The 72,089-nt window shown below is 39.6% G+C and overlaps 3 protein-coding genes across 7 annotated transcripts; all 3 read left to right on the top strand.

Annotated features, from left to right (window-relative positions):
• Nucleotides 1–40,787: 40,787 nt before the first annotated feature.
• LOC107774396 (rhodanese-like domain-containing protein 8, chloroplastic) lies at nt 40,788–69,474 on the top strand. Of its 3 annotated transcripts, none has more exons than XM_016593911.2 (8): nt 40,788–41,312; nt 63,483–63,536; nt 64,453–64,602; nt 65,618–65,780; nt 66,881–66,972; nt 67,448–67,551; nt 68,290–68,565; nt 69,025–69,474. In XM_016593911.2, the coding sequence occupies exons 1-8, from the start codon at nt 40,812–40,814 to the stop codon at nt 69,167–69,169; spliced, it is 1,485 nt and encodes a 494-aa protein (XP_016449397.1). In that variant the 5' UTR covers nt 40,788–40,811; the 3' UTR covers nt 69,170–69,474. The 3 variants fall into 3 exon arrangements, with proteins under 3 accessions (XP_016449397.1, XP_016449399.1, XP_016449400.1); XM_016593913.2 differs by lacking the exon at nt 40,788–41,312 and adding an exon at nt 61,369–61,858; XM_016593914.2 differs by lacking the exon at nt 40,788–41,312 and adding an exon at nt 62,575–63,389.
• On the top strand, nt 41,322–46,836 carry LOC107774397 (uncharacterized). Of its 3 annotated transcripts, none has more exons than XM_016593915.2 (5): nt 41,322–44,924; nt 45,009–45,137; nt 45,210–45,857; nt 45,934–46,125; nt 46,195–46,836. In XM_016593915.2, exons 1-3 carry the CDS (start codon nt 44,843–44,845, stop codon nt 45,605–45,607), a joined length of 609 nt encoding a protein of 202 aa, XP_016449401.1. In that variant the 5' UTR covers nt 41,322–44,842; the 3' UTR covers nt 45,608–45,857; nt 45,934–46,125; nt 46,195–46,836. The 3 variants fall into 3 exon arrangements, with proteins under 3 accessions (XP_016449401.1, XP_016449403.1, XP_016449402.1); XM_016593917.2 differs by having other exon boundaries at nt 42,248–44,924; nt 46,204–46,836; XM_016593916.2 differs by having other exon boundaries at nt 42,248–44,924; nt 46,201–46,836.
• Nucleotides 47,221–61,174, top strand: LOC142177974 (uncharacterized). The gene is made up of 2 exons (XM_075247183.1): nt 47,221–53,238; nt 53,319–61,174. Exon 2 carries the CDS (start codon nt 54,726–54,728, stop codon nt 55,317–55,319), a length of 594 nt encoding a protein of 197 aa, XP_075103284.1. The 5' UTR covers nt 47,221–53,238; nt 53,319–54,725; the 3' UTR covers nt 55,320–61,174.
• Nucleotides 69,475–72,089: the final 2,615 nt, after the last annotated feature.

Here is a 72,089-nt window from a genome sequence, read left to right as displayed (position 1 = left end):
GAACAAAGATTTTGTGGCCATATAAATTTAATTGATTTAGCCTATTAATCGAATTTTAGGTTAAATAGTTGAGCCCCACCGTAGGGCCTAAAATATTGTGCTTGCATTTCAAAATATCGTTGATCTTTCTACAACTCCCTTGATTAGCACATGCTAACTATATTTTAAGGAACATAATGTCTAGAACCAACAACCAGCCAACCTTGTTCTATCCTTCGAACTCGATCTCCCTCAGCAAATGGACCAAACCCTACTAGCAGGAGGAACTTCAGATGATTAAAGCCCCGAAAATTCATTGTCCCCATTCAGAAAAATTCTCCCCAGAGATCTTCTAGTAGAGACAGAGAGAAACCCGGATTAGAAGAAACAATGAAAAGTTTCATAGCCCAACAATAGGTGTGGAATAACTTGATCGAGAAAGTATTGATGACTTTAAGTGGCAGTTTGAATGCTGAAACACTAGCAACCCTTCCACCAGGAACTGAACTAATTACAGAGACTCTATATTCCGTGTCAAGAAACTCTGGTACCGGGAGACTATCTAGAGATTCAGGGGCTGGAGGTTTAGGTACAACTGGTAACATAGATTTATAAAGTTTTATTCTAACTATGTAGGAAAAGCTATTGAAATAGATCAAGGAGGAATGAGCATATCGACTAGATTCCCGGCGTCCTGCCCGTTATCAAGGGGATAAACATGGATAACTAATCTGAACAGCCTTGGAAGTCGAGTGCTACTCCATTGCAAATTCCAAAGAAGTTTAAGATGCTTGACATTTCAATGCATGATGAAATATCATATCCGAGGGTCACGTCACAGCTTATACAACAAGAGTTAAAGGAAATGACATGATAAAGCTGGATATTGAGTCGCTACTCATGAAGAATTTTGGAGAAATGCCTATGAAATGGGCAGTAACCTGGTATTCTCTTTTACCCGAAAATATGATTAGTTTATTTTTTGAGCTTGCATATGCCTTCATTAAGGCACATGCTAGAGCTTAAAAGGTAGAAAAGCAGATGGAAGAGATTTTCAAGATCCAACAGGAAAGTATGGAATCACTCACAAAATTATTGGACTAGTTCCAAAGAAAAAGGATGTTGCTGTCTCCAGTTCCGGGCAATTAGGCTGCAGCAGTTGTTGTAAAAATTTCCGAAGAAGAGGAGCTTGGAAGATACAAGGAGACTAAAGAAAATTCTACGAGAGTTCCCACCAAAAACCTATAACGATGTGTATAACCGATATAGTATCAAGATCCAGATAAAAGATGACACAATAGTTAGGACGAATGCCGATTATAAGATAGGAAGAAGATACACTGACCACCTGAAGAGCATATCAAGACGAATATAACCCGATTACAAAAATTCGAGGGGTCGATATGAGCCTTATTCTGGACCCTTTGACGATATCTCGATAGAAGAAAGGAATCCAACCGAGATAGTAGATGGGAATGGTCAAGAAAAATATTGGCCCCACTTGGACAAGTAAAGAAGTGGATGTGCCAAATCTCGGACACTACAACTTCAATATAAGCGTCTTCGAATTGGTGGCAATATTAAGGGAAATGGGTGATAAGGTAAGATGGCCTAAAGAGATAAAGTGATATCCCAGCAAGCAAAGTCAAGAGATTTGGTGTGAGTTTCACAATGATTAGGGGCATAAAATAATGGATCATAGGGTTTTACAAAATAAAGTGACTCATCTTCTAAATAATGGGTATCTCATGAAACTGTTTAGTGAAAAAGGAAAATAGTCTCACATGAAGAATTAGAGCAAAGAAGGTCCTCCTCGACGCTCAAACGGATAGATGATGTCATTTCTGAAGGCGTAGAGGTAAACAGAGTAACATTCAAGGGTGCAAAGAAATTTGGTAAGAGATCAATTAAGCATGAAAAGCAATGCAGAGAATAATTAATGAGAGAAAGTTTTACTTTCGATGATGAAAAGGCAGCCGCACTAATGATGCTTCATAACGACGCATTGGTAATTACATTACATGCCTTAGATACTAATGTTAAATGATTTTTGATTGATCCAAGTAGTTCAATAAATATCATCCAATTATGAGTTATCAAAAAGATGCAATTGACGGAACAAATTATCCTAAAACCGTGATTACTCTCTATATGCAACAACTCTAGCAGGAAGGTGAGAGCAACAACTCTAGCAAAATGACGGAAGGTGAGATCGCCCTAACAAATTTTGCAGAAGGAGCATCAAGGATGCTCAATTTCAGGTAGTAACCGGAGATATGGCTTACAACGTCCAAATGGGGAATTAGAGAAATTAAAGGAGAACAAAAAATAGTACATGAGTTTAATTCGGTTGCCATTGCAAGTGGATTCGCCAAATATGGAAGCACCGAATAGCAACCAAAGTAGCAGGTATCGCAAAATGCTACGAACCCCTCAACTGAAGGAAGTTCAAGTTCAGTTGAACAACTAGACACATACACTCTGATATAGTCATTGAGTTGAAAGAGATGGATGCCACCAAATCAACTGTCCAAGATTTAGAAGCAACCATACTCTTTTTTGACTACCAGGAGAGAAAGGTTTACATTGGTTCAGGACTCAACCCTGAGCTCTAAAGTAAGTTGATTGAATTTTTACGGGCTGACATAAATTGCTTTGATTGATCCTCATGTTGACAGATATTCCACCAGAGGTAATGACCTATAAACCCACGACATCCACCAGCCAACCAAAAGAAGAGAAAAGTGGGCCTTTTTGAAATTAAATCATAGAAGATGAGTTCTCCAAACTTCTGAAGATTGGATCAATCTAAGAAGTCAAGTATCTGGACTGGTTAGCTAATATGGTGGTGGTCCCAAAGAATTGATTACACTAACTTAAATAAGCATGTCCTAAAGATTATTTTTCCTTGCCACATATAGATCAACTAATTGATGCAATTACTAGACATGAATTTTTTAATTTTTTAGATGCATATTCAAGGTATAATAAAATTATAATGGACCTGGAAGATCATGAAAATATACCCTTTTATCAAGAACCAGGGAAATTATCGCTACAACGTGAAGCCATTTGAACTTAAAAATGTAGGAGCCACATATCAACGGCTGGTAAACCGAATGTTCAAAGATTACATTATAAATACCATAAAAAGTATACGTTGACAATATGCTGGTAAATTCGATTTAGGCAATGGATCATTAGAACTATTTAAGAGAGACATTCTTGATCTTCTAGAGGTACAACATGAAGCTAAACCTAGAAAAATGCACGTATGGGGTCGCGTCCAGTAAGTTCCTGGGTTTTCCCGTCTCCAATAGAGGCATTGAAGTTAATTCATCTCAAATCAAAGCTATTGAAGGGATACATGATATTCTAATGAGTATAAAGGAAGTACAAAGATTGACAGGCCAAAAAGCAGCCTTGGGGAGGTTTATATTGAGGTCCTCAGAAAAGAGTTAAGTTTTGTTCAGTGTTAAAGAAGCCTAAAGACTTCAAGTTGAATTCGAAATGCTATAATGTCTTAAAGAATCTAAAAATCTACTTGGCTAAACCTTTACTGCTCTCGAAGCCCCAAGAAGGAGAATAATTGCTAGTCTACCTAGCGGTTTCGAAAGTCTCAGCAAGTGCAGTGCTAGTTCGAGAAGACAAAGGTACACAATCTCTCATATATTATGTTAAAAAAATACTATTAGAGACAGAAACTAGATATCCACACTTAAAAAATTGGCCTTGTCACTAATAGCGGCTGCCTAGAAACTAGATTTTATTTTCAGTGTCATCCTATTTTGGTAGGCACAACTTTCTCATTACAGCATCCTTCATAAACTGAAGCTCTAGGGACGTCTTTCCAAGTGGGCGGTCAAACTTAGTGAGTATGATATATCATACCAACCATGTACTACCATATAGTCAAAAGTCTTAGCTGACGTTGTAGCCAACATTAATATGAACATCCTTCCGGAGGGTGAAAAGGATGTGATCATTTTTTTTGAAGTAGCCCTCCCAGTCTGGATCATATTTACCGATCAATAATCCAATGGAAAAGGGTCCGGTCTCAGAATAGAACTCATTGCGCCTTTTGAAGAGACAATTAGATAATCTATAAATTATCATTATATAACTAACAACGACGCTGAGTATGAGGTTGTAGTTGCAGGGCTCGAACTAGCCAGCGGATTTGGTGCATAACACATCAAATTAAAGAGTACTCGTGATTGATCAAATCCAAGGGTCATACATGGCACGAGAAACCTCAGATACAGTACTACATAGGAAAAGTCATAGATCTTGTGGTTCAGTTCCAGGAATAAAAGACCACACAGACAACTTGAGAAGAGAATTCTAAAGCATATGAGCTGGAAAATCTCGGATCAACAGAAAATATTACCGAATTCAAAAATAACATAATTGTTCACTTGTTTCACTTCACCCTCGACCAAAGCAGAATAATGCAAATTCAACCAATTTAACCTAATATTGGTGTAATGAGTTTATAAATTACTTTCAAAATGGGACGTCGCCTGAAGATTAAAATAAATTCGAGCAGCCTAATACTGCCTTATCAAAGGAGAACTTTATCAGAGGATATTCAATGGTCATTTAGCTAAGTGCCTCAGACCCATACAAACAGAATACATGATGAGAGAAGTCCTGAAAGGAAATTATGAAAATTATTCCGAAGATAGATCTTTAGCCTGAAGCTCATCAGAGCCAGATACTACTGGCCCCAGATAGAAGATACAAAGGCCTTCATCAAAAAGTGGTACAAGTCCCAATATTTTGTGCATCAACTACACCAACAGGCAGAACCAATACACTTCGTTCTTTCCCCATGGCCTTTCAATAAATAGGGGATGGATATAGTTGGATATCTTCCTAAAGCCCCGGTTCAGGTGAAGTTCTTGCTAGTTGTGATTGATTACTTTTTAAATGGGTTAAAGCAGGTGCATTTGCAAATGTCCAGGAGAAAGAAGTAATAAACTTTATGTGGAGAAACATAATATGTTGGTTCAAAGTTCTGAGTGAGATAGTATGTGATAACAGATCACAATTCATCAGAGCGAAAGTTACCGACTTCTTTGATGGATGAAAAATCAAAAATATCACCTTATCCCTCTACTATCCCGGAGCAACCGCCGAGCAGAGTCATCAAACAAAGTTTTGATGAACAGTTTGAAGAAGTGGCTACAAGAGGCTAAAGGAAGATGGCGGAAAGAGTTATCCAAAATTTTGTGGGCATACATAACGACGACAAAAATGAGTACATGCAAAATGCCCTTTTCACTCGTATCTAGATCAGAAGCTCTAATATTGGTTGGAATAGGGGAACCGAGCTTGAGGTGTGCTTATGAAATCAATAAGCCTAATCATGAAGCCTTAGCAGAAAATTTGGATCTGGTAGAAGGACACTAAGATATGAAATTAATTCAGATGGTTGCACAAAAGCAAAGGATTGAGAAGTACCACAATCAGAGAGCTAACCTCCGGTACTTAAACGTACGAGATTAAGTCCTTCAGAAGGTGTTCCTCACAACACAAGAACTCAATATACGAAATCTTAGCCCCAACTGAGAAGGTCCCTATCGAGTTCGTGAGATCACTGGTAAAGGATATTATGATCTCGAGACTAGGAATGGAAGCAGCTTCAGGCTAATTAAAATGTCGCCCACTTGATGCTTTATTACTTCTAGAGGATCCACATCGGCTTTGTCCTTATCTCCTATATATTTTAATTTTTTAAATTTATTTATACTAATATTTTTAGACAATAGGAATAGCTAGCCCGACTGGATAATAACTATACTAACCCTCGGTAACCTCTCAGAACTATAACTGCTCTGTACTAGGATAAAAAATAGCTGTGTAAAAAGGCTATAGAAACACTCCCCATCCCCCTAATTTCCGTTTCAGGAATCAGACCAATGGAAGATCAAATAATCAAAACAATTGAATGATAAGACTAGTGTCTAAGTTTTTATATTTTCAGCTCGACCAACTGGGAGGGCCATACTATATAGAGACATGAAGATCAATTATGAAAACTGAAGATGAGTTTTAAGCTTCTGAGAATTTTATGCACAAGATTTACTCTTAGCACGAGTAATGCAGTCAGTAGCAGATCATTCTGAATGAGATATAATATCTAGTATATCTTGTATCTAATCTGACGGTGACCATTTTAGCCCTTCTAAACGGCAAGAGTAAGTTTTTCTCGGATATGTTATTCTTCTTCATTAATCAAGTCTACTAAAGTGACTTATCACTTGGATTTGTATAAGGATCATTTATCCCATATGAATTAATGAGAATTTTGAATATCATTTTCATTATCTGAACATGTATTTTATTTTACTTAGTATATTTTCATATACTTTGGATCGAATTCGGTATCCCTTCGGACTAGATGTCCCATTGGATTAATTATCTTACTTTATGCCTAAATAAAGATGAGACGTCATTTTCATATGCATCAAATAACATAAAATGGATCTCTCTTTTTCTTACACCAAATACTCGATATCTCAATTCAAATTTATCATCCGGAAACTATGAACCAAGAAGAAAATCTCAAACCTATAAGACTAAAAGCAAGTGCCCAAGTGAGGAATTGATTTCAATAGTGTCGAAAATACAAGTGAAATATTTCTAAGGCATAAAATATTTAAAAATTGCAAGAACGGAGATCTTAAAACAAAATTCGTTAATAGTTGAAGGCATGAAAGCCCGAAAGTAAACTATAGATGATCCAAAAATTAAAAAAAAAAATTAAAAATCATCTTCAAGCATCATTTGATTTTGGGGTGAGGAATCTGGGTTGGTAAATTTAGAAGTTGATGAAGCAAGCAGAGCTTGAATAACTTGAGGGACCATGGAGCAGGAGGTGACCCAATCTCCTTTTGACCGGTATCCTCATCCGGAATATCTAAAGACTCCTCCTCATCTGAAGATTCATCTTTGGATACTTTCGGCCGAAGACATATTCATGGCACGTCGGGTAACCGCCACTGTCACTTTCACCTTTCGAACTTCCTTATCCATGTCAGGAATTTTGGCATGAGTTTCTTTCAATAGTTCAACCGGGATGCCAAGGTAGCAAAGTTCACCTCAAGCTCTAATTAGATCTTCAGTTCATCAAGTTAAGAAGAAACTTTGTTGTGTTCAACTTGAAGCTCTTCCTCTTTGTTTCCAAAGCCTCAAGAGAAACTTAAAGAGTTTTCTCATTGCTCTATGATTCTCGGAGATCATGAGTGGCCTAGGAATACTCTTCTACCAGCTCGCCTGAGTATTTTTCCTTTTGAGAAAGTAACACCTTGAGACCCTGAATCCCTTCAGAATCCTTAGATGCTTGCTCGAAGAAAGAATTTTCTCGTTTTTCCATCGGCCTCTTCAGCTACTCTAGATCTTCAATGGTTGCCTTGACCTGATGATCCAAGGCCTTTTTTATTGAGTTTCTCAAACTCATACGCCTAATGATAATTTGATTTCTCTAGTTCCGAGATAGTAATCTCTTATTGGAGAATCATCTGCATAACTTCAATAGTAACCAGATTGCACTATAAAGAATAGCTTGTAAGTGACGAGTACTCTACAAAAATTGAAGAAGGATAGCTCGGAAAGAAAACTCACCATGAGTGATGAATACATCATATCATTTATCAACTCGGGGTAGAAAATTTGTCCGTCTTCTCTTTTGTTGCGAACCAATCAATCCTTTCAATCATCTAGCAATATGTTGAGGTCGAGACGTAAGAGATTGACATTTATTACACCTCTATAATGACACTTCACTTACCGATATTGGATGAAGAACTAGCGTCTGCCATTGGAAATGTTAAGAAGTCCGATAGAAATTTTGTTGTCAGAGTGGACGACTTCTATATTCAAGGTCTTGTCTAGTTCTTGGACCAACATCAAATTTCACGAATAGCATACCTAGGTTGTCCAGATTCAGAATGAAGATCATTCTTATATTTCTCCTCGGCGGGGACTTCTTCTTCAACGACCGCCACAATAATAGGGACATATTTTTTTGGTTCATTATAGATATGGAATTGAGCAGTCTAGGGATTGACTTAGAAAATGCTCTGATTATCCCTGGATTATTCTGTATTCTTCTTGCCGGTTCTCCTTTTCTTCTTTGAAGGGCTGTAAAGATCCCCCTCCGGAGCAGTATTGGACATACCCAACTTCCCCCCTTTAAAGGGCCAGTTTGTAGCTAGATTTTGAGATCTGATCTTGAGGTTCATCAAAATAAGAAATTCTAGCTGAGACGCAAGAATGTGTTTGTACCTTTCTCAACCAAAGACCTAAAATAATAAAGAAATTCGGAATCGTCCAAAGATAAAAGAAATTGAAAAGTCAGAATGTAACGACCCGACCTATTATTTTGAGCATTTGCATTCTATTTAGTTATTTGAAGTATTGAGTAGCTTCGTATGATATATTATGATATGCGTGAATTTTCGGTTTTGGTTTTCAGGTGTTTCAGGATTGATTTGGAAGAATGATTCTCAACTAAGAAGCTTTAAGTTGGAAGAGTTGACCAAATTTGACTTTTATGTATTTGACACCGGATCGGAGATTTAATGGTCCTGTTAAGTCCGGATAGTAATTCTGGACTTGGGCGTATGCCCGGATTTACATTTGGATATTTCTAGAAGGTTTCGGCACTATTTAGCAAAAATTAGAAATTTGAAGATTTGGAATGTTCATTAGTTTGATCGAGAGTTGACTTTAATGATATCGGGTTCAGACTGTGGTTCCGGGGGTTGAAATAGCTTTGTTATGTCATTTGGGACTGGTGTACAAAACTTTAGGTCATTCCGGATTAATTTGATATGGTTCGGCACGCGTTTTGGAAGTTGAAAGTTCAAAAGTTCATTAAGCTTGATTTGAGGTGCGGTTCGTCGTTTCGATGTTGTTATGTGTGATTTGAAACTTCGAGTAGGTCCGTGTTATGTTTGGAACTTGTTGGCATGTTTGGACGGGGTCCCGAGGGGCTCAAGTGAGTTTCGGATGGGTTTCGACTCATTTTGGCACTGCTGTATTCTGCTAATTTCTGGTGTTTCGGTTCTTCATCACGATCGCGTAAAGGAGACCACGACCACGTATTGTATTATGGGAGTTGGGTGATTTACTTCATCAAGTTTGAGACTAGATGATCGCATTTGCATAGGTTGTGGGGACTGGTATTCTTCGCATTCGCATCCTCTTCTACGCGTTCGCGTAGTATTTTGGCTGAGCTTGGCAATCGATGGTCTCTTCTTCGCGTTTGCGGAAATACTCCCGTGTTCGCGTAGTTATGTAACCTTTGTGTATCGCGTTCGCGAGGCTTGTGCCGCGAACGCGTAGAGTTAATTGTGACAATGTATATTTTTGCATCGCAATCGCAAGGGTACTACCGCGATCTCGTAGAGTACAACTGGGCAGTGCATATAAGTACTCTATTTTCGGACTTTGAGTCATTTCATCATATTTTGAGCTATGTAGCTCGGATTTGGACGATCTTGGAAGTGATTTTCACAACATGGATTGGGGTAAGTGTTTTTTACTCTTTTTAAATTATTTTTCATGAATCTATCTTCATTTTTGGCATTGGTTGATGATTTCAAAAGAGAAATTAAGGGTTTTGTCTAAATTTCCCTAAAGTGAATTTCTGAGTTTTGAACATCGATTCAGAGTCGCATTTGAGTGAAATTAGTATAGTTGGACTCGTAATTGAATGAATTGTCAAATTATATGAGTTTTGTCGAGTTCAGAGGTGCGGGCCCGGGTGAGTTGTCGAAATGGGTTAAGTCCCGAAATAAAGTCTTAATAACAGCCTCAGATGTCGCATTTGCCACAAGAGGCTTGCAAATGCGAAATTGGCGTTGCAAATGCGAAGCCCGACCAACACTGTCTGCGTCGCAAATGCGACAAAAGTCTCGCAAAACGAGCTCAGTGACTTCGCAAAAGTGAAAGTTTGTTCTCAAATGCGAACTCCCCTGCCCCAGCCCATCTTCGCAAAAGCGAGAATGATCTCACAAATGCGGCTATCGCAAATGCAAGAACAATGCACCAGAACCAGCTGAACCTCTACAAACTACTCCAGAACGCGTCCAAAACTCATTCGAGCCATTGGGGCTCCAAACCAAACATCCACACAAGTCTAAAAACATAATGCGAAATTGCTCGCGTGATCAAAATACTAAAATAACCTCTAGAATCATGAATCGGATGCCAAAACACATAAAAATCACATTGAACTTCAAGAACTTCTAGAATTGCAACCAATCGTCCGAACCACATCAAATCAACTCCGAATGACACCAAATTTTACAGGCACGTTCCAAATGACGAAACAGACCTATTCCAAGTCCCAAACCCAAAATCCGAACCCGATAGCCTTAAAGTCAAACCATGGTCAAACTTAGGAAAAATTCCAAACTTTCAAACTTCGACAAACGTGTCCGATTCATACATAAACATCCTGGAATGACGCCACACTTTACGCACAAGTCACAAATCACGATACGAACCTATTTCAAGGCTCGGAACCCCAAACGGACATCGATAACACCAAAGTTCACTTCAAACCAAACTTAGCAAATTCTAAAACCTTTAAAATTCCAACATTCCATATTAAGCGCCGAAATGCTCCCGGACTACCCGATACTCAACCCAAATATATGCCCAAGTCCGAAATCATCATCGAACATATTGGAACCTTCAAATCCTGATTCTGACATCGTTTACTCAAAAGTCAAACCTTAGTCAACTCTTCCAACTTAAAGCTTCCGAATTGAGAATTTTCCTTCCGAAACAACTCCGAACTTTTTAAAATTCAATTCCGACCACACGTACAAGTCATACTGCATAAAGTGAAGCTACTCAAGGACTCAAACTGTCGAGCGACGCGCTAGAGCTCAAAACGACTAGTCGGGTTGTTACATTCTCCCCCACTTAAGCATACGTTCGTCCTTGAACGTGCCAAGAACTGTTTCGGAGTTGACCAAAATTCACTGTTTAACACCTCGTGTACCTATCCGTGCCACCACAACCCACGTGAGCCCATTAGCTCGAGCCAGACTGAAGATCCTCACTTTTATTTTAGCCAACAAGCCTTAGGACCAAATTCCAACATCCAAAATTCTCTACCAGGTCTGATTCTAACATACGAACACCATAATAGTCTCCACTCACTGTACCAAATGTGATTATGCACCCATTCTGAGATCACACAATGTACCGCATATTTCGTATGTTCATAATAACATTCTCCGACTACAATAGCTGCAAATTCACGAACCAGATGCCCGTAGTATACATCATAACACACATAAGCCCGGTCTCAACCCTCACAATACTTCAACGATGAAAGAGATGTGCAGGAACTCATAACTACCCGTCAAATCAATATCTCATGGAGTTTCACCGTTTGACAAGAACTATTACCCCATTCTGAACTGAATAGTGACATCTTCTCTTTAATATACTTTACATAAATCTGATCGCACTGATTTCAGGTCTAATAGCCTCGTCTCACCCAGTACAAGCTGCTCAGGCAATAAGTCACCTCAAACACTGGCTAAAATATCACATGACGCCATCAATGCACCAACAAGCTACAACTCGAATATGACACATAAGGAAGAACGAACTCTAGCAAAGAACTACCCAGCCTACGTAACAAATAGAATTGTCAATAAATGCTATGAACCTTTCTAGGAGATGAGAAACAAGACATACAAAAACAAGTATAGGGAACCGTACTCAGCATCTAACTGTTGCGGCATGGAACCCGATCCATACATGATACCGTTGTGGCGTGCAACCCAATCCAAACATCATACCCCTGGCGGCGTGCCACCCAATCCACACATAACAATCAATAATTAAATACCCATCGAGCCATAATGCTCATACATACGAAATCCCCGAATATCGACCACAAGCACGCCAAGTGCATAAATACAACCCTGGGGAGACGGATAGTGCCACGCGCTACAAAATCCCAAGCACGGCTAAGGTGCAATAACGAGAAGCTACACAGGACCACAACCAGGGAATAGAGCACCTCTCAAGCATAACCTCTCCCATTGGCAATAACACCAAAATCTCCATACCTGATTTCAATCTCTAACAATTAAATGACTAACATATCACACTTATACAATATTCCCGTGGGATATACTCCCACGACCTTCCGCACCAGGTAGTTATATATGAACATTAATGGCCATCGACCATGCTATTTCCATAGTGCTAGACAAGCATCCGCATTTCAATACCCAACACCTCTTCCACAAAACAGACTATCCTCAAACTACCCGAAAATAATGCCAACATACTCTGAACACCTTAAACCTTCCCCTACTCCTCCGAGCTCGTGACATTCTTATCAAAACCGAACCGCAACCTTTATCCTTAACTTCCAATCTCCATACCGCTCACTGCACCTATCATGCTGCTATGCGAGAGTCCAAGAATTTCATCAAAATCCCCTGAACCACAAGTAGAACAAACACTTCATCGGCTAGAAACCCCTTTCACTCCACTTAGTTCAGAAGAACAATTGCAACACGCAACCAAATTTCCATAATCGCATAAAATCAAACCTCCATTTGTAGTATAAACTGCCATAACTCTTCCGGAATCCATTTACACATAACAGAACCATCAGAATCAAATACCTCCAAATCAATCAAATTACGGTGGCTGCCAATCTCGCACATACAAGCTCAAATAACCTGTATAGTCTTACCACACCGAAGGAACCGATCATTTCCTTAATGATGCCGATCCAAACCACTACTAGGCTGACTCACCTTCTACCGATTTCTCCTTGACTTGCCTTCAGAATCAATACCTCTATTGAATCATATAACGGATTCCAATCAACACTCATCCCAAGCGACACAAATCGCGAGACCATGTCATTTCAATACCCATAAGCCATCTCATACCCTCCTCGTGCACCCCATTGTATCTCTAACCGATGCACCTCGCTGATTAGATCTTCTGCGAATTTGAAGTTGTTCCTCCCACTTCTCTAACATTACACCGCAAACCCGATGATAACATAGAATACTCCAAGTACCTTTCACACTCTGCTGCAAAACCTAGTCTTCAGCCACTTAACTAACCCGAAAATCCTTAAGAACCATACCTTAAATCTTGAATCCACTAGGACCTTTATTGAGAGTTGCCCACTCTAATCCAATCTCGATTATTTAACCAAATAACTAGTGCTCCGTTAGAACATGAGCACTCCCATGAAGCAACCGGATGAATCCTTTTCCTTGCCCATCACATCCACAGAAGCATAACGTCTGAGTCATCCCCAACACCTGCACACAAATCAATAAGGCCAAAATGTAACACATATACGTCAAACTTCCTTGTCCAAAATTCCTCGTCCTCTTGGTCATAAATAATCCACTAATGCACCGATAACCAAAATTACATAGGCACACGAACACGTGACTCATTTAAAGATGGTGGCCTCCCTCACTTATCTTTACGCTACAACCACGTAGATCCAGGCCCCACGACGACCTCTTCTTCCCAGTTACAATTCTCCCACACCGTTGCTCAGCCAAATTTCTCATAAGTTCTTGTTGGACTAATCATAACACATCCAGAATTATCCGCCACAATCGTGCACTCGACCTTCTACATGTCGTACCATCTTTTTCAAGCGATACAAGCTCACCTCGCAGTACATTCATCCCATGTTGAGCAGAAAGTAGAACTCTTTGTAGGAACCTCATCAAAATCACGAAAGCGCTAACCCGCTCACAGGAGATAGCCCATCTGTGTACCCTCATCTCGACCTCCTCTAACTTCATGGCTATAGTTGCATCCATCATGAAATCAACTAACCTCCTGGGTCCACACTATTTCGCCATCCGTAAGAATCTCTTCATCCATTAACACCACCCGAAGGTCCAACAACGTGTTTGAAACTCGAAGCCGTAACTAACCCAAGACAATGATCGAATACTTCACCTTTTCCTACATTCCAATCAAGCCCTTCTTGTCACGTTCAAAATTCCCAAGCATAGAAACCACCTCAGAGATCATCTCCCTCAAACCATCAACACTGGAAATGCCGGTCCGATTCTGAAGTCGCAACACACAACCATCTCTGATAACTTCCTCTTAGGTTCCATCTCACAACACCGTAACCAGAGGCAACCAAATGAAGACCAACATACCGATGAGCCTCAATGCATTCAATCAAGGACGGCGACACCACAATATTAACAAGAATTCCACCAAATTCAAAAATATCAAATCTTGTTCGTAGGCAATATCAACACCTAGGATGAAATGATAGAACACCCCTCCAAAAGGCGATGATAATAGCCCACTCGAATACGTAGGGAGAAACATCCTGCACCACATTTGTGGTACCTTTACAACTCCTCGATGCCCAATTGATAACAAGCACTCAACACCGTATAAGAATGAGTAGAAAGGAAATAAAGGCATAAGCCTTAATGGAATCAAATCGCACAACGAGGAATCAAGAAGGGAAGTGTTCCTAACAGTCCTGTAGCCTCTCGAAGATAAGTACAGACATCTCTGTACCGATCCGCAAGACTCTACTAGACTTGCTCATGACTCGTGAGACCTAAGTGAACCTAATGCTCTGATAGCAAGCTGTCACGGCCTAAAATCTACTATAAGCCGTGATGGCGCCCAACGTCGTCGTTAGGAAAGCCAACACTTAATTATTCATTTTTATTATTTTTAAAAATCATGAATCTTACTTAGATAGAGAGGTCAGTGCATTAAAATAAATCGTGGTTACGTACAGTTTTGTTAAAATAATAAGTAAAAGTGTATCAATGTAAAACAATCCATAATAAATTCTAGAACACCCCCAAAACCCGGTGTCACAAGTGTATGAGAATCTACTAGAAGGTACAATAAAAATATAACATCTGTCTGAAATACAAGTTAGACGGGAAAAATGTAAATAACTCTGATGGAGACTCTGTATACTGCGGATCGTAACATGGGATGTAACTCACCTTAAATTCCCCGCAATAGCTGTGCCTTTGCACCCAAAAAACCACCAGAAATATATACCTGCACAATAAGTCCAGAAGTGTAGCATGAGTACGTAAATCAACGCGTACCCAGTAAGTATCTAGCCTAACCCTGGAGAAGTAGTGACGAGGGGTCGACATTGACACTTACTAGTGGTCCAATAAATTAAGTACAATAGAAAGTAAACAAATATGAGGCATGGTAAATAAACAGTGTAAACAAATATAGGTACGTGGTACGATGCTCCTCTGAACAGTAAACACAAGCTCTCAATTATCGGTTACCACATCAACCGGAGTATATATATAAAATAGTCCCCACCAGATAGGTCGTCACAATTTAAACCAGGAAAACTCACGGATACACTAGCTTCTTGTCAAATATTACGCACGATTCTGCCGAGACGAACGACCCAATCCCATAAGAGTGTTTCATGAAGTTGCCGAGGCCAACGACCCCATCCCATAAGAGTATTTTATAGAAATGCCTAGGCGAATGACTTGATCCCATAAGAATATGATACTTGATACTGTCGAGGTGAACGACTTGATCCCATAAGAATATGATACTTGATATTGCCGAGGCGAACGACCCGATCCATAAGAATATGATACTAATACTGCCGAGGCGAACGGCCCGATCCCATAAGATTATGATACTACCGAGGCGAACGACCCGATCCTATAAGAATATGATACTTGATACTGGTGAGGCGAACAACCCGATCCCATAAGAATATAATACTTGATACTGCCGAGGCGAACAACCCGATCTTATTAGAATAAGAAGCTTTAACGGGTCCTTGACCTCACTCACGAATGTACGTGTGAATTCTGGAATTTAAGGAAATGTTTTGATGAAAGTGCACAACGTAGGAGAAATTCGTAGGGGAAAACAAAATTATTCTGCAGCTAATCAAGTAGCTCGTCAAATCTCTACAATAGGGAGTTCGTCACTCTACACAAGCCTAGTCTCAGTTCGTAACGAGAAATAAAGGAATTAAACAGGCAAGGATGACTCAATTAGTACAATTAAAGCATGGCGCAAACCTAGGTCTACCCAGACATAATCAGGAATTCTAGCATATGCACAGACAGTCGTCACCTCATACGTGCGCAGCTCCTACAACATGTAGCATATAACAGGAATAACACCTACGGGGTAAATTCCCCATCAAAGGGTTAGACAGGAGACTTACCTCGCTCCGAAATTCCATAACCGACTCCAACGACACTCTAACACCTCAAACCGATGCCCATCAATCCGAAACTAGTCATACAATGTGCAAACCAATAAAAATACACTCTAATACTCATAATTAATCAATTTATAACAATTCCTAACTCCGCTCGAAAAGTCAACAAAGTCAATCCTCGGGCCCACGTACCCGGATTCCGAAAATGCTTGAAGATAAACATTACCCATAACACCACGAACTCAAATATATAATTTATTCCTAATTCCATGTCCAATTTAGTGGTTAAAATCCAAAAATACGATTTCTAGGTTTTTCTTCAAAAATCTCACAATTTTCCAAAGTTTCCATGTGAAATCCTTATAGAATCCATATAATTAACTTACAATATATGGGAATTACTTACCTTGCAATAGATGATGAAAATATTGCCTCCAAGAGCTCCAAATATCGCCCAACCAAATGAAAATGTGATAGAAATGGGTTAAGTCCCAAAATGAAGTCTTAATAACAGCCTTTTGAGAGCATCAATTCACATCCTTGAGCCTTCGCATCCCAATCTTGTACACTAGTTTCTTGAAGGTTGACGTCGGTAGAGATTTGGTGAACATATAAGCCATATTATCACTTAAACGGATCTGTTGCACATTGATATCACCATTCTTTTGAAGATCATGTGTGAAAAATAACTTTGGTAAAATTTACTTTGTCCTATCCCCTTTATGAATCCTCCCTTCAATTGGGCTATGCATGCTGCATAGTCTTCATACAAAATTGTGTTTAGTTTGTCACACTTCAAACCACATCAAATCAACTCTGAATGACACCAAATTTTGCAGGCAAGTTCCAAATGATGAAATGGACCTATTCCAAGTCCCGAACCTAAAATCCAAACCAGATAGCCTTAAAGTCAAACCATGGTCAAAATTAGGAAAAATTCCAAACTTTCAAACGTTCAAACATCGACGAACGCGTTCGATTCATACATAAACATCCCGGAATGACGCCAAACTTTAAGCACAAGTCACAAATCACGATACGAACCTATTCTAAGTCTCAAAACCCCAAACGGACATTGATAACATCAAATTCCACTTCAAACCAAACTTAGAAAATTGTTAAACCTTCAAAATGTCAACATTCCATATTAAGTGCTGAAATGCTCCCGTGCCACCCGACACTCAACTAGAACATACGCCCAAGTCATAAATCATCATACGAACATATTGGAACCTTCAAATCTCGATTCCGAGGTTGTTTACTCAAAAGTCAAACCTTAGTCAACTCTTCCAACTTAAAGCTTCTGAATTGAAAATTTTCCTTTCGAAACAACTCTGAACTTCCCAAAATTCAATTCCGACCACACCTATAAGTAATAATGCATAAAGTGAAGCTACTCAAGTCCTCAAACTGCCAAGCAATGTGCTATAACTCAGAATGACCGATTGGGTCGCTACAATTGAGTTGCGCGCCGCAACATGTTTTATTTATTCATGATGGGATCGAGCTGCACGCTGCAACAGGTTTTGTTGATTCATGAAGGGATCGGGCTGCCCACTGCAGCAAGCCATGTTGGATTATATTAGCGCTTGGACAGGATCCGCCCCTCTAGGGTCTAACATACTAGTAGTGAGCGCAGGTACCGAGTGTCGAGTGTCGAGTGCCGAGTGATTGAGTGTACCGAGTGCTGTGTGATTAAGTACTCTGAGTGTGTGAGTACATGAGTTTATCACTGTGATGCATTACATTTGACATGCATACTTGGCATGTAGGCATAGAGATGCATTTTCTCATGCTAAACGGTATTATGACATTCATGACTTCACATGCACATTGACATGTAGGCATAGACATGTACTTTCCTCATGATATTTGATAATGAAATATCTTATCTTATTATTGAAGGTTTTTGGGAAAAATCATAGTTTTTCTGATATGTTCACATTTTGATGATTTCGGTGAAAGATTTGAGTTTTACTGATATACTTGAAAAACATGCCTATTTTCTGTAACTGTGAACGACTTGAGCTTCATATCTTTGAGTTATTACTTATACTGCTTTAATTATATTGTTACGAGTTGTTCTTGGCTATTGGTGTTGGACTCTGACCGTTGTCCATGCTCATCACTACTTTAAACCTAAGGTTAGGTTTGTTACTTATTGAGTACATGGGGTTGGTTATACTCATACTACACTTTTGCACCTTGCATGCAAATTTTGGAGCTGACGTTGCTACGTATGGTGATAGATCGCATTGGAGATGTACCTGTATTCAAGTTATAGCTGCCTCTTGTTCTTGGTAGCTTTAGATTTATAAATCTGTTTATGTATGTTTCGAACAGATGATGTATTTATTTTGTACCAGCTTTATAAACTCTAAATCTTATAAGCTCATGATTTGTACTATAAGTCCTTGGGAAGTTGTATAAAAGTGCAGTTATTTCATCATTTATTATCTCAGTAAATCTGATTTGAATTAGATTGTTGCTAATTGGCTTACCTAGCGGTTTTGGGTTAGGTGCCATCACGACTAGTTGGATTTTGTGTCGTGACACAGAAACAAGGAAAGGGTTCCATACCATGACTCTTGGCTTTCTAGCCAGTTACATTAGAGATGGATTTCCAAGACCTCAATTCCATTATGGAATCAACTAAGATCTTTTCAACCCACTCCTCAATCTCGAGGAATGCCTCGAAACTCCTATAGAAGCTACAAGTCAAATGAAATGATGATGAGAAGTATCCAGGAAAAGACAAGCAAACTGAAACGAAGAAAGAAAGTTATGCTTGTCATTTCAAGTTTCCAGGAAAGGAGGGAGAGTATACAAATGAACTAGACTCTCGGTTGAAAATAAATCTTTCATACCACCCTCGGTCATGTTCATCTTCCGTACTGGAGATGAGAGATCATTTTCTTCGAGTGTCCATTGTGAATACCTCACCTTGGTAGAGTTTTAGGGAGAGCAGATGCAAGAAATGGTTAAGAGTGAATGCTTCTCCGACATTTGAATATAAGAACCGAAGGTATACGACTAATATCCACACCCTCAGATCCACCTAGGACAAATAAATATTGTATCTCTAGCATAAAGCTTCGATTAGAAAATCAATCTAAGGTTTGAACCCAAGAGTGAACAGATACATATACACGAAAGACATGCTGGAATAGTGAGTGGTGATTCGATTGTTTTCCTGGGCAAGAAATATTTACATATCTTCTTTCCATTTATTATCTTCCCGGATAATAGGAAAATGCTCTAACCGAATCACACTAGGATATTCTTCTACTAGAGTGTTCTTTTTTCCAGACTGCTTCTCAATTTTTCTCTGAAGCATGCAATCCAGTTTGGGGTTTGAATTTCTTTGGAATTATCTGCGACAAAAAGGTTTTGGGAACCTTTCTTGTCAATAGCACTACTTCTTCTTCTTCAACTTCATCAACAACATCAATGATAGCCGACAAAATACATCTAATGGCATCAGGACTGGCATCAGGACTGTGAAAGGTAGAGGTTTTAGCCACTTAAAAGTTATGGTTCTGAGTAACCATATGAAGTAAACTAAAATGAAAGATGAAACATAGAGATTTTGAAAATATTCAAGGATTTGAAAGAAGATTGTGATTGGTGAAATCTAAAAGAGTTGAGAAAATCAGAGGATATGTAATGAACAAAGAAAATGAAGGTTTCTTATAGGCATGAGAGTCATCATTCCCTTGGCAAATGGTGATGACATCAACTCCAATCAGAATGTGGAACATGTCTCAAGCAGTAAATGGAAGTTTTTCAATTTTGCAGTGGTAGTGTTAGAGGGTCCTGTTTCCCGATTAAAACTTTTTTCAATTTGCGGACACTTCTCATGAATTATCCTAAAAATAAGGGACTATCTGTTTGGTGAAATTCGAATGTTAAGTGTGGCTAGCTGTAATGACCCAATTGGTCGTTTGTGCTCTAGCTTTTTGTTCTGTGATTTGAGACCTTGAGTAACTTCATATGAAACGACTTTGGGTTAGTGATATGATGGCTCCAAGAGATTTGTATGGTGATATTAGACTTGGGCGTATGTTGGAATTTGGATTTGGATGTTGCTAGAAGATTTTAAATATATTTATAGAAAGTTGGTAATTTATAGAAGTTGAGAGTTCTTAAGTTTGACTGATAGTTGGCTTTGAGGTTATTGGACTTTGGTTGTTGCTCCGAGAGTTAGGATAGGTTTGTGTTGTTGTACTAAACTTGCGTACAAAGTTTGGTTGTAATCCAAAATGTGTACTATAATTCAGACGTATTTGGCAAGGTTGGAAGGTTTGAAAAGAGATGAATATCGACTATTGGTTCTGATGTTGTTTGTGGGATTTTGAGCCTTTATAAGTCTGAATTATGTATACGGGCTTATTGGTATGATTGTATGGGGTCCCGAGGGGATCGAGTATGTTTTAGGATGGTTTCAAACTTTTTAGGAGTGATTTGGTATTTCTAGTACTGTGCGTCGCACCTGCGAAGGGAGTTGCGCAGGTGCGGAGGTCGCATCTGCAATGCGATTGTCTGCATTGGCAAACGGCATGATCCTAAAGATTGGATGCACCTGCGATGTGCTTGCACATATGCGATATCTGCTTATGTGATGGATTAGCGCAGATGCAAAGGTGGATCAGCTGGAAGCTCATAAAAGCGAGTATTGGGCCACAAAAGCAATACTCGTCTGCCAGACCCTTTATATTATGAGTTTGGCTAATTTATTCACTTTTTTAGATTTGGAGCTCCGGAAGAGGCGACTTTTGAGGAGACTTTCACTACTACTTTGAGGGTAAGTAATTCCTATTTGGATTTGATTATGTATCTTGATTCCCCTTGAATTTCTATACATAAAATATGGAATTTCAAAGAGCAAAATTAGGATTTTTGTCTACAATTTAAGAGAGTATTTATTGGGAATTTGAGGGTCGATTTGGACCCGAATTTGGAATCTAATCATATATTTGGACTCATGGGGTTATGAATAGTCAGGATCTACCCCAAGATTCAAGTTGTGACAAAGTGAGTCTGGGTTGAATTTTGTTGACTTTTGAAAAATTGATTAAAGATTAAAGCTTTATTATTTGGGATGGATTTTTATAGCATTATTTGACTTGTTTGAGTAATATTTGACTATATTTGAGTCGTTTGGAGTTGAATTTGAAAGGAAAGGCAGTTGTTGATTGAAGCTTACTAGGTGGAGGTAAGTCTCCGGTCTATCCTTGTAAGATTGAATTCACCCAATAGGCAATCCATTTGCTATTTGTTGTATAATTTAGATACCATATATATGCGAGGTGACGAGCGTATATGCGTAGTTATGTTGTGACCATAGCTAGATAGAGTTGGGATCATGATATGCCTTCTTTGGACTTTATAAATTGTTTATCCATGTTTCTTTGATTCTATGACTATGTGATGAAACTAAATCATGATTAGAAACCATGCTAGGTCTATGACTTGTTGATTTGGACATGACGGACTTCTTTCACCATGTTGAACTTGCTAGTTAGTCGTAGTCATACAATTGCCTTACTTGATTTATGATTTACTGATTATTGGCTTAAAATACGTGATTAATCATAGCCATCTCTTATTCATATAAATATTCATCCACATTTTATTATTACGTCCCGGTGCGTCTTTATTATATTATTTCATACACTATTCATGAGTTAGAAAGTTGGATATTAAGAAAAGTTGAGAATTTTGTCACTAAGGACATTGTGAGTAGATATTGATTATTGATGATAATATGATTGGATAGGGTTGTACTCTACAACGAAAATATGATTGTATCGGGCCGCATGCTGCAACGGTATTATGCTTGGATCGGGTTGCACGCTACAAAAGTATTGTGAATGGATCAGATTGCATGATGCAATAATATTATTAATGAATCGGGTTGCACACTGCAACGACACTTAAATATGGATCTGTACCTCCGAAGTTAGGTGATTAACCATGTTACTTTAGGCCCTATGAGCGCAGACACCTAGGTTGGTGCTAGTTTGGACACTTGGTCAGTGTCACGTATATGGTTTGTACAGTGAGGTATTGAGATTGGATCATGACCATGCATTTATATCCTAGACTCATGCAATGGCTCTTATGAGGTACTGAGAGTAGATCATGAGCATACATTTGCATCCTAGACTTATGCAGTGTCTTATATATATATATATATATATATATATATATATATATATATATATAAATGGTTGACTGACTCCATTAAGATTACAAAAAATATTGAGATAATTGATATTTATTCTATCTCCTGTCTACAAAACATGTCTAAATTCTAGATTTACTATATTCAGCTGGTGGATTTGATTGATGATATCATGTTTTATTCCATGTTTAGGTTATGTTTTCACTTACTTATTGGACTTTTAGTAAGTTTTAGTATCGATCCCTCGTTACTACTTCTTTGAGGCTAGACTTGATACTTACTAAGTACCGTAGTTTGTACTATACTTCTACACATTTTGTGCAGATTTTGAGGTTGGTACTAGTCATACCCGTCCAACTGCTTAGTGACTTACATTTGGAGTGAGATTGTTTACTTGATCTGATCCGCAATACATGGAGACTCTCTTTCCTACTTTTTTCTATGTGTCTATGTATTTTCTTTTTTGGATAGATGTTGTTGTAGTTGACATAGCTTACTAATGATATATGCTCGTGACGATGTTGTGACACTGGGTTTTGGGGAGAGTTTGTGAGATAGTTTTGGTGATGTTTAGACCTTATCTATGAGTCATGTATTTATGATATTAATTTGAGACTTATTCCGCCTTATTATTTATATCATAAATCAGTAATGGCTTAATAATTGAATCATATTGTTGTTGTTGAGTGTTGGCTTTCATAGTAAGTAGGTTAGGTGCCATCACGACCATTGGTGAGATTTTGGGTCATGACAAGTTGGTATCAGAGCTCCAGGTACTAAGGGGCTCACAAGTCACTATCAGGTCTAGTAGAGTTTTGTGGATCGATACATAGACGTTAGTATTTATCTAAGAGAGGATATAAGGCTTTAGGAACTTTTCCTTTCATGATTCCTTGTCGTGCGACTTTATTTCAGCTCGAAGCCTACATCATCAATTTCTTCCTACTTATTTGTTTGCAATGTTGATGTACCTGATACCGACTGAGCACCGACAACTTGAGATGATATTGCAGATATGGTGTGGAATACTTTTCCCTATGTTATGAGGGCAGACTACTATTATCACTTTGTGGAGGTGTTTTCATCTATTTCAACTCCATTGACCAAGTTGACTCAGAAAGGTCTTCCTTTTTACGTAGTCTGATTAGGAGCTCAAGACTACTTTGACTATAGCTCCAGTATTAGTGTTGCCATAGGTTTAGGGTCATGCACAGTGCATTGTGATGCTTCACGCGTTGTTCTTGGCAGAGTGTTGATATAGGATAGTAGGGTGATTGATTATGTGTCACGGTAATTGAAGCCCCGTAAGAGGAAATTATCCAGTTCATAATTTAGGAGCTATCCGCTATTGTACATGCACTTAAGATTTGGAGGCATTATTTGTATAGTGCGTCACATGAGGTTCATACTGATCATTGAAGTCTTCAGCACTTGTTCAAGCAAAATGATTTGAATTTTGTATCCGGGTAAGGGAAACGTGGTAAAAGATGCCTTGAGTATAAAGGCAGAGAGTTTGGGTAGTTTGAATTCATTCTAGCTGATGCGAGACCTTTGGCTATGAATGTCTAGACTTTTAGCTAAAGATTTTGAGATTGGATATTTCATAGCCTAGTAGAGTTCTTTCTTGTGTTGTTGCACAATCACCCTTGTTTGAGCACATTAGGGCTCGCCAATATGATGGTTCCCATTACTTTTCCTTGAAGGTACAGTGTTGCAAGGTAGTGCTAAGGAAATTGTCCTTGGAGATGATGGTGTATTGCAACTCCTGAGTCAGATTTGTGTTCCTAATATGGATGGTTTGAGGGAGTTGTTTCTTGAGGAGGCTCATAGTTTGAAGTACTCTATTCATCCAAGTGCTACAAATATGTATCATGAATTCAAGCAGCATTTTTAGTGACGATAAGGATTCGCTTGCGATATATAGGGAATATAGATGCTTGATTATCATCTTATGTGCAACAAAGTCTTGACTTTTGGATGAGTTGATGGACCTTATCAGTCTTTCATTGGTGGAATAAAACAGATTCTTATAGCTTGCAGACGAGTGTAGAATCAGGTGGATCAATTGATTACATAGTGGTTGTATCCATGGCAAGGTGATAGAAAGATGTCGATATGAGGCTAAATAGGTGGTCTATCTTCTGTGAGAAGGTTTGAGGTTGTATAAATTCTTATGAGGTTCCTATGAAGAGTTTTCTTTTTTATCAAGTGGGGCGTATGTACTAAGATAGGAGTTTGGATCACATGAGAAAGATGTCACGACTGTCACGACGATGAGTATGCTTTTGGCATGTAATCCAGAATGTTTTAAGATTGGTGCTATATGAGCTTATAAGAAATTCATCCGAGTAATAGTACGAGATCAAGGTAGTTAAGGAGGGAAAGTCATTTTTAGTTCTTGGGTGATGTAATAGTGTCTTAGAGCTAAGTGGAAGAGTTTACCATCCACGATTAGATCACATGGGCATATGATGTTATAGTTACTGGGCCGAGGTATGCTTGTTGATTCGTTATAACTTGAGGAGGAAGACCTCGAGGATGATTCAGGCAAGGAATTATTTGGATGTGTGATGTAGTTCATTCTATTGATATATGAGGATTGTGGAGAGACTCATGCTTAATATTTCTTGTGGGAATAATATGCAAGGAGATATGATTCACTCGGTTGCCTTAGGATAAGGTTGCTTCTTAGAGTATCTATGTGCTAACAGAGTGAAAGTTGTTCGATGAGTGATGGCTATGTATCGGGGACTAGAGTAGAGTGGATGAATCTCGAGGATGTTTCCAGTGGGTTTAAGTTCCAAAATGTAGTACTTAAGGATTTACCGGATTCATAGTGCGCCTAAGGATTTGAGATTTTGCATAGCATTATGATCGAGACTTGAAGTATTTATGTGTTGTTGTTGGTTCTACAATACAGTGTATAGAGATAAAAGGAATAATTTCAGATTCATTTATGGGCTCTTAAGATCAAACATATTGGCTTGAGGTGCTATTAGATGCATGCGAGGGAACAAGTGGCTTAATGATCTTAGGATGACGTAGCTTCACGTTGGGGATCACTTGGGTTGAGTTTGGTTAAGCACCATAGTGTATTGGGAAATAAAAGTGTTGCTTTGAAGGCAGGTCAACAATAATCCGAGGATGTTGGATCACCATAGAAGCAACTTAGATCAGTATAATAATGGCAATAATCAGTTTCCTTTGTAGGATATGGCATTACAGGTGCTTTTGTGGTAAGACTTTTGAGGTTTGGCAATTTGCGTGACTTAGTTGACTTGAAGAGCTTTAAATTTAATAGTAGATTATCATGTAAGTGGGTTTCTAGAAGTTTGAGGACTATTCTGCTTATGATTTGGAGTAGATAATGTGATTTTTGTGCTTAGATATGGCATCATGATGGCTGTGGTGACTTGTGTGCGGTTTGGGTTGCTTTGTAAGTCGTGGTTTGTCTTCAGACAAACGGATTGAGATCAGAGATAGCACATTTGATTTTGGTTGTTTGAGAGGTATAGTAGTATTGATTTCAGCATAACCAAGAAAGAGAATATATTGTAGAGTATGCTTACTAATGAGGTCTAAGAGCAAGTCGACTATGCGCTACAATATTTGTATGATAGTCAGTTGTTGAGGTTTAGATTTCGGTTACTTAATATGGAAAGGGCAATGAAATTCACATTTTGAGATGCTTACATGTGTCTCTTCATAGTTGTGCTTGAGTAGGCATGAAGAAGTTATTAGGATAAGTATTCTTGCACTTTGGAGGTATGGAGGTTGGAATTTTAGAGGTGAGACTATCACTTGGAGTTGTGAACAATGAAATTGTGCTAATAGCTAGATAGTTGATTGTATGTATGTCTGTGGTGGGTGGCTTGAGTACATTTAAGCTTGATAGAGCTTGTGATTTATGGTATGTGATACGTCATGATCTACCTAAGTATGGGGATATATCCTTCTTGGAGGTCTTGGTTTAGGAGTATGGTTCAATAGGTTGGCTTTATTTTTAGTGTGTTGGGATATTGAACAAGTGAAGTCAGAATTTTAGAGGCTCAAGGATTTGTATATTTGGTGTATTGGGCTCCATGAGGTTATAGCTGATTGCGAGTGGTATATTTGGTGATTGGATTGATAATGGTTGTATGTATATATTCATAGTTGGAGCCAGTGGTTTAGAGATTTCTTGTATGTTCATGAGTAAGAGTTACAATTGGTCCCTATTGGCTTGTGGAAGGCTTATTTCTACTTTAAAAGGATGTGTAATCAGTATAGGTGTCTACTAGTAGGACTGTTGATGGTGTGCATTCTAAGGCGGGTCATACAACATGAGGTGTTATATATGTGCATCATCCGTAAAGAGTTATAGTTATATAGGATACTTTCTACCATTGGATTCATTAGCGAGGCAGCCTACTATGTGATTGTGGTGGTTTTGGCAAATATTTCAATTTGAGTTTCATTGAGTTTGCTTGATTGTTACATGATGGGCAGATGGAATAAGTTGTACAGTTATTCATATATTATCGAGATAGAGCACCATGGGTTCAGGAAGTTATTGGATAATTAGTTGTTTTCTACAAATTTATTATATTTGAGTTATTGCTTATATAGTGCAAACCATGTTGTTTGAGGCTCTACATGGATTTTGGCATGACTAGTTGATCGAACAGCTTGAACTACATGAGGAAACGTTTATGGACATGGAATTAGCACGATCAAATTTGGACAAGGTATATTTGGAAGATAATACTTTTTGGCAGCCTAGAACATGCAATGGTACTTATCGGGCAAAAGAAATCTATGATCTATTGATATGGTGAGTGGTTATGAGTTTCTATAGGTTTCTTTCATCATTAACAGTGCTTCAAAGGTTTGGAACAAGGATTTATTAGGTATGAGATATGTTACCGGTACCAAGTTTAGGAATGAGCAGTTATTGCAGCCAGAAGATATACCTTGGGTATATGAGATATGGGATGTATCATGTGATTACATATTGGAGGTATATTTATAGTTTGATACAGCTTGTTAAGATTGATATAGTGTATATATATGCAAGAGACGGACCTTAGAGGGAGTTCCGGATATTAAAATTGGGTCCAAAGACTTATAGGCTATGGTTGGAGGAAGAACCTTTAGTCAGAATTGTGCTAAAAGATTCATATGGATTGAGGTGTCAAGGAATCACTCATGGGTGTGTGTATGATGAGTTTGTAAAGTTATTTGCCAGCTTTGGTATGACTTTTTGCATGTTCGAGGATGAACATATAATAAGTGGAAAAAATATAATGACCTGGTCGGTCATTTTGAGATCTATCATTCTGTTCTTTGATTTGAGATCTTGAGTATCTTCATATGACATATTACGACTTGCGTGTATGGTTGGTTTTGATCTTTGAGAGGTTCGGGAGTGTTTTGGAAGAACAATTCTTAATTTGGAAGTTTTAAGTTGGAAGAGTTGTCCAAAGTTTGACTTTTATATAAACGACTTTGGATTAGTGATTTGATAGCTCCAATAGATTCGTATGGTAATATTGAACTTGAGCGTATGTTCATATTTAGATTTGGATGTTCTTAGAAGATTTTGACTATATTTGTTAAAAATTGGTAATTTGTAAAATTGGAGAGTTCTTAAGTTTGACCGGAAGTTAAGAACTTGCTGCTCCGAAACTTGGAATAGGCATGGGTTGTGTTGTATTGAACTTGTGCGCAAAGTTTGGTTGCAATCCGAAATGTGTAAATATGATTTAGACATATTCGATGAGGTTGGAAGGTTTGAAAGTTAAGAGATGAATTTGATCTTCGATTCTTAGTTTTAACTTTGTTTGTGGCGTTTTGAGCCTTTGAATAAGTTTGAATATACGGACTTGTTGGTATGATTGGACGAGGTTTTGGAGGGCTCGGGTGTGTTTCGGGATGGTTTCGCACTTTTTAGGAGTGGTTTGGTGTTTCTAGTACCGGGAGTTGCGCATGTACAGAGGTTGCACCTGCGATGGGGTTATCTGCATTTGCAAAGGGCTTGAACCTAGAGACTGGTCACACCTGTGATATGGTTGCATAGATGCGAAATCCATTTATGTAATGGATTAGCGCAGATGCGAAAGTGGCTCAGTTGGAGGCTCGTAAAAGCGAGTACTGGGCCGTAAATACGTGATTTCGGACGCAGGTGCAATAGACATGGCAGACCCTTATTACGACTTAGGCTCATATTTTCATCATTTTTGAGATTTGGAGCTCGAGAAGAGTCGATTTTCTTTAGGAGATTTTTACTAGTACTTTGAGGGTAAGTAATTTTTACTTGGATTTTATCTTGATTCCCCATAGATTTTTACACCTAAAACATGAAATTCCAAAGAGCAAAATTGAGGTTTTTGTCTACAACTTAAGAGGGTATATTTTGGAGATTTGAGGGTCATTTTGGACCCGAATTTAGAATCTAATCATATATTTGGACTTGTTGAGTTATAGATAGTCGGAATCTATTTCAAGATTTGGTTGTCACCATGTGGGCTCGTTTGAGTAAATATTTGACTAGATTCGAGTCGTTTGGAATTGGATTTGAAATAAAAGGTGGTTGTTGTTGATAGAAGCTTTCCGGGTGGAGGTAAATCTCTTGTCTATCCTTGTAAGAGGAAATTGATATACCCCGTAAGTTTAACAACATTGATACCGTTAGATATTATGTTAATGAGGTATTTTCTTTTAAGTGGAGTATTTTAGTAAAGGTTTTATAAGTATAATTTTGGATAGTTACCATTATTACTATTTTTGAATATGATACATTATACACATAATATAAGAAAGTTTATGAGATTTTCTTTATTTTAAAGATAGAAATTATTTTCTCACAAGAAAAATAGTCCATTAATATAATATGAAAGTACTCAAAAGAGGATATACACAAAGGAAAAGGAAGAGGTTTTAGTTGACCGTTATGAACTCTTTTGTTATGCATCATTATTTACGGCCGATTGGACAGTTACATATTTACCACCGTACTACGGCCGATTGGGCAGTCATGTATCTTCATTTACCATCGAGCTATGGCCGGTCGGGCAGTCATGCATTTACCGCCGAGCTACGGTCGGTCGGGCAGTCATGCATTTACCACCGAGCTATGGTCGGTCGGGTAGTTACCACCGGTTGGGCAGTTATGTATTATTATTTACCACCGATTGGGCAGTTATGCAATTACCGCCAAGCTACGGACGGTCGGGCAGTTACCACTGATCAGTTGGGCAGTCATGCATCATAAGATATGGATAATTGAAATAGTCTCAAAGAGAAGCATTATATATGTAAGTACAATAAGTATGCATATACGGTGGCACTTCAGAGATTCAGGTTGACTCTTATATGTCTTTAATTAATGTTGACTTACTGTTATGTTTCAGTTCCGCCTTACATACTCAGTACATTATTCGTACTGACGTCCTTTTAATGGGGACGCTGCATCCATGCCTGCAGGTATAGATAATCAGTTTGACGAGCCCTCATAGTAGACAAGATTGGCTTCAGCGAACGATCAGTAAGACTCCACCTCATTTGGAGTGCAGCCGAGTCTATGAGTCATCGCATTAGAATTGTGCTAAAGACTAATGGGTAGGCCAGTACCCTGTCCCATTTTATGTCAAATAATCCTAGAGGCTTTGTAGACAGAGGTTCATTTTGTACAGTATGTTAGAGGCCTTGACGGCCCATATGTATTCATGTTTTAAGAAAAGTGATTCAGTGATATAGTGTTACCCACTTATAGTTATACATTATAAGTTGTGGCCATGTTGGCCCATGATAGTTACCAAAAATAACAAATGAGTTGCACAGTGGTTCGCTCGGGCCAGCATGGCACTGGGTGCCAGCTACGCCTCCCCGGGTTTGGGGCATGACAGAAATTCTCCCCATAGATAATCTATTTGCTATTTGTTGAAATATTTAGGTGCCATGAATATACGAGATGACGAACGTGTATGCGTGGCTCAATTGTGACCATATCCAGATAAAGTTGGAATCATGATATGCCTTATTTTGATTTTATGAATTATTTATCCATATTTCTTTGATTCTATGACTACATGATGAAACTAAATCATGAGTAGAAGCCATGTTAGGGCTATGACTTGTTGATTTGGACATGACAGACCTCTTTCACCGGGTTGAGCTTACTAGTTTTGCCATAGTCATATGATTGCCTTACTTGATGAGTGGTGATTTTATAACTTATTTTGGTCCCTTTTGCTTTAGTTTTTGTATTCGTTCATTATAATATGAGGTTGTTTATAGTGTGTACTTCTTGATTTTCACGTAAATGATGTCTTGAAGAGAGTTGAGATTAAATAACGTGAATTTGTGCAAAAAGAGTAAAAGAAGTGAAAATATTTCCAGTGGAATCACATCTGCACAGAATGGTTTGCATCTGCGAGAAAAGGTGCACATCTGTGAAAGAAGACTTGCGAGGCAGGAATCGCATCTGCGATTGATGAATCGCATTTGCGCTTGGAGTCCGCTTCTGCGTACGTGCTTCTACGTCCACTTGACCGCTTTTGCGGAGTATCCATTTTCCACCAAATATCGCATCTGCAGAGCCGCACCTGCGATGATTCTTCCGCAGGTGTGGCCAATGGGCTTCAGACCTTGGCAACTTACACATTTCATATTTACTCCATTCTAAACCCACAAATACACGACCTAGCTTATTGGAAACATATCTTGTCCATCTTCGGCACATCTCTGGCTTATTTTTCAGTCTCTTGACTAGAGAACACAAGTTTGGGAGCTAGGGTTCTTGCACACATACTTGGGTTTTGAAGATTTGAAGCTTTTGATTGAGAATTTCTTACCCATTTATGTTTATTTCTTCATTTTCTTGCTTTGTATTGAATATCTAAGTGTGTAGTATTTTTTCCAACACTTGAATCTTGTTTATGGGAATATTCATATTTAAAGTGTGGATTAAACATCTTGTTATACTTATGTATTGAATTATTTTTATTTATTATGAAGTGAGTTATTGTTTATTTAATTATTCATGTTCTTTAATGTTTTCAAAGGGATTATCTAACCCTAGGACTAGCCCATTAACTTCGAATTAATTTTGAAAAAGATAATTTGGGGTTGAAAAAGATTAATTAACAAGAACTTGAGGCGTTAACCCTCACTTTATAAATTCTACCTACGGATAGGATTGAACTACTTGTAGCCATATTCGGGTGTGCTTAATCTCTTAATTATTTTAGGGATAAATCAATTAAGAAGTCTTGTTAGTCTTTGGAAGAAGCTAATATAGAATTATTACCCGAGGCTAATTAACATAAACTCGCTCATATTTATAAAATCGTGAAATACATTAGATCATTATTTGAGTGTAATTCCCATTGCATCCATGCTTGTTGCCATTGATCATTTTACTTGCTTTCTAGGTTACTTTATATTTTTCATTTAGAAATAAATATTTTCTCTAAACCCTTTTAAGTGTTTGGCTTAGTATAATAAGTGATAATTCTCTTACACGCCTAATCGCCTACATATTGTTCTCTGTGGGATTTGACCTCGACTCGTAGTTGGCTATATTATTGCATGCGACTGTGCCCATTTACTTTTTAGTAGTGGGTTTTGATGTAATCAAAATTGGCGCCGTTACAGGGGAGAATTTAAACAATTTGGCGTATTTAGGTTGTTTGAGAAGTAAGAGTACATGATTTGGTCCCAACGTATGAATATTTATGTAATTATTTTTCTATATTTATTTATTTATTGTGTTTATTTTCTTGTTTTTTCTTGTTAATTTTCTAGTTTATGTAAATGGCATCATGTAATGAAAATTGGTCGGATGGTAGAGTTTCATACTTTGATGACCCTTGTCCTTATTGTGGAGGACCACACTCGTGGCAAAATTATTTAAATTCTCCCGGGGACGGATTGTGCGCACAATCTCAAATCCATGAGTGGAGTATTTGTGATAAGTGTGGTGGTCAAAATGGTCATTGGACTAATTGTGATTATTTGTCCTTCCCATCCCCGAACCCCCACTATGATGATTCTACTTTTTGTGATGACAAGTATAGGGATATGGAAGTGGAAGAAATTGAGCATGGTCAAAATGGAGAGTTCAAACTCATGATGGAATGCCTACTTGAAGGAAGAAACAAAGAGCAAAATTCCTTGGAGGAGCTTTTGAAAAATAGTCTCCAAAAGGATTTGGCGCTTGAAAGGTTGAATTCACAAATGGGAAAAATGCTTGAAGCTTTAGAGGTCCAAAAAGTCTCGGAAGTGGATGATAGCCAAGAACCTTCCTTAGAGGTTGAAGCCGAAAATACTTCTTTGGCACTTGATCAAAACCAAGAAGAAATCTCAAATGCTCAAACTGAGAGGATGATGCTCATGTTGGAGGTTGAAAATGAGGAGAAGCACAACTTGGCACTCAACGAATTGAAAGAAGTACTAACTCAAAATGATGAGAATATCCGCACCTTGGAAAATTAATTGAAAATTTTGGTTGAGGCTCATTATGCCCACCAACTTGAGAGTGTGGAAAGAGTTCAAGGAAAGTCCAACTTCGAGGAAGAAAGTGAGCTTTATTTTGAAGAATCAAGAATTGAACATCCGCCAACCGACTCCATGCTTGTTAGTGATGCCAAGAAAAATATGGAATTAGAGTCAACCGATGTACTTGAAAAAATGGTTGAATTTGACTCTAGTTCGGGGGACCAAGAGGATGTCAAAATCCGGAAAGAATTGCAATGTGGAGGCTTGATGTCACATTCCAAGAATTTATCAACATTGGAATTGTGTGGTGATATGGAAATTGAACTACACGAGACAATGAGGGATTACGAAGAGGAGAGGCCAGGGCCATACATCTTACAATTTGAAGGTGCAAGAAGGCAAAATGACATTTCTCACATGAAAGCCAAGAAATGCAAAATGAAGCAAATGGCATGTGGCTTGATCATCTACTTACCCCCCTCCCCCCCTCTCCCCCGTCGCTCGTGGTCACAAAATTGATTCCAAGTTAGGTGTCCAGTTCATATCCTCCAAGTGGAGAGAAAAGTGGTGAAATTGATTCGAGTCGTGCCATGACGTTAAATGCGACGCTTGGTGGAAGGCAACCCATTATTTTTAAAATATTTAATCATTTTTGAAATTTTCTTTTTTAGAATAGTTTATTATGTTATTTTGACTGATCTACAAAGTTTCAGATTTTTTGGACTTGAATTGAGGAGTTTGAGGTATTGGAACAAGCCAAAACAGTGGATGCCCAGATCTGCCAAGCAGAACCTTGGTGCAACCACACCTGCATAAAAATTTTCACAGATGTGGCTTCACAGAAGTGCCCAGGACACTGCAGATGTGGTTATATCACAGAAGCGATTCATACGCCGCAAAAGCGTGGTCACAGAAGGGGTCTAAAATCCGCAGATGCGACTCGTCGGGTAATTTTAAAGATTTCATATGTTTTTCAGCAGGTAAAATTCAAAACCCTCCTTCCCCAAAATCTAATTCCTCTCATCTCTCACATTCATCTCCACTGCTCGTGCACTCTATTGCTCTCACACAAGACAACTAAGGTATAATCTTTATCTCTATTCTACTTCTCTTCTTCTTCTTCTTCTTCTTCTTCTTTCTGATTGAGTTTCCATGGCCATTTTCCTACAACCCTTGTTTTCCCTTCTCGATCAAGTAAGCCTTAGGGGTGAGGGAAATTGGTTGAATGTAGTGTGTGTGCTGGTGATGTTGAAAAGAAATTGGGGAAGTCTGAATTACCCAAATTATTTTAAAAAAAGTCAATACACTCGATGCTTATCATGTGTTCGACGAATTGTCCAAGTGAAATAATCTTGCCATTGGACTTGAAATCATGTGTAATTGAGTCTCCTAATCATGTAGTGCACAAATTTAGAAGTCTTGAGTATAAATTGTGTGCCAAAATCATGTTTGGAATTGAAAAAAGTAGGCAGTTTCTGGCTTTTGAACCCTCTGATGAACACCGCAGAAGCGGAAAAAGGACCGCAGATGCGGCCTCGCACCTGCAATGCCTCTTCTGCAGGTGCAATTTTTGTTCAAAAGTGATAGTTTGCAGAAGCGACACATCTTTCGCAGAAGCGTAGCCGCACCTGCGATGAATATTCCGTAGGTGCGATGACTGGCAGAATTGTGCAATTCCAGTAGCTTTGGAACTGGAGCTTCCGGAGCTTGTTTGGCTCGGTTCTTTGGCCTAGTTTATGTGCTTTTAATTGCTTAACACAACTCTAATGCCCGACTAACATTGTTTTGATTTTTCTAGGTACTTTGAGCTTAAAATGAAACCGAACATGAACGAAAATGTGGAGCTTAATCATGAAATTGAGCAAGAGGCTGTGGAAAAACAATTCGACACCAATCGATTTATGTCTGCTGATTGTCATCGCCGATATTATGACAACCTTCTTACAAAGAAGGTCGTACTTGAAAAGGGAATCTTCAAGGATAAATTGGCCGAGCTACTTCCAGATTATTTGGCCATCTACAGACCACCGGTTGGTCTTGTTTCATGCCTACTCCATGTGAGGCCAATGAGGAGTGGGTTCGTGAGTTTTACACAAACCTTAAACGTACAAACTTCGATGACCCACAACTCACCATAAAAGGCAAAACAGTGAGGTTTGGAACTGAACAGATCAATGATATTTTAGGGCTTCCTGACCATCCACTTGAGCCGGTACGAGAAAAAGATCATTGCTCAAACGCAGATTGGCTAGTTTCTAATCTTTATCCTGTAGACAAGAGAGAAAAGTGGGCCAACAAGAGAAAGGGGTTAAAGTCCATCGACTTCACAGCCGAGGCCAAGATGTGGCTTTACATCACCTGCAACAGAGTCTCACCTTGTGGCAATGTTTCAGATGTTTCATATGATGATCACATGCATACTTGATGGAATTCATGTGAATGTTGGCTATTATATCATTCAGGAGCTGTAAGAGTACTTGCTAGACGACAGTCCATGCTTGATGTTCCCTTCATTGATTATAGAATTGTGCCGGCGGGCAAATGTTGATGTGCTTAGCACCGATCGTTGGTTACCGGCAGACAAGCCCTTTCATCCGTTGAAAGTAACGGGTGAGGGTAGTGAAGTAAAGAGTAAGAAGAGGAAAATCACCATAGTTGTCGGACAAGAGTCCTCTTCACAGGCAGCACTGCCTGAGGGACCATTTGGGATGCTGAACACCCAGCTTGTCTCCATTCGTGACTTAGTGTCACATCTCCCTAGAGGACCTTCACACTCCTAGCCTAGTCCTAAGTATTGTACTAAAGAAGAAATGAAGACATACCCGGAGGCCCAGAAAAAGTAGGCAGAGTCTCATGAGAAGTTAGCAGCTTCTGTTAGCAGACTCGAGGCAACCTATGGAAATATGGCCAAGGCACATGTAGATCTTCAGGCACACTTCCAAAAGGAGAAAGATAGAAATAAGAAGAAGGGCAAGCTCATGATAAAGATGTGGAGAGGCATCAATGCCATCTTCAAATGGGGGCAGTCGAACATGAAGATACTGGTCGAGGACAAAGATGATAGTGAAGAGTATTCCTTCTTGTCGAATGTTGCTGATGTTGATACTGATGATACCGATGATGATGAGGCCTAGAGATCTACACGGCAGTGATGAACCTTTTCCCGCAGTCTGCCAGTCTGATGCAGATCTCTGGGAGACCCTCAAACTACTCTTATTTTATCTTGATATTGTGCAGTGAGGACACTGCAGTGTTTTTAGTTGGGGTGGCTTTAGGGAGTATACTTTAGTTGTACATTGATGCTTAACTTGTGCCCTTGCCGAACTTATGCTTTTGTGTGGATATTGTGTGCCTTTGCCGGGCTTGTTTTACTATTGTTTATCATGTGCCTTTGTCGGGCGTAGTTTGTGATTGGTGATATATTTGCGGATTAGTCGCTTTTGTTATTCTATTTTATTTTTATTTATTTATTTATTTTCTTTAGTAGTTTTTAGTTTATGTTATTTTTATTTCTTTAGTATTAGTTGCTTTTGTTATTTTATTTTTTTAGTAGTTTTTAGTTATTTTATTTTTATTCCTTTAGTGTTTATTTATTTTCTTTAGTAGTTTTTAGTTTATATTATCTTTATCTCTTTAGTAATAATATACTTTTCAATAAATTTCCTTGGGTTTAATTTATGCTACGATTCTTTCCCGAGGAATATTTTTGTGTTGAATCGAGTGACTATGATGGATGGCGTGACAACTTTCTTAAGGGAATTAGTCTTGTTTTATTATGTGGAGACTTTTGGATTTTTTGGTACTAATAAAATTAGTCTTTGTATGTGAAGTGTAAATTATGAATACCCCTTCGAATTTTGGTTGTAAATTAAAAAAGTAAGTTGCATGGAAAAAAATATTTTTTGTGATAACTTTTTGACTCATTTTGTGGCTCTTTGCCCACTAGTTGGCATGATATTGCTCTAATTGTTCTTATTAAGAAGTGAAATTGATATGTCTTGATTAGTTCATGTGCCATGTGTGTTAGTTTTTGTTAAAAATAATTCTTGTGTTTACTTTTATCATCTAGAACTTGCCTGATTGGTCTTTCAATGCTAATGTTAATTATGTTTGGTTGGAGGGATGACCTTAGGCATTCTTTGTGATCTTTGAAAAAACCTCTTTAGCCTTTCGAGCCTACCATTGCATAAATATTATCACTAGTTAACCCCATTTGAGCCTTTAACATTTTCTTTGGCTAACACATTACAACCTTTACCCCGTTTGTGAAATAATTCCCTCTTTTGAACTCGTCCCTCTTTGAATGTTAAAAATGAGGCTAAAAGCCTAAGTTGGGGTATTGGTATTAATTAGAAAATGGTAAAGATGTACATTGTGTGTAGAAGCATATACCTCAAAGTTGTTTATATAAAGATACTCAAGCTCCAAAAGAAAAGCAAAAGAAAATATTTGTATATATATAAAAAAAATAATGAAGTCTTGAGAAAGTTAGAGAGGTATTTTAAGGTGGTTCTATGTTGGTAACTAGAGGTCAATAAGGGCAATGTGGTTTAAAAAGAAGCAAAGTGCAAAAAGGTGATGAATGGGATCTCCAACAGCACAAGCACAAGCTTAAAAAGTCCTTATGGGATCTCCAACCGAATGTTCTTGAATATGTGACGAATTAAAATAAGGGCAAGCTTATGACATAATATTTTGTAACACTTGAAATTCTTTGTTGAGAGTGAGTGTCTTTGTGCAATTTATCCCTTGTATTGTTATTGTAAATATGGTGATTTTGAGACTTTATTTCTTGTGAGGGCACATGAATTATGATAGATTGGTGACAATGATATATTCCGAATTGAGTAAATTGAGCATATGTAGTAGACTAGTACTTTTGAGTCACCTTTTGAGGCTTGGTTGTTGTCACTTAATAAATTTGAAACTCCATTGCATTCTTGAGATTGAGTTTTAAATGAGGGAGTTATTTTTTGAGATTCACATGCTTGAGCCTAATTATTAGTGCAAACCAAAGCCATAAGTATTATGCTTAATTGGAAAATATGATTTGGAAATGATGGCGATGCTAATTGTGCTTTAAATGGTAGAGCCTCATTGAATTTTTGGTTTTGATTTGCTTGAGGATAAGCAAAAACTTTAAATTGGGGGTATTGATGAGTGGTGATTTTATAACTTATTTTGGTCCCTTTTGCTTTAGTTTTTGTATCCGTTCATTATAATATGAGGTTGTTTATGGTATGTATTGCTTGATTTTCACGTAAATGATGTCTTCAAGAGAGTTGAGATTAAATGAAGTGGATTTGTGCAAAAAGAGTAAAAGAAGTGCAAATATTTCCAGTGGAATCGCATATGCGCAGAATGGTCCGCATCTGTGAGAAAAGGTGCGCATCTGCGGAAGAATACTTGCGAGGCAGGAATCGCATCTACGATTGATGAACCGCATCTGAGGTCGCGCTTCTGTGGACACGCTTCTGCGGCCACTTATCCGCTTTTGCGGAGTAGCCACTTTCCACCAAATATCGCATCTGCACGCAGAATTGCGCATCTGCGGAGCCGCACCTGCGATGATCCTTCCGCAGGTGCGGCCAACAGGCTTCAAACCTGGGCAACTTAGGCATTTCACATTTTCTCCTTTCCAAACCCACAAATACACGATCTAGCTTATTGGAAACACATCTTTGGCACATCTTTGGCTTATTTTTCAGTCTCTTGATTAGAGAACACAAGTTTGGGAGCTAGGGTTCTTACACACACACTTGGGTCTTGAAGATTTGAAGCTTTTGGTTGAGAACTTCTTACCCATTTATGTTCATTTCTTCATTTTCTTGCTTTGTACTGAATATCTAAGTGTGTAGTATTTTTTTCAATACTTGAATCTTGTTTATGGGAATATTTATATTTACAGTGTGGATTAAATATCTTGTTGTGCTTATGTATTGAACGATTTTTATTTATTATGAAGTGAGTTATTGTTTCTTTAATTATTCCTGTTCTTTAATATTTCCAAGGGATTAGCTAACCCTAGGACTTGCTCATTAACTTCGAATTAATTTTGGAAAAGATAATTTGGGATTGGGAAAGATTAATTAACAAGAACTTGAGGCGTTAACCCTCACTTTATAGATTCTACCTAGGGATAGGATTGAACTACTTGCATGCCGCACTCGTATTATATTTGGATCGAGTTGTACGCTGTAATAGTATTGTGAGTAGATCGGGTTGCACGCCGCAACGGTATTATTATTAGTGGATCGAGTTGCACGCTGCAACAGTACTTAGATACGGTTCCGTCCCTCCGGAGTTAGGTGATTACCCATGTTACTTTGGGCCCTGTGAGTGCAGGAACCCAAATTAGTGCTAGTTTGGACACTTGTCCAGTGTCAGTATATGGTTTGTGCAGTGAGGTATTAAGAATGGATTATGAGCATGCATTTGTAGCTTAGACTCATGTAGTGGCTCTTATATGTATATGACTATCGATTGGCTCATATCATGATGGTAAACATACCCAAAAGCTCATATATATATATATATATATATATATATATATATATATATATATATATATATATATATATATATATATAGAGAGAGAGAGAGAGAGAGAGAGAGAGAGAGAGAGAGAGAGAGAGAGAGAGTATCTCTTTGTTTAAAAAGCATGTCTACATTCTAGATTTAATGTGTTTTACTGGTGGATTTGATTGATGATATCATGCTTTATTCCATTATCAGGTTATGTTTTCACTTACTTATTAGATTGTTATTAAATGTCAGTATCGACCCCTCGTCACTACTTCTTAGAGGCTAGACTTGATATTTACTGACTACAATAATTTTGTACTCATATTACACTTCTGCATAATTTTGTGCATGATCTGAGGCTGGTACTAGGGGTACCCGTTGAGCTGAGTAGGAGTATTTGTTAGAGATTTTGTGGTGAGATGCTTTACTTGATCTGATCCGCAACACATGAGTCTCCCTTCCGTACGTATTTGTATCTGTCTATGTATTCTCTTTTTCGGACAGATGTTGTTATTCGAATGAGATTGCTTACTCTTGATAGATTCTCATGATGTTGTTTTGACACTAGGTCTTGGGGAGAGTTTGTGAGACAGTTATGGTGATATTTAGAACTTGTCGGGAATTCATGTATTTATGATATTGATGTGAGACTTATTTCGCCTTATTATTTAAGTTATGAATCAGTTAATGGCTTAATAATTATATCATATTATTGTTGGTGGGATTTTGGATCGTGATACTAGTAAAGAGAGCGTCACCTGGCATGAATTCTTTAGTCAACATCACTTCAGTCATGGTTACTTCCGTCAAAGATTGAAGATCCGAAGAGTTGATTGTATATCCGAAAAGTTACCCCTGAAGTTGCATAGCACAAATTGAACCAAGGAAGATCCAGAACCACCTTCCGAGTGAACACGAGCGTCCACCATGAACTAACTTCGAGGAAAGCGGGATTCTCATTAAACACGACCTCACTTACGCCCCAAATAATCGTAATTGACAAAATTTATACTTATTTCAGATAATAGGCATAACAACTAGGCGAGATATGAGGAGTGATTACACTAGGTTGACACTATTAATACTCCCTTACCCCTAAGATTATAACTCATTCATATTATTACTTTATTAAAATTACTACTGATTCAATTGTTCTAAACATCACGATAAACTACAGATTTCCTTTTATCAAGAAAAATCTCTTGACTTCTTTTTTGCATTGCTTTGTTCTTATTGGTAAAAATTAACTTAATTGGATTGAATCAATTGCTTGTGGACCTCTATCATATAAATTTAATTGATTTAGCCTATTATCACATTTGAGCTTAAATAAATTTCTCTTCCCTACCCCTATGTATAACAGGGAGTAATAAAGTTTCATTGGGTTTATGGTTTAATCCAATAATGCACACCCATGTTAATGGTTTATGCTTACATTCCTCTCATTCCAGTTTCCCTGAACAACCATGGCCAGAGTACCAAAACTCTAGCCCTTGCAAACCCCCCAATGAAGAAGCAGAAAGCAAATATGATACTACACAGTACTCCCAACATCAAGAAATTGACAAAGTAAAATCCGATAAGAAGAAGAAAAAGAAAGAAAAGCATTTTGATGTGACAATGGAAATCATCACTGAAAACCCTAATAAAGCATCTCCGATTGTTGGTTATTTCTCGTCAGCTTATGACCCGTTAAGGAACAACAACAGCAACGCTCAGTTATATAGGTATGTGAAAAAGAACGACCGGTTACAGCTTGTGGTGAGCCCGAACGGGGGGGGAGGTGGATTTTCTGGGAACCAATTACTCCGGCGAGGCAGCGTCCGCACAGTTATGCACTTACTCGCTTGGGGTGCTGATAAGGAAACCCAAGCTCTCAAGATTGTTCCTATTGCTTCTAACAAGGTAGATTTTTTATTCCTCCAAAGTTATTTTTTATTTTGTTTGATTGGTGGGTAAAAATAGGGTATTTTTATGGCCAAATAGCACCTAAAGTTGGCATGACTTTTCAGTTTAGCACTTCAACATAGGCTTATTCCAATTAGACACTTAAAATATATTCATAATGTATCTATTGAACACCTCACTTACTATCAGTAGAAAAAATAAAGCGAGTGTAGTCTACTTGTGGATGACATGGCAAATCGACGAATAAAGTGAAAACATGTGTTATTATTTTTCAAAAAATACTGGAAAGAGTGGACAAGGAATTAAAATATCCCGATGTATTTTTTTTGGACCCAAAATAATTATTAACTAAATGTCTTGAGACAAAAAAATACCCCCTCTCCCCCCTCTATTTTCTTCTTCGCCCAGCTACACCTAGTTGCATCCCAATTTTCCCTCCTTCACCATTGTTGTTACACAACCAAACCCCTCCCCCCCCCCCTCCACAGAGCATCAGCACCGCCACCATTCCACTTACTCACCTAAACAAAAATCTTAAATTTGTTATAACCTTAGCTCTTCATCTCTCGTATTGATTCAATAGACAAATTTAAAAGGCCCAATATAAATATCCCTTACAATTAGAGAAGAACCACCAGTAGTCAGCGAGCAGCAAAAAAAAAATCGACCAACAGCGACCATCGGAAAACGTCGAGCTTGGTCGGAAAATTTATTCTTTGGCGATCATGCACTACCACCTCCGACACTTTGTCTCATTTTCTTCAACTCTTATTTCCTCATTTCAGAATCACCTTAAAAATTTTATGCTCCTTCAAAAATTAAATCAGATAACTACCGAGTTTGATCGAAAAATATAGCCAACGGTTCCAGTTTCATCAATGACAATGAGAGCTTTGACAGCGCCAATGACCAAGAAGATTTAAGAGTAAGTTGAAAGTTTTTTTTTTTAAAGTGAGTCTCTGTAATTGTTCTCCTGAGTGTCGGTAAAAAAGCGGAATTGGAGATATTAAGTAGTGGCTGTTTATGGTGGATTTTTGGTGAAGAAAATCTAAAAACTAAATTTTTTATAAAAAATAAAAATTTATTTGGGTCTTCAGGCGCTCAAGGGAAATTATTCACGCAATATGACATGTCAACGTTTTATGTTTAATAGATACATATTTATTGATGTTTGAGTGTCTAATAGGAACAAGTCTAAGTTGAAGTGCTAAACTGAAAAGTCATGCCAACTTCAGGTGACCCCTTATGTATTTGGCCTATTTTTATTGATGGTGTCGGGCCTACTTTCGCGCACCTTCATTATTCCACCAAATACTTAAAGGCTTAGACTTAGGTAGATGGGAAGTTCATCATCCGTGGTGCAAAGAAAATAGTATTTTATAGTAGGAATTATCCTTGTTTTAGCAGACAAGGTCAATTTGCTTTCTCTCAGCTATTGTGTTTGATTCATGAGTTAAAAAAAAGCTATTTTGTTAGAGGAATTATCCCCATTACAGCTAACAAGTTAAATTTGATCCAGAAGGTTATTGTTGTTCGCTCTGTGAATAAAATGTAGCATTTTTAGCATAAGAATATTCTCCATTGTAGCAAACAAGGTACTTGGCTCTGACAGATATATATTGTGTGATTGGCGAGTAAAAAGAAAGTACCTTGCTTCTTTTGTTGTTATTGGTCAAAGTAGTTTTTGTTATTGTCTCCTTCTAATTTTATGTAGATGCTTAATCAAAGAATGAAATCTGCTTTTTCTTTTCTCAAAACTATTGCATTGAAAAATATCAAATCTCACCTATGCCAGCTGAGATATATATATATTTTTTATAATTGTAGTGTCCGGGCCAATTTGCATGCATCTCGACTAATTTTATGAGGCATCTGCTACCTCCCACTAGCAACAGTATCAGATAAATCTATCCACCAAGTCTTGGATAAATGGGAAAAAATAACCTAGTATTTTTTACCTCCACTAGGACTTGAACATGAGACTTTATGGTTTTTGTTTACCCTAAAAATTGAGTAATAATTAAACTTATATTGTGGTTTTAAGGATATATGATTTAACCCAGTACCAATTGATAAACAACGAATTAAATAGATAAATTGGACAATAAAATAAATCAAACCGGTCTGCAAACAATGCCTCGACCTCAATTCGAGATAGTCTCGAGGTTAGTTAATAAGAACAGTAGAGGATGGAACAAACAGTGATGAACAATAAGTAAAACAAAGAAAGCTGCGTATATGTATATTCTTATCAGTGAATAATGATTCTTCCTCTTACAAGTGAATGTGATCCCTCTTTATATAATAGAGAAATCCTAAATAAGATACAACTCTAATAACGGAAGTAGATCCCATGATTGGCACTAATAACCGCTTTGATTTGATCTGTTCCGGGATTTTTACCGTAATCTTCGACCGGTTACTGATATCTCGCCATTCCGTTATTATGCCTTACTCGACGTCAGTCATGCTTGATCTCGATTGTTGCTGGCCTCAATCTCAATGAACACTTCGATCTCCAGGTTTGATGTTCTATCTTCGAGCTCGATCTCGATCTATTATGAGGTTACCCTCGGAAAAACTTCCCTGCCAACGAAATCGGGTATGCCTGATTTCGACCGTATACAGATAGTCCCCTCGTCTTTTGGAATGTAACGAGAAGAAACGAATTTGAGACTTCGATTTAATACCTCGATCAATTATGATGTCAACATCGTGACGTAAGTGATAGAAGCGATTGAAGCGTCGTGTCTGCACAGTTTTCAAGGTCATTAATTAACGCCAGTTGATGGTCGGCCACCAGTGCTTTCAAACCATCAAAGTGGCTATTATAAATAGACCACCTTCATAATCTTCTCAAACTTTAGTTTCAAACTTCTTCTAATCTTCAAAATCTCTTCTATTCTCTTCAAGTTCATCAACTTTGCCAGTTTTAGTTTGCCAATCTCTTATTAAAAGACCGTTCCTCAAGAGAAAAAGGCCTTCTCATCGCAGCCGGCCGATGATAAAATATTGGTGGAGCCACGTATCGAAGAGTGTATCCCCGGGCCATGTGAACTTACTTCCGACTTTAAAGTCGAAAAACTCTCTTCGGTTCCTGGCCGATGCGAGCCCATGTCTAGATACATCTGTTCGATATCCGAAGGCGATCTCGAGCAGGTGAAAAAAGACTGCCACTTGGAGAATAAAGAGGTGGTGATTCCTGCCCCCGAGGAGGACATCACCACTCATGTGAAAGGGTTCTTAAGTATGTATACTTACCCTTTCACATTGGGTTCCGTCGATCCTGTCATAATCGACTTCTGCCGCCAATACCGGGTAACCCTAGGCCAAATCTACCCCTCTTTTGGCGTATTGTCATTTTGCTCAGATTCTTCTCAAGCAAGGTCGAGGGGATTTCTTTCACCCTCGATCATCTCATTAGGCTATACAGCCCCCGCCTTTATCGGGGCGGACTGATAAGGCTTCAGTGCTGGGCCACGAAGATATTGTTCTCAAGCATAGATGAGGACAAGGACCGAGGATGGATGGACCGGTTTGTCCGAGTCAGGACCTCCGACTTAATCCCCGCCGAGAAGATGCCATTCCCCGAAGAATGGAACATGAAGCGTAAGTAGAACCTCACCGATATCGTTTGATTACTTGTTATGTTTCCTTTACCTCTTCTCATCTATATTCTTCTTTATGGTGCAGCTTCCCCCTGGTTTCCTGTTGTAGTCCCGGACCTTGCAGGTTGGGTTCGACAACTGGTTTCAACCTTTTCGTATGCTGAGCGCTCGTGGCGCGATTTGGCTAAGGGTCGATGGGACGCCAAAAATCATGGTAAGTTTCTCTGTCCGTGTTTGATGCTTTTCTGTGAAATACTTCTTTTTAACTTGATTACTTCTCATACAGGTCCTGGAGACAATGTCGTCATGAGGCCGCCTCCCCCCGGGGAAGAGGAGGTCCTGAAGCCAACCAAAGACAACAAAAGGAGAAGGGCCTCACCTCCAGATACCCCAAAGCCCAAGAAAAGTAGGGCTCGAAAGTCGAAGACTGATCCCGCCGTTCTGTCTGCTGATGTAGTCCAAACACTACGAGATGAAGATGAGGAGGGAGAAGATGCCGACTACCTACTGGTGGCTTGGAAGAGGGGAGGCATCGAAGCTTCGAGAACTACTGAGCCTATGACAGTCGAGGAGGTTCAGCCGCAGACCGAGATAATCTCGGAGGAAGGTCCGAGCAGAGTCCCCGAGTCATCGGGTGTTGATGATGCCTCCTACCGTGATGAGCAACCGGCCCAAAGGGTCTAGTTCTGAAGCCCTTCAAAGAGAAGAGAATGCCCCAAGTGAATCGCTCGATGCAATTAACATTGATGATTCGCCGCCCGGCCCCACGTTCTTTGAGGGGCAGTTTTGGGATGCCCGGTCCATGGGGACCCCCGATGTGGGGACAGCCCCTGAAGGGTATGATATATTCTACGGCTGCTTTACGGGAGTCGATGATGTTCCCGACCTGAACGCATCACTCATTTTCTATGAGGCTCAACGGCTTCTGAACCAAGTGAGGTTTAGCCCATGTTACCATGTTTATGTTTGTTCTTATTTCTCTAAGTCTGATTTCCTTCCTTTTTGTACAGGCTACAGCGCTCCATCGAGAAGCGTCCTCCAAATACCGAGCTGAGCTGGCCCGATGTGAGGCTGATCTCAAAAAGCTTACGGAGGAGAGAGACGCCCTCAAACTCCTCTATGTGCAAAAAGAAGAGGAGATCATGAGTATTCAAACCGAGCTGACAAGAGCTCATCAAGATCAGACCAAGCTCATTGAATGGGTAATGTAAATTTTTGGGAGCTTGTTATGTATTAACTTGATATTGGTGACTAACACTTTGATCCTGTAGGTTCAGCAGAAGGCCGAATTAGTTGAGCAGCTTCGTGAGGAGGCCAAGATGAAAGATGCAGAGACTTTGGGGTAGAAGTAGAACATGGACCGTCTCGCCTCGGAGAAACATGTGGTTCGGGCCCAACTGTCTTCGGTAGAGCGTCAACTCCAAAGTGTGGAGGAGGAGAACTTGGCCCGAGCCCAGAAGGTTGAAGAGCTTGAGACTCGGTTGGCCGTTGAGCTTGCAAGGGCCACATCCGAGGCAGAGGCGCTCGTGGCCTCCTACCGTGCCGACGCTGAAGCCGCTAACACTCAGGTTAAGGAAATTTCTGACGCTGCGGAGGTTAGATTGTCCCGTGTTGCCGAGCATGCTAGGCCCCTGTCTCGAAGACAGACTCTTGAGGAGGTACATGCTCATGGCTTCGACCTCACAACTGATATCGAGAGTGAGAAGGTTTTGGAGGACGAGGTCGGAGCTTTACTTTCCGATGATGAAGACTCTACGAGTGGATCCGAGAGCGGAGGAGATGAAGATGAAGCTCCCGAAGATGCTGCTCCTGAGGCGGACTAGGCACTTAGGATTTATTCTCCTTTTTTTTGTGTAAGACCATGTGTGGTATTTGTAAATAATTTGCATATATGAAAGATTCATTTTCTTTCCTTTTCGTCTCCGATTTCTGATTTATGATAAATTCTGTTTTGCCTTTGCTTTTGAAAACTTTGTTGCAATCGGGTTGTTGTAGCCTCTATAATCGAGTGAGCAATAACTCGAACTCAGAGTAGAATAAACCCTTAGGTTTTTTAGTTAAGCGAGGGCGAGTCTCCAAGCTCAACAATATGTTCGGGATTTTGATTTCGGATGGCTTGATCGAAGCCATAATTGTACTATTTTTATAGCCGAGTTCGAGTAAGTTTTGAACTCACAGTAACAGACCCCTTAAGGTTTTATATCAAATAATGATGAATTCTCGAGCTATATTCAAGTCAGTTTTATTTGAGCTCGGAATAGTGGAACCCTTAGGTCTGAATTGAGTGAGAACAAAATCTCAAAATCTAAGTGTATTGGCCCTTAGGCTCTTTAGATTGGGGCGATATGGCCTCTAAAAGATGGCTATTTTTTCCCTTTTTCGGCTTAGAAGACTTAGTAAAAAATTTCTTTATGCCTTAACACGTATTCTTTACCCATTCGAGCTAGCTAAAGGTTTGGGAGCAGAAGTCATCGAGGGCAAATGTGACTACTTGCTTGTGGTAAACCAAGTCAACAGAACCTTCGAGGTTCGAGAAGATCGAATGCAGAGATACTTGGACAAACTATAGGTGACTTTGCATCGGTTTAAAGAATGGACTCTACAACATGTGCCTCGAGAACCAAAAAGCGAGGCCGATGCCCTCGCAAATTTGGGGTCATCAGTCGAAGACGATGAGATCAGCTCGGGGACTGTCGTACAACTTTTAAGGTCAGTAATCGAAGATGGCCACACCGAAATCAACTCCACAAACCTGACCTGGGATTGGAGGAACAAATATATCGAATACCTAAAGAACGGGAAGCTTCAATCGGACCCTAGGGAATTGAGGGCTCTACGTACAAAGGCCGCACGATTTACATTGGCCGAAGACGGAATATTGTATAGAAGGATGTTCGATGGACCATTGGCAATATGTTTGAGACCAGGAGATACCGACTACGTCCTACGATAAATCCATGAGGGCACTTGTGGAAATCATTCCGGTGCCGAATCATTGGTTCACAAAGTCATCAGAGTAGGATACTATTGGGCCGATATGGAAAAAGATACAAAAGAGTTTGTTTGAAAGTGTGACAAATGTCAAAGGTACGCGCCGATGATTCACCAACCCGGAGAGCAACTCCACTTAGTATTATCCCCATGGCCATTCATGAAGGGGGAATGGATATCGTCGGCCCTCTGTCATCGACCCCAAGTAAAGCTAAATTTATTTTGTTTATGACTGACTATTTCTCTAAGTGGGTTGAAGCACATGCTTTCGAGAAAATTAGAGAGAAAGAAGTCATAGACTTCATCTGGGACCACATTATATGTCGATTCGCGATGCCTGCCGAGATCGTATGCGATAATGAAAAGCAGTTCGTCGGCAGCAAAGTGACAAAATTTCTCGAAGATCACAAAATAAAAAGAATCTTGTCGACGCCATATCATCCTAGTGGGAACGGCAAGCCGAATCAACAAACAAAACCATCATTCAAAATCTAAAGAAAAGATTGAACGACGCTAAAGGAAAATGGAGAGAAAATATTGCACGAAGTTCTTTGGGCGTATCGAACAACGTAAAAATCCAGTAGGGGGCAACGCCGTTTTCTTTAGTATACGGCGCCGAAGCTCTGATCGCGGTTAAAGTCGGGGAATCCAGCGTCAGGTTTCGATATGCAACGGAAGATTCAAATCACGAGGCTATGAATACAAGCCTCGAATTGCTAGATGAAAAACGGGAAGCCGCCCCCTTTCGAATGGCCGCACAGAAACAACGGATCGAAAGGTAATACAATCGAAGAGCCAATCTTCGACACTTCAAAATCAGGGACTTAGTTCTGAGGAAGGTCACCCTCAATACTCGAGACCCAAACAAAGGAAAACTTGGCCCAAACTGGGAGGGACCATACCAGGTCCTCGATATAATCAGAAAAAGATCCTACAAACTTGGTATGGTGAACAACGAATAATTACCATACAATTGGAACATATCACTCCTCAAACGATATTACTGCTAAGGTACGACCTTCTCCATTTTTATTTATATTTTATACTAACCATTTGCAGGTGTTTAATCAGAGACATTAAAGGATTCTTCAAATGCGGAATCCTTAGGTCTGAAAGCAAGCGTTGTACTCTTTTTTCCCTTAGACCGATTTTTGTCCTAAACGGGTTTTTTTCAGCGAGGTTTTTAATGTGGCAACCATTGTTCGTGCTAACTTAGAGTAATTCAACAGTATCCGAGGATCCTTTACAATCAACCTCGAATACTGGGGGGCATCACCTTCGGATAGTTACAAGAAAAATACTTTGTGTCGACAGGGTCTCGATAGGTAAATTTTGTAGAGGACCAAACACTCAAATGAACCGTGTCCATGTAGATTACTCGAATCTTAATGGCAAAACATGTAAGCATGTATGATCTATTGAAAGAAGTATTTTTCCTTACCAGATATTCCATGCTTTAGAAAAATTTATAATTTACAATTTTATATTTATGATCTATTGTGGAAACTGGCTTAAGGGTCGAGCACAATTGAAGTTCAAACAATTTACCCGATACTCGGGGACAGCCGTCCAAACAATCGACATGATCGAATTACTAAACCTCAAAATTGTAAGACCTTAAAAAGGAAATCCTCGATTTTATAGGCCACGACCACCCTACTCGGGGACTGATACTTTGAACAAGTTCAAAGTATGACAGGGGAACAAGCTCAAAAGGCAAATCCCAAGTTAAAGGCTACGGCCAAATTAACACGGTTCGGAGATGTCCGATTTCCGTTATTAAATAGGCCTTCTAATATTTTCACAAACCGGTTAAAAAGGCTACCCTCGGCTAAATTTCTAAGGCTCTCGATAATATCGACCCTCAAAAACCCTAATGGGTACAAAGTCGTTCGAACTCTCGAACAAATTCTTTATTTTATTCTAAGGCATTACGAAACAAAGGGTCTCGATTACATCGACCCTTGAAAATCCTAATGGGTACGAAACAGTTCGAACTCTCGAGCAAATCCTTTATTTCGTACTAAGGCACAATAGAATTTATATGATTAAACAATGAACGTTTCAAGCCGAAAAGGGGGAGAGAGCCATTCTTTTTGCTATGGCCATATCGGCTTAATTCAAAAGCCTAAAGGGCCAATTTATTTTTGAAAAATCATCCTCACTCAATTAAAACCTAAGGGTCACCTACTCCGAGTTCGAGCAAGTTCTCACTTGATTATAAAACCTACACTAGTTCGGCTTCGATCAAATTGCCAAAGCCTCGAACTTATGAACAGAAGTTTCACAAGGCATAAATGAAATAAAGACAAGTCAGAAAGGAAAAAGATCTTTATATATATGAGAATATTTACAAGGTCCGATCAAGATCCTATACAAAAGTGAAAAAGTGAAAAATCCTAAGGTTCCTGATCTTCTCCGGGGGCAGCTCCTTTTCCATCAAGGTCCTCTCCATTCTCGGACCCGCTTTTGCTGCCATCATCATCATCTTCATCTAAAGTGGTCAGCACTCCAGCTTCGGCTTCGTGCTCTCTAGCCTTTACTATCTCGTTGGTAAGATCGAAACCTCGAGCGTGGATTTCCTCGAGGGTTTCCCTCCGAGATTGGCATTTGGCAAGTTCGGTAATCCAATATGCTCGAGTTTGAGCGGTCTCGGCTGCCTCTCATGCTTGGACTTAAGCGGCTTCAGCATCGGCTCGGTAGACAGCCACGATCGCATCTGCCTCGGCCTTTGCCTTTTCGTCTTCAGATTTAGCCTTGGCAAGTTCGGAATCCAACTGAGCCTCGAGTCCTATATTTTCCTTGCTTGAGTCAAGATCTTCTCCTTCATACCTTGAAGCTGACTTTCGACCGATGATAATTGGGCTCGAGCAGTTTCTTTTTCTGCAGCAAAGCGGTCCATACCTTTTTTTCACCCTAAGGACTCCGTCTTTATTGTATCTTCCTCCTCGCAAAATTGCTCGATCCTCTCGATATTCTACTACAGCTGTGAGATTGAAATGTTAGCCACCGTTCCCGAATCGAGCCCATGAGCTTTTAAGAATTTTATTACTTGCTCGATTAGGTATGTCTGATGTTTGTGAGCCGTGGCCAACTCGGCTCGGAGGTCCTTGATCTGTTCTTCTTTTTGCTTCCCGAGAAGGTTGAGGGCATTCCTTTCATCAGTAAGCCTTTGAATGTCGGCCTCGTACCGACTCAGCTCGGCTCGAGAACGAGAAAATGCTTCCCGATGAAGCACTGAGGCCTATGCCAAAAACAAAAAAGAAGTTAGAAAGAGAAAAATAAACACAAAGGTAATACCAACAAGGGGAGTCAAGGCTTACCCTATTTAGAGTTTGTTGCGCTTCATTGAAAAGGCTCGATGCCTCACCCGAGTCCTTCCTCGAGGCTTCCAAGTCACTCAGGCCAATAATATCTTCGACCCCAGTAAAGTAATTGTGGAAGGGATGCTCCCTTCCGTGGGCTCCTTTGATGGAGAGGGTCTTCAAGGCCCGAGCCTCTTGAATAATCTCCTCAAAAAACGAGGGGAGCAGTGAGGAGCCTCCAATTTCTATTGCTCCGAGTGGATCACTTGGGGCGTTCTCCTCATCTCGAGGGGCCTCGATAGCCGTACCCACCATTGGCTAAGTGTGGTGGGAAGCATCTTTGATCCTCGACGACTCGGGGACTTCGCCCAAGTCTTTTCCCGAGACCCCCTCATCTCGAGACGGAGTCTCTGCAGCCTTCACCGATTCAGTGGCCTTTGGGGCCTCGGTGCTCATTCTCGCTCGGGCCACCAGCCTGGAGTCGTCTTCTTCCTTTTCTTCATCCTCCTCCCTTAGACGCCAAACAGACTCTTCGGTCAGGAGGATGATGTTCTTCCTCAGCTTACGGGTCACCTTTTTCTTATATTTTAAAGTAAGAAAGTAAGATAAAAAAAGTAAGAAAGTAAGATTGTATTAAGCTTCGTATAGAATATAATATAAGTTTTGCCAGAAAATTCGTATATTTTACAATGATAACTGAGCTCACTATTTATAGCTATGTCTAGGGAAGGAGGTCCAAGGATCGTGCCCTCCTTTAATGTCAATTATGAGAGTCATTGATGAAGACGTAATGGTGAACATAAATGCCAAATTCTCTGTAACGGACCGTCACTCTTAATGCTGTAGAATATTCCCTATTAAATGTTACCGGGCGCAAAGAATTTAACACACCTTTATGAACGTTATCCTTTATGGTGACAAGTGGAATGGCTGCGTTCGGCCTTCGGCCATCCCTGTCTTGGGCTCCACGTGTCCTCCCTTTAGATGACCACGTGTCATATCATATTTCACCCTATGCAGATAGTCCCGTACTTTCCGGTGACATAATTTTGTGTTACCGAGAAGTTGGTAGAAATACCTTTTTGGCGGGAATTACTATAACTCCCTCTTAAGGTCCCTGACAGTTGATTAGATGCACGTCTTTCCGCATTTAATGCCCTGAACGCGCATTATCCCATGATTCAGCACAACTTTTCCCGATTATCGAGGTAATCATGGTCATGAATTTAGCCGCCAAAATTTTACTTATATTCCACATTCTTTTCCTTTGCGTTTCATAATTTCTCGAACTCCTGATTTGCATCTTTGTTTTCCATTCTTTCTCTAGTTCTCTTCAAACACAAAACCTTTTCCTTCTTCTTTTTCAATGGCTTCTTCCTCTAAGCGTGCTGGTTCTACAAAGAACAAGAACAAAACCAGGACTCTGTTCCTCCAATGGTGAGTTCCATCATCCCAAGAAATCTCAGTACCACAAAGGACCTTGAAGAGAAATTTCCTACTGCTAACCCTCGTACATAGGCTGTTAGTAAGTATGTCCTTCCAGTATTCCTGCTTTAAAGGAAGACTGTCACTGCCATGAGTTGGATATCATCGCTCCTGATCTATCGAAGTGAGTGACCCTTCCCAAGGAAGGTTTTACATACTTTTACACGTATCCCTTTACTTTGGGTGTGTTTTCTTTGAGTGGAGAGCTTGATTCCGTGATTGTGGAGTTTTGACTTTGCTACCAAGTGTGTTTGGCACAGGTAAGTCCTTCAGTCTGGAGTACGGTCACCTATCTTCGACACTTGTGACGGGAAACTGGAGAGGATATAACCTTAGCTCATATGATGAATCTCTATTCCCCCAAAATCTTCCGCAGGGGAATGATAAACCTCTACAAGCGTGGCCACCATGCTTTGCTGTCTAGCATGGATGATGACAATGACCGTGGGTAGATAGAACGGTTCGTTGTAGTTACCACCAACGACATCATTCCGACAATGGCTTCATCCTTTCCGGTTGCTTGGAACCGCACTCGTAAGTTTTTTGTTTTGTATTTCTTTTTACTAGATATTCCTTTGTGGTCGTATCAACTTTTAACCCTTCACATGTTTCAGAAACTCGATGGATCCCACTGGTCGTGAAAGGTTTGGACCAGTGGGTTCAGAAGATCTTGGATGTCACGACGCCCGAAGCTCATTTGTGGAAAGAACTGGCCCTTAAATACGGGTGGAAGGCAAAAAATCATAATTTTAATTTATCTTGCTTCCAGTTTTTTTTATATGGAAAACTTGGTTGAACCCTTCTGACTTGTTCATGAAATTAGGTCTACCTGCGGGCTGTGTTGTTGTCCCCGAGGAGGACGTTTTGGCTGATCATACTGATGCAGCGAGGCTACTTCAGGAAGCACTTACTCGAACAGGTATCTTCGAGCCAGTTTTGGGTGCAAACACTTCTTTACAGAGTCCTCGGTCGGAGGATAAGCAACCAAAGAGAAGACGTTCCTCCATGGACGGGGAAAAGAATAAGAGGGCAAAGACTGATGCCCCCGAGTCATCTCCGGTGGAAATGATGACTGGTCCACCTTCCGGGCCGGTCATAGACATCGTGAAGATTGATGATGACGAAAGGCTAGTGATGAGGGAGCTTCTCTTCATAGAAGACAATGATCCTCATCATCTCAACAAGATGCTCGACCTGTTGAGATAGTTACACCAACTGAAGATGATGTCTCGGTACTTTGGGGAGAATCTAATTTGGTAGAAAATGCCAACTCCCATTTTCGGGCCCCAATTGCTGTAACTGGTACTGCGAGTTTGAGTACCGGGTCTTTGCCGTCTTTGGTTGGCGAGCATCCAACAGCAAGCACTGTATTTGATATAGTTGCCTCTCATTCTTCAACTCCATTACCTTAATTTCCACCTTCACCAACACCAGCAACTGCTATATCACTTCCATCTTCATACACTCTTTCACCAGTAGTTGCTATATCACCTCCATCGGCCGTACATGACCATGAAGAAGGTGTTCCTCTTCCATAGTCTCCAGTTCATGGGAATTTGGGGTAAATTATGCTGCCCCTACTGAAGATTCACAAAGGAGGAGAAACGTTACTCTTTCGATCTCTATCGTATGCAACTTGCTATCCTGACCGGTAGAGCTTGCTAATTATCTGAAGCCTTTGGCTTCAGAAAAAGATTGGGAAAAGATTCAGGCACTCTCGAGAGAGTTCTTGTTGAACAATTCCATGCACAACGTCACAACGGTACATCCTTCTCTTCCTTCATTACTTCTTCTACTTTTGTATGAATGTATTCTAAGTTTTACTTCTTCTTGTCTTGTAGGCCAACTTTCTTGCTACTGAGGGTCTTCAAAGGTTGATTCATGAAAAGAAAGAACTTACTTCTGAACGAAATCGACTTTTGGTGGAACGAGACCAAATTGTTCTCCGCCTCTCGGAACTAGAAACCAAAGCTACTGAGGTTGTTGTTTTGGAGGCTCGTTTACAGCAAAACGAGCAAGAAATGGTAACCCTTAGCCAAGAAATTGGCGCGCTGAGGGTTAGATTTGATGAAACTAAGGCCAAATGGGCTGAAGTCCAGGACGTCGTTCTTGCTGCAACCGAGCGCGAGGCTGCTACTGCTGATAACGTAACCAACTTAGAAGCAGCCTTGAACTCCAAAATCAAAGAGCTTGCTGCCGTAGGGGCGAAACACGCCCAACTAGAAGAGAAGTATAGGAAAACTATTAAGCATAACAGGCTCTTTAGTTCAATTGTTCGCGACCTTGACGTCAGTCTCAAGTTTGCTAGGTCCACCCGGGAAAGCCTTTCTGTCGAGGTTTCCCAACTCAAAGAAGAACTTAAGCACCGAGAGGCTTCCCTCGTGGTTGAAAAAACTTATTCCATGTACAACATGAGGAGAAAAACCTTGGAAGAGGCCAAAGCTGATATCATTGATTTTGATGTCGAAATTGCTAAGGCTCGAGAGCTTGAGTTGGCTGCTAAAAATAGACTCTCGGCGCAGTCTGATGCTCTTGGTTCTTCTGGTTCCGGTTCCGAATTTTTGGGAACTGAAGAGGGATTGGAAGGCGATGATGCTGAAGATCAAACTGGGTAAAATGTCGAGCCATCGGTGGACCCACCTACATCTCTCGAGAATGCGGACACTTCTCTTCCTCCTGGTTCCGGAGGCGCTGCAGTTTAGCTTTTATTTTCTTTTTCCCATTTTGTATTTTTACCTTTTTGGCACATTCTTGTAAATACAGACATAATTTTTGCTCAAGTATCGTTTGAGTCTTACTTTTGTTTGAATATCCATTCAAGTCTTTAACCTTTGCACTTGCTCAAGAATTTTGCGCACGTTTTTCTGTTCGTGCTTTACTATGTGTAGTCTCAGATGCATTCTCCTCAAAACATTTTGGTTCCAAGCATTATCCCTTTTACGTGAGTGTTTCTATAAATATTTGCACAAGTTTACTTTTTGCGTCCTTTTCAAATACAACTTCGGGTGTATTTTTCCCCAATGGCATTTTAGATTCCGAGCATAGATTCTTCTGGAACCAACCCTTTAACGTGATGGTTTTTATAAAAGAGGGCCCTCTTATGTTTACGATGCTCTTGAAAAGAACGTCTCCTGTTTATTACGACACTAACATTTGAAGTACTTGTTTAATTTTCAAATGACAAAGTTAGCTCATCGTTCAGACAAGAAACAAGATAAAAAGCAAAAGGATTTCATTTTATTCCTTCTGTATCTAATGGGCTGGTTGCACAGTCCCCGGTCCTGATGATGCGTTTAGTTCCGGATTTTCATTCCTCGGTTGATGTGGCAGTCATTGTTGCCGTATCCTCATATCATCCCCCCCCAGTGTTCGAATGCGCAGATTGCGAATTGGAACACTGGAAGTCTTGTATCTTCGAAGATTCCACTAATGAATTGCTAGATAATCCTCAATTTGGTAAACAACTTTACTTCTCCTTGGGAATTTATGCTATCGAGTGAAGGAATATCTAACAACCCTCTAGTGGTTTGTGCTCGTGAATGGTTGGGTAACCTCTGCTCGATAGCAAACTTAACTCCCAGTGAAAATTTGCTATCGAACCAAAGATTATCTAACCGTCCCCGAGTGGAAGCTTGTTTGTTTGCCTTGCTATCAAATGTCTTATCGCTATTGTCTTCGTATTATGCTTTCTGTTGCTGTCTCGTTAAAAACCTTGCCTGAAAAACCCAATTGGGACAAAAATTGAACGAAGGGAAAAAGAGTGCAGCACATACTTTCCGCTTGAATAATGTTTATCAGCAATAATATCTTTTGAGGTGAGCCATATTCCAGTTGCTATGCAACTTGTCTCTATTATGGTTCTCCAACTCGTATGAACCTTTCCAGTGATAGCTGAAATCCGGTAGGGACCTTCCCACGTTGGACCTACCATGTATTGTTGCATACGTTCTTCTTTGGTATCAAAGATCCCATATACCTGATTTACCACCAGCTGCGAGTCACATTTAATTTCGATAACCTCGCAATCAAGTCCCCGGGCCAATTCGAGCCCTGCAATCAAAGCTTCATACTCTGCTTTATTGTTAGTTAAAGGGATCGTTCTGATGGCTTGCCTTAAGGTTTCCCTCGAAGGCATGATTAAGACTATTCCGAGTCCAGACTCCTTTATGTTGGAAGATCCGTCCGTAAATAAGGTCCAGACCCCCGATGCCAATTCCGACACCATTACTGCCTCCTTATTGCCAGAGGCAGTAGTCCTAGGCTGAAATCGGCCACAAAGTCAGCCAAGACTTGTGACTTAATTGCAGTCCTCGATTTATATTCTATGTCGAACTCACTCATTTCGACGGCCTATTTGTCCAATCTACCCGAGAGCTCGGATTTATGGAGGATGTTCTGCAAAGGAAAAGTAGTCACCACGGCTATCAGGTGATATTGGAAGTAGGGACTCAGCTTCCGAGCGGCGACTACGAGAGCTAAGGCCAGTTTTTTCAAATGTGGGTAGCGAGTTTCTGCTCGACTACGTAATAAATGGGAAATTGCATACCTTCGTCCTCCCGGACTAAAACCGCACTTACCGCAACTTCTGAAACCGCGAGGTAGATTAGCAGTGTTTCACCTTCTTTTGGTTTTAAGAGTAATGGAGGGCTCGATAAGTACTTCTTGATATCCCTCAAAGCCTACTGGCACTCCGGTGTCCATTCGAAATTATTCTTCTTTTTGAGCAGTGTGAAGAAGAGATGACATTTTTCCGATGACCGGAAAATGAACCTACTCAAAGCTACTAATCTTCCTGTGATCCTTTGAACTTCCTTTACGTTTGACAATTGATCCGGGATATCCTCTATGGCCTTGATTTTGTTAGGGTTTACCTTAATTCTCCTTTATGAGACCAGAAATCCCAAAAACTTACCAGAACTGACCCCGAACGAGCACTTCTCGGGATTAAGTTTCATATTATGCTTCCTCAGGATGTCGAATGTTTCTTGCAAATGTTTAAGATGGTCACCTGCATTCAAATACTTAACAAGAATATCATCTATATAAACTTCCATAGTCTATCCTATTTGCTTTTTGAACATCTTATTTACGAGCCGTTGATAAGTTGCTCCGATGTTTTTCAACCCGAAGGGCATTACATTGTAACAATATGTACCGAAATTCGTTATAAACGAAGTTTTTTCCTGATATTCCGGGTTCATCTTGATTTGGTTGTACCCGGAATAAGCATTGGGGAAATTCATCAACTCTTGTCCGGCCGTGGCATCAATCATTTGATCGATATTTGGCAGTGGGAACGAGTCTTTCGGGCACGCCTTATTAAGGTTTTTATAGTCACATGCAAAATTTATTGTTCTTCTTAGGAATTACTACTACATTGGCTAGCCAGCCTGGATATCTTACCTCACAGAATGAACTGATTTTAAGCAAGCATGTTACCTCTTCTTTGACGAATTTATTCCTGGCCTCGACAATAGGGCGTTTCTTCTACCTTGCCGGAGGTATGTTGGGATCCAAACTCAGCTTGTGCACGGCTATTTTCGTCGGGATACCTGTCATATCCTCGTGCGACCATGCAAAAAAGTCAGCATTAAATTTAAGAAATTCAATAAAATCAGACCTGAGCTCCAGGTGCAGTCCTGTCCCCAAATGGAATTTTCTTTCTAGGAATTCCTCAAACAATGTAACTTGCTCCAATTCCTCCGCCGTGGACTTCGTTGCATCCGTCTCTTCTAGAACTTGGAAATATCTTGGCACCTGATATTGTTCTGATAACTCTATTTCCAGACTAACTCCTTCTAGTTCGGAAATAGGTGTCGGTTCTTGTAATTGCTATGCCATGCGTTCCTTCCCTTTTCTACTAGAAACTGAGATTGCATTCATCTCCCTTGCTGCCGGTTGATCACCTCTTATATGCTTGGTTCCTTCGGGCGTTGGAAACTTTAGCAATTGGTGATATGTTGATGGTACAACTTTCATCTCGTGTAACCATGGCCTTCTCAGGATAATGTTGTATCCTATGTCACCATCTGCTACTTCGAAGAAAGTTGTTTTCATTACTCCTTCAGTGTTTGTGAGCAGCAAAATCTCTCCCCGGGTCATCACACTTGCAAGGTTGAATCCAGCGAGGAGCTTTGTTGCTGGAATAATGCTTCAGGTGAGTTTAGTTTGCTCCAATACTCTCCATTGTATGATATTAGCCGAACTTCCTGGATCCACTAAAACACGTTTAATCTTAAAATCTAACACATTTAAAGAAATTACCAGTGCGTCGTTGTGTGCTAACAGTAATCCGTTTGCATCCTCCTCCGTGAAAGTGATATCGTCTTTCCGGAGTCTTTTACTATGAGTTATTGATATTTTCATCTTCTTCGCTGCCGAAAAGGTGACCCCGTTAATCTCATTCCCCCCGAAGATCATATTGATCGTTTGGCATAGGGGTTCTTCTCTTGCTTTCGGAAGTTCCGCGTTGTCTCTGTTACGACCATAATTGTTCTTAGCTCGGTCACTCAAGAATTCTCTGAGGTGACCATTCTTCAATAATGTTGCCACCTCCTCTCGGAGGTGTCCGCAGTCCCCTGTCCGGTGACCGTTCGTCCCATGGTACTCGCACCATAAGTTGGGATCTCTCTGGCTGGAATCGGATCTCATAGGTCTCGGGAATCGTGCATCTTTAATGTTTCTCATGGCTTACACCAGCTCCACTGTACTGACATTGAAGTTATATTCCGATAACTTGGGGTAAGAAGGATCCCGAGAACCGGACGTCTCCTTATCCTGGAGTGATCTATTATTTCGACCACGATCAGTCCCTCTGTCAGCGATAAACTTATTTGTTGCCCGGAAGTTTCTGCCACGTCATTCGGTCCACTCGTAGGGCAGAAACCGGCCCCTCGAAGTCCGTCTGTCCATGTCGTAGTCATCATTTGATTTTTCTCTGTTCTTCTCCTATCCTTTAGCCGATGATGTGGAACCGACCTGATCATCTTCAATCCTTATCTTTGACTCCTACCGGTTATGGACATCTGCCCAAGTTGTTGCTTGGAACTCAAGCATGCTCTCCTTCAACATCCGGGAAGCGTCTAAGCTTCTCGGGTTCAATCCTTTGGTGAATGCTTCAACTTCCCATTCATCAGGGACAGCCGGGAGCAATATTCTTTCTTTCTGGAATCGGGTAATGAATTCTCGTAATAATTCGGATTCTCCCTGTGCGATCCTGAATATGTCGGCCTTCCGGGATTATAATTTTTTGGCCCCGGCATGAGCCTTGATGAAAGAATCCGTGAGCATCTCAAAGGAATCTATGGAATGCTCGGGTAATAATGAATACCACGTTAGGGCTCCCTTCGTGAGAGTTTCTCCAAATTTCTTTAGCAGCACAAATTCAATTTCGTGAGGAGCTAGATCATTTCCTTTTACCGCCGTTGTGTAGGTGGTAATATGCTCTTGTGGGTCTAAAGTCTCATAATACTTTGGCATTTCAAGCATTTTGAATCGCTTCGAGATTAGTTCTGGTGCCGCACTCGGCTTGTACGACGATTGAGTATACTTCTTCGAGTCCGGGCCTTTTAATACTGGTGGCGCGCCCCGCGATTTGGTCCATGCAGGCATTTACTTCCCTCATAAACCGTAAAAGTTCATTCTTGAACGGGTCGTTCTCGTTGTTCAGACCGGATCTGCTCCCCCAGCCCCGTCGGAGCCAACTTCGCCCCTGGGAGTGTTGTTGTCGACTCTCTGTGTCGTTTGGTTTGCGGGAACACCAGGAGGAATTGGATCTTGTCTGTTTGCGTTATTTGAAGCCCCCGATAGTACCTGCTTCAGTTTCGTCATAACCTGGTCCTGCCGCGTGAGATGGCCTAGAATGATTGCTTGTTGTTCTCGCAAGACCCTCATCGCATCCACAACATGTTCCTCATCAGCATCATTAGGAGTTATATCCCGAACCTGTCGAGGATACTGTCTGTCATGCACCGGCGTGGCGTCATTCTCCTCATTGCGGGTGTCATTGATTGAATCCTCGAAATGAGGCCGATCCCCTCGAATTTCAGGGGCGTGCGTGTCGTTAACAGTGTTATCTGTCATTTTTAATGATTTTTTCTAAGACAAAATAATCAAATCGCGTTAGTAAAAAAGGCGAGGATCAATTTAATTGCATGGCTGTCTAGGCCCCACGGTGGGCGCAAACTATTTAAGCTTCGTATAGAATATAGTATAAGTTTTGCCAGAAAATTCGTGTCTTTTACCATGATAACTGATCTCACTATTTATAGTTATGTCTAGGGAAGGAGATCCTAGGATCGTACCCTCCTTTAATGTCAATTATGAGAGTCATTGATGAAGACGTAACGGTGAACATAAATGCCGAATTCCTGTAACGGACCGTTGCTCTTAATGCTACAGAATATTCCCTATTAAATGCTACCGGGCGCAGAGCATTTAACACACCTTTATGAACGTTATCCTTTTCGGTGACAAGTGGAATGACTGCGTTCGGTTTTCGGCCATCCCTGTCTTGGGCTCCACGTGTCCTCCCTTTAGACTATCACGTGTCATATCATATTTCACCATGTACAAAAATATGAGATATAGAGTAATAACTTATTCATGAAATAGGAGGAGCATTTTCTGTAACTCTGGGGAGCCCACTACTACCATTATTGTAAGTAGCAAGGAGTCTTTCGAAATTATACAACAAGAGGAAAAAAGAAAAAGAAATTTCTTGGTCAGTTCATATGTTATCCATAAAATGTTCCGTTCCTTAGCCTCAAATCTTTGAGGGCTTTTATTATTTTGGCAAAACAGATTATTTCTGTGAATTTGGGCAATGAGCTCGTTTACAGTGATGAACGTGGCAAAGCCATTTATACTTGCTTCTAACGAACCCACTACATCTTTCCCCAAAAATCTTACTGCTTTTCTCCCAAACCCAAAACTTGCCGCTACTAGTTTCAATAGTAGGAACAGTATTTTGCCATTTGTGTGGCAACTGAAGTGTAAAAATGTATGTACTACTTATGCTGCGTTATCCTCCTCATATTCAAAAGAAATACTAGCTGATATTGATGAGGAAGAGTTTATAGTGGTAAATTTCTACCGCTTTGTTTTCATTAAGGACCCTGAAGAGGAGGTCACCAAACACCTTTCCTTTATGGAGGTAATTGTTTATTCTTATGCTCCCTCTATCCCAATGTATGTGATTGTTTTGGACTTGCGCGAAGGTTTAAGAGAAAATAAAAAACTTTTGAAATTTGTAGTTGAAAATAAGCATACATATTTGTGTGGCCATAATTCTTCTCATTAAGGATAAATTAGATATTATTTTAATTAAATTGTTACTAAATATAGAAAGAAATCATTCTTTTGGACCGACTAAAAAGGAAATAATGTCATATAAAATTATTGGGATAGAGAGAGTACTTTTTGTGAGCTCATTAGCTGAATTGTGTTAACCATATCATTTAAAAGTTTAAACTATTAAAGAGGGACAATTCATTTTAGGTCTACAACAAGCACTTGCGAGTCTTATTCTTTTTACATTTTTAACAAAAATTGCCAACTTCCTCGACTACTCCATATACCTGCTATCTCCCACCAATATAGGTACAAGGTTACTCTCTCTCCAAGTCCTAGAACTGCTAGGCTACACCCTTTAAGTACGAGTCTAATTCTTTTTATTTATTGGGCACATAATATTTTTGTTCATGGGTGGTGAGACTTGAACCTAGGACCTAGTCTGCTATAATACCATATTGAGTTGTTTCAACCGACTCGTAATAACACCTAAAATAAATGAAGAGGAACACTTTTACTCATTTATTTTAGAGCTGCAACGCAAACTGGCAGAAAAATTAAACTGGCAGAAACACAGAATATTTGGTGCCCAACAAGGGGAGTAGGTTGCTCTATATTATACCTAATGCGTCTGCATTATACCATGCACAATGCTCAGTCTCCCCGTGAGTTCCAGCTGCCAACACATAAGAACAGAATAAATAGTTGACAACCTTATGGGTGATATACTTTGAACAGTTATCTAGTGTAACATATGTTATTAGACTTCTCCTCGAGTTTTCACTCATCTCTTGAGTTGGTTTTGACATATCAATTGCATTTATATGTATGGTTGTATGAACTACAGAATGGGCAAAAATATCTAGTCTTGGAATGTTTCAAGCATTCTCGAACAACAAGAGGTTTTTAGTGCTAACAATTAACATCACCTGGATTGGAAAGTAGTCCAACTCTCCTGACTTTTCTAAGATATGCTTTTCATTTTATTTGGTTTGAATTCTATAATACTGGTGAAAGAGGATAGAGTTGGTGTTCATTTAAGATGTCATCCAATTTTGGTGGAGGACATAGTTATAGTTTCATTCACCTTGAGGAAGAGGAAGATTTTGACTTAACTTTGCATGTTATATTTTTATTTTAAATATTTGATGTTTTGAATCTAGATCTTGCCATATGTATTCCAAAACAAGGATTACAGTTATTTTCTCTAACCCGGAGAAGCAGTTTAAAGGATCATGGATTATGCTGCATACAGAGTTTATCAATTATTACTGGCTTGGATTTCAAGCTCTGTGGTGGTTGAAGGCAACTTGCTCTTTTCAATTGAGATCATTTTACTTCAGATCATGTATTTTATAAAAACTCCTTGGCTCCAAAACGTTGATAGCTTTTTGGTACTACATACTACTGCATGTATATCAGTGCAATTCTTGATTATGTGTTAAGTGCTCAGTCAGATTAATATAACATATTTCTCTTTGATGCAGGGACGAGATGTACATGGCCGCATATACTTAAACCAACAGGGAATTAATGCACAGGTAGGACTGTTTTGTTACTATCACACTGTTCTTAGCCTTTTGTTTTCTGCTTTGGGCGTTGCTATTGTTTAACCAAAAATTTGAATATCATGGTTCTACTCGGTATTTTTATTCAATATTCAGCTGAGAGCTCAAAACTTTGATTGTTTAATATTTGGTGGGAGGGAATATGTGGAGGCCATTATTTGATTTTTTAATTTTTATTTATGTTTTGCACTTAAGGGTGTGGCCTAGTGGTAAATGAAGTGGATTGAGAACCACGCGGTCTCTGGTTCAAATCCTAGCGGAGGCAAACACACTGCGTGATTTTTTTCCATCTGTCCAAGCGTTAGTGGACAGACACCCAGTACCTGTGCTGGTGGGAGGTAGCAGGTACCTCGTGGAATTAGTCGAGCTGCACGCAAGCTGATCTGGATATCACAATTATTAAAAAAAAATATTTGGAGGCCATTAATTAGGTCTTGAGTTTTTCTTTTAGACTAGGAAAAATGATGTACTGGTAAGTGTAGGAATAGGATCCATGGAATTTGTGTAGTATAATATGTTTTGAACTCTTTCTTCGAGTAAAGTGAACATAATTTTAGGACAGAGATAAAAAGAAAGCTAGACATCCAATTTAGGATAGAAAGAGCGATATGAAGCAAGATAGGGCGTACCTGTTAAAAAAATGTAAAAAGTTAGTCTTTTTTTTACTTTTATTTTATCCTTAAATGAACGCAGAAAGGATAGGTTAATGATTAGCATGCCTCATGGTCCTCAAAGTATATCTTTTCCTAAGAAATCATATTCCTGTGGTTCTGAACTGAAAATTCTTTAGATCACCAGCTCAGTGTTGCTACAGGCCACTCTAAATCCTCCTTGCCAGCTATAAGTCAAACAAAGTTATTCTGTCTTCTAATACTTCCTGTTGGTGCAGTACAGTGGACCAAAAAAGGATGCTCTTGCTTATGTTAGTTGGGTGAGGGAAGACCTCAGATTTTCTGATGTACTGGTCCAGATCTCGCCAGCATCAAACGGGCATACCTTTCCAAGATTGAAGTTGCGTTATAAGCCCTCTCTTGTACAGGCAAGTCTCGCACTGTCTCATTCCTGCATGCTGTTTCCTGCTTGTCTGGCTCACCAGCTACTTCATGGGTAATAACTTAAGGGATATCTTTTCTTCATGACATGTGAATTGATAGAGTTTAAATTTTGCTTTTATTACTCCCACCCAATAACTGCAATTGTCAGATTATGTATATCGTAAAGACATGCTTATTACTTTAGATTTGCGCTTTGTTCTGTTTGATATAGCAGCCTCTTTGGCCCAGTATTATGTCTTCTTGCGGGCAGGCAACTAACTCATCAGCTTCTGTGTTCTTTCTTCCTGACAATTACAAGACTAATGCAAATATGACTATTTGGTCAACATCTTTTGGTTTAAAACTGTCATATTATTTTATACCCTTCGGCCAGCTAAAGGAAAAGATAAAAAAGAGCAAAATGAAGTAATGGATTTAGTAGTATAGTATTTCTGTTTAGCTTTCCCAAGATTTGTTTTCTCAAGTGATCAATTGTCAGTACCAAAGTCAAAGTGGCTCAGCAGAATAACCCACTTTAAGACTGATCTTATGAGAGGTAAGCTCAGAAAAGGATTTCAATTTAAGATTGACTATAGAGGAAGTAGATAGTGGATGCAGTACATACAGATTGCTCTTAGAGAGGTTTGCACAATCAATTAACAATTCAAATGTTCTTAAAACAATAAAAACCTATAGCGTCCGTATTTTCAAATTACCGCATATTTCTTAATTTGTGGAAATCTTAGATGTTGAATGAAACTTGAAGGTCAGCAAAGATATTGGAAAAGAAGTTGGGATTGATGGTTCATATGGGCATGTCTTAGCATCTGCATAAGTAGCTCCCATTGACGGTAAGGTAGGCTTACAATTTCCTTATAAAAGAAGCATCTGCATAAGTAGTGCTTTTCTGAGGTTCAAGGGGGAAAGTTTATCCATTTATAGAGGACCAATGTATATATTAATATATCCTTTCTCTGTTGTTTAAAGCTTATATTGATACTTTTAACATTTTGTCAACAGTTGGAAGGAGGGATTTCTCACCTTCCTTTGCTTGATCCATCTATGAGAGCGGAACCTTTGGCACCATCTGAATGGAGGAATAGATTGGAAGCTGTAAATAACACTAATAGTTCATCACATGAAAACATCAATCCCAGTTGTATACTTCTTGATGTGAGAAATGGTAAGTATTCTTCTGTTGCTTGTTACTGACATTTTTAGTGTTTCTTCGAATGCTCTGGAGGTGTTATATTTATGGGGTTGGCCTGATTAAACAATGTGGCCAACTCTTGATGCTGGTTGTTTAAGTTTCACCCTGCTCAAGGTAAATAAACCTGTTATTCTTGTAGAAGTACATATATTCCCAGCCCCCTCATGGGATTGTTTTATCCCACAATTGAGGGATATCCGGAAGCTACTTAAGTCTCTATCACAATGTTTAGCTGCGATACCACGCAAGAAATAAGAGAAGAGGAGATATTGATGACGTGGTGAATATGGAATATAAGACACCATTCATCTTATATTTAATTCGTCAATCACTAACTTAATATCAACACTTAAACAGTGATTCTAACATTCTAACATGCTAACACTTGTAATTGTCTACAGCTTCATGCTCTACGTTTTAAATCTATGATTGGACCAGTCTAGTCCCATTCTAAGTTGCTCCGGCATGGCAGTTTAGGTGCCGTACCCGTGTCGATACGACACTAGTATGGGGGTGGGTATGGGATCCGTACCGGATCTGGTCAAACAATTTGGGTACTTTGACCGCGACGGACGGAAAAATTCGAGATGAGATACAATTTGATTCTCGAAATCAGAACCAAAACTAGGGTAAATTTGAAGAAAATAGCATACCTTATCTAGGAAATCAATCCTTTACTTATCTACAACTTGAAAGTAAAAAAGAAATTCACACTTTACAAGCTATACATAAGTATTCCACAAAATTTAGATATATTTTTATATTTTTATTTTGTTGAATTATTTTTAGCCATATCCCCGCACCCGTGTACTAGGATCCGTATCACCGAATCTTAGAATTTACATCTCGAAGGATCCGACCTCTAGATCCGCACCCATGTCGGACACCCGCGCCCGTGTCCGAGCAACTTAGGTCCCATTCCATGTCTTGTATATAAACCAAAAGGCCACTTAAAGTGAAACATCTTATTATGCTCTCTGTAAAAGTCAGCTATCGTCTTTGCTATTTCTTTTGCATAATTTAATATTTCAAGTGCCTTTGTGCTAATAGATTCTGGTTTGATTTTCCGGAAGGTTATGAATGGGATGTTGGGCATTTTCAAGGCGCTCAGCGACCGGATGTTGATTGTTTTCGGTCCACTTCATTTGGGCAATCTGACTCAGAGGTTTTAGCTATTTGTTACCCAATTTTCTGTCTTGTCGTCCAAGCTAATGCTAGTAAATTTAATTTGTTGTTACTTTTACATAATTTGAAGTGCTTGCTTTCTTTCTGATCCCATTACTTGACCAAAAGCCGTAAGTATTAGTTTTCCATGTCGACCATAGTATAATGCAGGAAGAACACTTCCCTTCTCAGCGCTTCTCTTGTTTCTTCTCTTCATTAATGATTAATGTATCTGGCTAGAATTAACCTATTGGGATGATGTGAAATCTGGTCCTTGCTTCCATAATATCCTGATATTTGTTTCCGTTGTATTCTCGTTCATAGTTGCACTGCTGCATGCTGCTATTTTCCTTGGTTGTATGTCCTCTGTATGCTTAATATAGAACTTAAAGACTGTCACCTCGTGCACAAGACAATATCCTGGAATGTGCTTTTGTCTGTAGATATAACTAATATCTTGCCATCCTGTTATGCAGGTGATTGCTTCAGATCCTTTAGCAGCTGTTGATAAGGAGAGAACTGATATATTGATGTACTGCACTGGAGGTATCCGCTGTGATGTATATTCTGCTATACTACGGTAAGCTGTGTGTTCTTTTTGTATGCGTTTATGTTCTATCATGTACTTAAGTGCTATAGCATAGATGTGTGAGATAGTGGAACTTTGAGCAGTCTCTTAAGAGACACCATAAGAATATCCCCTTTTCGGCTTTTCCTGGTTAAAGTACTTCAAATATAGAATTTGTTGTCATCTACGCTCCACAAAGCAATTATCTTCCCATAATTTCTCCCCCAAATCATACTGTTGAGGGGTGAGAATAGCTACTTTGCTGGTGTTTGTACATTTCATACTGCTCTTCTACATAGATCATCTGTTGGTTAAATGAGCTACATAACCCTCATTGGAAGTCAATTTATGAATCAGGCTGCTCTGCTGCATGCATACGTGGAAATTATTCAAGCTTTTACCTGTAGGAAATTGCATTAGTATATAAGTTTCTTCAGTAGCCAACATCAGTAGGATCTCTCAAATGCAATTTATAAATTCTGTTGGGCTAAATACTTCTGTTATATACTTCTGGAAACTAAGATTAGGTTTGAGGAGTATGTGCCTAAACTTTGTCAGCTATCATATGGCTATTCAGTTGCTCAACATAAATTATTCATCTCAATATTCAGGTGCATGTGATTTCACCATCACTAGAATTGGGATCTTAATTAATGCTTTGCACTATCTGTTGTTCAGTTTTACCTTTGTGTCTTACGTGAAAATGTTGTGTGTGTTCACGGCTGACAACTTATTTTATTTTCGCAACAGAAAGCAAGGTTTTAAACGATTGTACACCTTGAAGGGGGGTGTTTCTCATTATCTTGAGAGAGAAGGTTCTGTAGGTTGGGTTGGAAATCTATTTGTATTTGATGCCCGTCTTTCTCTGCCGCCTTCTACTTACAAGCCTGAAGTGGGGATCGAAGCAAGCACAAAGCTAAAAGGCTCCCTGGATAACTCGTTTGCCAAATGCTACATCTGTGGTTCACAAGTCTGTGAGCTGAGGCACCGCAATTGTGCAAACCTTGACTGCAACTTACTTTTCCTGTAAGACTAACCATTCCACCAAATAAACATATGGATGGATGCTACTTTAATCACTTATATTTGCACCATCAAGCCTGTGGAGTTGGTATATGATTTGTTTTACTTCCAAAATTCAGCTAACGAGAGACATTTTGGGCGAAAGACTTCCATGACTTAGCTTACCTATTTGTATCAACTTTCCTCCAAGTAAGTAGGAGAAAGAAGTTGATGTCTCTAGCCAAGGATCCTTAAGATAAAACTTTTTCTTAAGTGCTTTCCTCCAAAACGGTAGAAGAAAGAACTTTTTTCTCTAGGCAAGGATTCATCAGTTTAAAACTTGTCTTACTTTTCTATCTCCAGCGAAACGAAGGCTGCTCTTATATTACTCTGTGGTTTGTATCAGTTATATAAACACTAAACAGTAGATTGAAAGAAAGTGTGTACTTATATTCGTTCTAATACTTCATTGGTTTTGTTCAGATGCTGCGCAGGCTGCGTGAAAGATCTAAGGGGATGCTGCTGTTCTCAATGCACATCTGCACGTCGACTTAGGCCGGTGCTGACAGGTAACCAGAGATACCAAAAATGGCATAATTATCGAGATTTCGAGTTGCAAAGCCGGTGACATCTTGATCTGTTGGAAGTTGAAAATGTAGATCTCCAATTATTGGGGAGACCGAATGGAAAATTAAGAGAGAAAACTGACCTCTATTCTCTACATACTCCAAAATTCAGGTTCCAAAAAGACTAGTTTCTCTTTTATTGGTTTAGTCTAATTTTATTTAATGCGGGAGGAATGTCCATCAGTCACAAAATTAGGTTGTTAAGTACCCCTATTAGGTGAAAATATTAGGCATATATAATCTTGGAAGAACGTTGTCTTTTACTGATAATTAGATATTATTGAAGGCTGAATTTAATTGGGAAGTATCACTTTGTGTACTTAGGTTATTAGTATTTTTTAAGACATAATCAAACATCCATATGCTGATTTTGTATACGATTAAAATCGGGCCTACCCGATTTTACTATTTGACCGAGACCGGGAGTTTGCATTGGAGGATGGCCTCGTAACGGAATAGGCCATATCACGAGGATAAGGTACCGAGTTTAGAACCGAGGTACCTGTCAAGATCGAGGCTAGTAGCGATCGAAGCCAAACAAAACAGACATCGAGCAAGATCGAAGATAGCACAATAACAGAAAGGCGAGATATCCGTGACTGGTCGAGGATTATGGCGTAAATCTCGGTGACTGGTCAAGGATCATGGCGTAAATCTCAGAACGGATCAAATCAGAAACGGTTAATTTGCTAATCATGGGATTTTCTTCTGTAATTAGAGTTATACCATAAGTGGAACTGCTCTACTATATAAAGGGGAGTATTAACCATTTGTAAGACATGGTTCTCACGTAAAAAAGCTAATATAACGCTCTCTTTAGCTTATACTTTCTTGTTCATCAACTTGCTTTATTTTTAACTATTTTGGTATCAATCAGTTCGAGGGCACCCTAGCTCGAGGGTTGAATTTCGTTTCAATACTGGTTCGCTTTATTTTATAATTCATTTCTGTTATTAATCTTCATATTTGTCTATAGGTATTAAGTGAAATCGCGTATCCTTAGAATCTCATTATAAGTTTAATTGTTATTCAATTTTAAGGGTAAACAGTTTGGCGCCTACCGTGGGGCTAAGGATAATAGTGATTGCTTAATACTAATTTCGATAACACACACTACTTTACACTTGTTCTCGTAAGAATCTTTGTTTTCAGGATAAATATGTCAAACTCGCAAGCAGAACCTACACATGGTGACAACAACCTCGGATTTCATGGGAAAAACGACAACATAACCGCCCCAGGAATCGAGGTGCCTCAGGCCGACCTCGAGGGAGCACCAATTGCAAATCCCGTCGATGTCAGTTCACATGTCGCCCTAAATGCAAATTTGGGCGTTGAGCCCGAAGGTAGTATACGCAGGGAAGTTCGATCAGGTGGTCGAGGTACGCAGGGCGGAGAAGATGGTGGAGTTAGTCTCCAATTGATATTCGAATTGTTACAAGCTCAACAAGCCGATATAGCACAACTACAAAATCAGCACCGAACACCGAGTAGGTTCGAACCAGAAGTCGTTCGCAGGACTGGGCCTGTGCCAGAAAGGTCGAATGCCAACGAATCGGGGACTGACCCCGCCATTATGAAAATGTTCGAGGAGCTCACTAAACGGATTGAATCGGGAGAAAAAATATTGAGGCAAATGACAAGAAAATGGAGACATACAACTTCCGGGTTGACCAAATACCAGGGGCACCACCGATTCTAAAAGGTATGGATTCAAAGAAATTTGTACAGAAGTCCTTCCCATCAAGTGCGGCACCGAAACTCATTCCGAAGAAGTTCCGAATGCCAGAAATTCCTAAGTACAATTGGATCACCGACCCTAATGAACATGTCACTTCTTATACATGCGCAATAAAGGGAAATGACTTAGAAGACGATGAGATTGAATCTGCTCTACTGAAGAAATTTGGAGAAACCTTGTCGAAAGGAGCAATGATATGGTACCACAATTTGCCGCCTAGTTCCATCGATTCATTCGCCATGCTTGCAGACTCCTTCGTAAAGGCACATGCCGGAGCAATAAAGGTTGCGATTAGAAAATCGGACCTCTTCAAGGTGAAACAAAAAGACAATGAAATGTTGAGGGAATTCGTATCTCGGTTTCAGATGGAACACATGGAACTACCACCGGTCACAGACGATTGGGCTGTTTATGCCTTTACTCAAGGTTTGAACGAACGAAGTTCGGTGGCATCACGACAACTAAAGCAAAATTTAATTGAATATTCAGCGAAAACCTGGGCCGATGTACATAATCGGTACCAGTCGAAGATCAGGGTCGAGGATGATCAATTGGGGACCCCTTCCGATTCCGCTTATCCAAATAGGCCCGTCGGCAGAACTCAAAGGGATATCGATAGAGAACCCCGGTCGAGCAGAGATCGGTATCTACCATACAACTCAGATCGTAAAAACAACGGCCCAGGACGCAATCCCATCCGAAATGATCGAAGGAACGATCGAAGACCGAGCTCTCGAGGGCTCATGAGCAAAAGTGGCTTCGATAAACATGCCAATCCCACAGAAGCACCACGATTGTCAGAATGCAACTTCAGCATCGACGCATCAGGTATTGTGTCAGCCATAATCAAAGATACTAGATGGCTCAAACCCCTACAAATCGATCCATCCCAAAGGAACCCCAATCAAACATGCAAATACCATGGTACACATGGTCATAAAACCGAAGACTGCAGACAACTAAGGGAGGAGGTGACCCGTTTATTCAACGAGGGTCACCTTCGAGAATTCTTGAGCGACCGAACTAAAAACCATTTCAGAGACAGAGACGCAAACAGGAAAAACAAGTAGGAAGAACCACAACACGTGATTCACATGATCATTGGTGGGGTCGATATTCCACAAGGACCCGTGTTCAAACCCACTAAAGTATCAATCACCAGAGAAAAACGAACTCGAGAC

Source organism: Nicotiana tabacum, chromosome 24 (genome assembly GCF_000715075.1).
Source record: "Nicotiana tabacum cultivar K326 chromosome 24, ASM71507v2, whole genome shotgun sequence".
NCBI lineage: Eukaryota > Viridiplantae > Streptophyta > Magnoliopsida > Solanales > Solanaceae > Nicotiana > Nicotiana tabacum.
The sequence above is the reverse complement of the archived record's forward strand: the minus strand, read 5'-3'. Positions and strand labels throughout refer to the sequence as shown.

Coding starts and splice junctions, on each gene's coding strand:
- LOC107774396 (XM_016593911.2), top strand. CDS start 40,812: ATGCACACCCATGTTAATGGTTTATGCTTACATTCCTCTCATTCCAGT. Junction 64,603..65,617: donor ATAAGCCCTCTCTTGTACAG/GCAAGTCTCGCA, acceptor TTTTGTCAACAG/TTGGAAGGAGGGATTTCTCA. Junction 68,566..69,024: donor GACTGCAACTTACTTTTCCT/GTAAGACTAACC, acceptor GGTTTTGTTCAG/ATGCTGCGCAGGCTGCGTGA.
- LOC142177974 (XM_075247183.1), top strand. CDS start 54,726: ATGGTAACCCTTAGCCAAGAAATTGGCGCGCTGAGGGTTAGATTTGAT.
- LOC107774397 (XM_016593915.2), top strand. CDS start 44,843: ATGGACCGGTTTGTCCGAGTCAGGACCTCCGACTTAATCCCCGCCGAG. Junction 44,925..45,008: donor CGAAGAATGGAACATGAAGC/GTAAGTAGAACC, acceptor TTTATGGTGCAG/CTTCCCCCTGGTTTCCTGTT. Junction 45,138..45,209: donor ATGGGACGCCAAAAATCATG/GTAAGTTTCTCT, acceptor CTTCTCATACAG/GTCCTGGAGACAATGTCGTC.